The 72089-nt window shown below is 34.4% G+C and overlaps 5 protein-coding genes and 2 pseudogenes across 8 annotated transcripts; 5 read left to right on the top strand and 2 right to left on the bottom strand.

The window, feature by feature from the left end:
- Nucleotides 1-513: 513 nt before the first annotated feature.
- On the top strand, nt 514-4814 carry LOC116124930 (putative RNA-binding protein YlmH). The gene is made up of 11 exons (XM_031410685.1): nt 514-553; nt 647-834; nt 1024-1127; nt 1242-1373; nt 1927-2000; nt 2104-2209; nt 2641-2709; nt 3152-3216; nt 3306-3404; nt 4134-4233; nt 4307-4814. Exons 2-11 carry the CDS (start codon nt 678-680, stop codon nt 4367-4369), a joined length of 969 nt encoding a protein of 322 aa, XP_031266545.1. The 5' UTR covers nt 514-553; nt 647-677; the 3' UTR covers nt 4370-4814.
- Nucleotides 4815-18237: 13423 nt separating this feature from the next.
- LOC116124935 (dynamin-related protein 5A) lies at nt 18238-22914 on the top strand. 2 transcript variants are annotated; one of them, XM_031410692.1, is made up of 9 exons: nt 18238-18617; nt 19006-19197; nt 19298-19504; nt 19892-20320; nt 20557-20784; nt 20891-21086; nt 21397-22090; nt 22239-22342; nt 22680-22914. In XM_031410692.1, exons 1-9 carry the CDS (start codon nt 18279-18281, stop codon nt 22760-22762), a joined length of 2472 nt encoding a protein of 823 aa, XP_031266552.1. In that variant the 5' UTR covers nt 18238-18278; the 3' UTR covers nt 22763-22914. The 2 variants fall into 2 exon arrangements, with proteins under 2 accessions (XP_031266552.1, XP_031266551.1); XM_031410691.1 differs by lacking the exon at nt 22680-22914 and having other exon boundaries at nt 22239-22425.
- Nucleotides 22915-31251: 8337 nt separating this feature from the next.
- On the top strand, nt 31252-33189 carry LOC116124924 (VQ motif-containing protein 19-like). Of its 3 annotated transcripts, none has more exons than XR_004127272.1 (2): nt 31252-32271; nt 32915-33189. XR_004127272.1 is itself a non-coding variant. In XM_031410679.1 (1 exon), exon 1 carries the CDS (start codon nt 31427-31429, stop codon nt 32141-32143), a length of 717 nt encoding a protein of 238 aa, XP_031266539.1. In that variant the 5' UTR covers nt 31252-31426; the 3' UTR covers nt 32144-32305. The 3 variants fall into 3 exon arrangements, 1 of the variants encoding a protein (XP_031266539.1); XR_004127273.1 differs by lacking the exon at nt 32915-33189 and adding an exon at nt 32888-32906; XM_031410679.1 differs by lacking the exon at nt 32915-33189 and having other exon boundaries at nt 31252-32305.
- A 1390-nt stretch (nt 33190-34579) lies between these two features.
- LOC116124913 (probable bifunctional methylthioribulose-1-phosphate dehydratase/enolase-phosphatase E1) lies at nt 34580-41989 on the bottom strand. Its single transcript, XM_031410671.1, has 12 exons — nt 41715-41989; nt 40861-40997; nt 40063-40158; nt 39412-39531; nt 38912-39001; nt 38191-38373; nt 37854-38009; nt 36593-36742; nt 36413-36514; nt 35613-35722; nt 35401-35519; nt 34580-34887 (listed from the first exon to the last, which is right to left on the bottom strand). Exons 1-12 carry the CDS (start codon nt 41932-41934, stop codon nt 34796-34798), a joined length of 1575 nt encoding a protein of 524 aa, XP_031266531.1. The 5' UTR covers nt 41935-41989; the 3' UTR covers nt 34580-34795.
- Nucleotides 41990-43905: 1916 nt separating this feature from the next.
- On the top strand, nt 43906-45939 carry LOC116124977 (annotated as a pseudogene).
- A 1041-nt stretch (nt 45940-46980) lies between these two features.
- Nucleotides 46981-52203, bottom strand: LOC116124976 (annotated as a pseudogene).
- A 5389-nt stretch (nt 52204-57592) lies between these two features.
- On the top strand, nt 57593-60222 carry LOC116124975 (TMV resistance protein N-like). Its single transcript, XM_031410718.1, has 2 exons — nt 57593-58059; nt 59433-60222. The coding sequence occupies exons 1-2, from the start codon at nt 57593-57595 to the stop codon at nt 60220-60222; spliced, it is 1257 nt and encodes a 418-aa protein (XP_031266578.1).
- The last annotated feature ends 11867 nt before the right edge of the window (nt 60223-72089 follow it).

The following is a 72089-nucleotide window of genomic DNA, read 5'->3' as shown; positions in this document are numbered from 1 at the left end:
ATCAGGTTGTGTCATATACACATCCTCCTCAAGGTTTCCGTTCAGGAAAGCAGTTTTGACATCCATTTGCCAAATCTCATAGTCATGATATGCAGCAATTGCAAGCATAATCCGGATGGATTTAATCATGGCAACCGGCGAAAAGGTTTCTTCATAGTCAATGCCATGAATTTGTTTGAAACCTTTGGCAACCAGCCGTGCTTTATAAGTATGCACGTTGCCATCCATGTCAGTCTTCTTCTTGAAGACCCATTTACACCCTATNATAAAAAAAAAAAAAATCTGAATTTTGGAAATGCAAATACAAATTGAGCAAATAATTTTTAATAGAAGTGAGCAACTGAGCATATAATTATAATAATAAGAAATGAGAATATTGATTCACTTTAGTATAAAAAAAAAAAAAAAAAGAATCTGAAAACTGGGGGAAGTTCATGAATTTGTTCAGATTCTAGTTAAAAATTAGATTTCTGTTTAAAGAAAATCATTAAATTTGTTAGAAACTAAAAAATATCGAGGGTCGTTTACTCTTGAAAATTTTCAGAAATCTCAGGTAATATTATAAAACATTCTTAAATAAAATTCTTTAAAATTTATTGATTATCTTATAATCAGCCCGAGTTGTAAACGCAAAAATTTATCTAAGGCTTTGTCGTCTCCGGCGCCTGCAACTGGAAATGAGCGCAGTACGCACACTAGCCATGGCTGCCAACGGCTTCACTGCTAGAAGAGCATTTCAAGCTTTTTCTTTCTCTCATCCTCTTCACACCTTCTCTTTTCACCCAACTTCTACTTCTCTCACTTTCATCTCTTCACTCAAACAACACTCACCAGGTAAATTATACAGACCCAATTGGCTTAATTGCTGACATACGTCATCTATTGAGCTTTATGATTCAGCAAAGCGTTAAACTTAGTGAAGAAGGAAAAAAAAAAAAAAAAAAATTTGTATTTTTTTATTGTTCGTGTAGAAAAGAAAGAATTTTGATTTTATTTTGTTGAATTGCTATTCTCTTTGTTCAGGAATATGTCACCTTGCTCAAGCTATAAAGGGTGATGTGGATGATTTAGTTAAGGGTGTTGGAGATAAAAGTTCCATTGAGGAAGTGAAGTATATTCTTGAAATGGTAAGAAGGAAATTTTTAAGAACTTTGACTTCATTGAGCTGGAAATGATTAAGGCCTTTTTGTGAGTTAGTAAGAATTTGTTAGTGTGTGTGTGTGTTTTGTTGTTTGTTTTAGGCGAAACGGGCGTCCTTACGAAGAGGAGTTCTACACACGGATTTTGTTACCCCTCCAATATTGAAGGAATCAATGATAGTGTTGGAAAAATTAGCTGATGTTAAAGCAGTTGCTCAGGGAGGATACCCTCAGGTTCGATAAATTTTGGCTGTGAATAAGTCTTCAAATGAATTGAGTATTTGATTGTTTCAAATGAAAAAAGTGCATTTCATTTGAAATATTTATGAGAGTGTGAAATTATTGGAATTCAATTGTAAGATGGTTTAACAATTAAGGATCAAATGCACTTAAATTTTGGTTTCACATTTAGCATTCCCATGAACTTGAGGTTCACATGATTATTTCCTTATGTTAACCTATACCGGGGAGAATATTAGAAAGTGTGTTGAACTTTGAAGTGAAAGTATCTCATCTCAAGAGTGGGACGGCAAGGCATCACAGGGTAGGTTTCTGTAGAAAACTTTGGGGTGGTTTCACACTTCATTTTCTCAGTGAAACAAATATAACTGTGAACCATGTAATAATGCTGTCTATGGATGATTGCTGTTGTAGTTTGCACAACTTTCATTTGAATGTAATTGCATGTATTCTCTTTCGTAGTCAGATAAATGGTTTATCTGACATTAAGTAGTAGGCATAGAATTGTTTTCTGATTATATGTTAATATACCCTCCCAAATGTCTAGGCCGAGCGATGCCGGATTTCTGTTGGACATCCGGAAGCATTGACAAGTGATCCAGATGTAGTTGCAGCATTGAGGTAAGTTATTTTATTGCCTCGTTTTTCAAACTCTTCTAGCATTTAGGGCATCAGTAATATGAATATTCCATTCTATCGTCTTAAATTTTACTTCTTCATCCAGTATCACAGGAAATTTTGTATTTGAACCTTGTTCTCATGGTGACTTCCTTGGTGCTATTCTGGGCACCGGGATTGCTAGGGAAAAGCTTGGAGATATTATCTTAAAGGTATTATCTACATTTTGTTTCATGTCGCTCACATTAGGCTCTCTTTATTTGACACAGATTGGCTTATAGCGCTAGAAGGCTGTCTTAGTTCCTTCACACAAATCCTTAATTAACCTGGTTCAGATTACATGTTTAACTACCTAAACATCATTTGCACAGTAATGTAGTAGCTATCTGTTTTGAATGCTTGTTATGCAGTTATATACTTGAACATGTGTTTGACATGCTTCTATCATGTTCATCACTTTGAACTTGTCCAATTTATTGTGGACACCTTGCTGGAACCTTGTCAACACGTAATGGGAACTTTTAAATATAAATTTAAAAGATAATTTAATGTTGTGATTAATTATAGTCAACCCCAAAATGTGGGGTAGGGACTTGTTGGGTTGAGTTAATTAATATACTTTTTTATTCTGATTATTGTTCAGGGAGAAAAGGGGGCTCAAATCCTAGTTGTTCCAGAACTCGCTGACTATCTTATATCATCACTGGAGAAGGTGGGAATTACTTTTCATAAATTCTTTCTCTTAAATTACCTCAACCTTTCTTGGTAAACAAAAATTTAAAAATTCCCTTCTTTTCCACTTTTTGGAATTAACTGTAAGGAACATTACTACCACAACTACCCTAGTTTCTGCTTTGCCTCACCACATTAACCATATGTTGGTCATTTTTTATTTGGTTTCTTTGGTCTTACAAGTACATAAATATTTTTTTCACCTCTCAGTTATTTAGTGGCAAAGGGTTAAATGTACTGTGGGGTATGAAATAATGCAATACAGTCTGGCTTCAAAGAAGATATGACTTAGCATGTTGGCAATTTCCCAATGCAAAATAATTATGTTTATAGTACTTATATTGCTGCAGACCACAGTGCTTAAGTGCTTTCAGTGTTGCTGTGTTTCTTTGACCATCTCTAATGCATTTGTCCCCATACAGGTTGGTAACGTTTCAGTCTCTTGTACAAAGATACCATTGCTTGCTCTTGAATATGAACCACCAAGGTTGCAACCATTATTTTGGTAATTTTAATTTCCGTGATACTCTTCATTTGGTATTTTTCAATGACTGTGTGACACCTTCAAATTTACAGGACGAAGTCATTCAAAACCATAGAAGCATCACTGAGGGTTGATGCCCTAGCTAGTGCAGGTTTTAAGATATCACGGTCAAAACTAGTTAATTTGATCAGGTACAACCTACTTTGCTTATACAGAATCTATTCCTGATATTATGTTACTATATTCAATTTTTCATCTCTCTCTGTATGTTCTAATAATTTTCCTTGATATTGGTTTTACTGTTTAAAAAGACGGTTGCCAAGTTCATTGTACATACATCCATAAGCTTGACATTTAACTTTAGGATACTACTACTGTGTGCAGGCTACTCAATTTCAGTTTGGTCCTTCTACTCTGGCTTTTTGGGTTCATCTCTTCTAAAATGAATGATAATGAAAGAGTGTGCATTTTTTTTTTCAATTATTCAAAGCAAAACTTGATTTTTACTCCAGTATCTACAGAATGTGAGAATTAAAAATTAATAATAGTACTTTTGGTTGAAGTCTAAGAGATAGGGAGAGCTTAGGAAAGACATGCTAACTAATGTCTATCTGCATCTTTTACCATTCTTCACATTGAACATAAATTAATGGAGCTGAATTCTTTATTGCACCAGTCATCTCTTTTTGAATCAATACATCTTCGCTTTTGGCTAGATCTTTTCTGTTCATGTAGTTATTTATTCATTTTGTAATAAGTTGTTTTATACATGTCATCCGAGTTTATAGCAATTTGAGTGTAGGAATGCCAAAATGAATCAGTTCTTAATTTCACTGAACTTCATGAATCATGACCCTAAAGTTAAAATGTGAAACGGAAAACTTAACTGAGACATGGCTAAAATTCTCTGTCCTTGGCAGTAGCGGGGATGTGCGAGTCAATTGGACCACCGTTACAAAAAATGGTACTACTCTCAAGACTGGTGATGTTGTCTCAGTTAGTGGCAAAGGAAGACTGAAGGTGAGTTTACAACTTTGATGAAACACCATTCTGGGATCAAATTTCTATATAACTGTATTTTGCTGTTGTCCAGATAGGAGAAATAAACTCCACAAGGAAAGGAAAGTTTGCAGTTGAGCTCATACAGTATTTGTAGGAAGCCTCGGCGCATGTTGTTTCATGATCATCGAGCTGAACCAGTGGCTGTCATCTAGATTACATGTTTCTTCACTCAACATGTTAGAGCGTAATATAAACCAGTGTCGAGCCATTACTTGCCAACTTAGTTATTTTGGGTCAAGTGGTTATTTAACATTGTACAAGAGCATGATTTCTGAGCTTGATTACCCTAATCGTGCCCTATCGCTGTGTAACTTATCTTTTATCTCTTCTTTCTGACCCTTCAAAATCAAGTAATTATCCAACATAGATATGGGTTTTTCTTCTTTGAAGCAGAAACCAGAGGGGGTCTTATGGAAACTCAACCCAGCAGCTGCATAAAGGACTAATGGTAGGGAAGAAAATGGGAAAAACAAGCTGTACCCGGTAAAATGTTGTAATTATTTTATTTTTTTATATTAACAAATTTATCATTTAAACTATACTCTCATCTTTTATTTTATTTTTCGATCCCATTAATTTTGTTCACACAATATGTTAAACCTTCCATTTTGTTTTTGTTTGAACAAATGTACATGTTTTGAACATCAATTAAAGAAAATATTAATTTTTTTTTTTTCTCTTTTGGTGTTTGGATGTATGATGAAACTTTATTTTCTTTTTCATATAGAACTGTTAAAGTAAACAATTTCGTGGATTAGTTAATGCTAAGTGTGTATTAGATGCCTCAAATTATAGTTCAAGTTTATCTTCTTTTTTTCCCCAATTATTATTAAGAAAATAGAAGATTATTTAGGTCATATCCATATAAAAATTGAAGTCAACTTAATTATATTCATTTTGAGACCATCAATTCATTTAAAATTCTAGGGTACCAATTAAAGATCATTTGACATTTCAGAATAAAATTGTAATGCATAATTATTGTAGGCTAGAATTTTAATTTGTATCTGGGATATCCATTTCTGTACGAATTAAAGTTAAGGATGTGGAGTGCTACACAAAAGGATTAATATTAGGGGTGGAAAAAAATAACCAAAACCAAACCGAACCGGAAAATCGAACTGAAACCAAACCAAAAAACTGCTTATTCGTAAATGTATACATTATATCTATAAAAATAATTGGTAAATGTATTTATGTAACTTATTCTTATTTAATTATTTTTTCCCTATTTTCTAAACTAGGGAAGGATTAGGATGAATATTATATAATAGAATATGATTCTATCAAGTAAATATAAATAATAATACTAGCCTCACAAACATCTTTCACTAACTCATGTGGCAGCTCGCAATTAGCTTGGTCAAGTGGGACCTATTGTTGGACAGGCATGACTCATGCAAGTTGACTAATTGTGAACTGTCACGTTGTGTTTGTGAGAGAAAGTTAGTGAGAAGTGTTTGTCAGTGTAATATTACCCAAATATAAAAGATGAAAGAAACATAAATATGAATATACTTTTTAAATGTATATTTAATTTCCTCTAATATCCCTATTTTCTTGAAGTAATAAAATAACACACCAAAATCACTTGAAAAATAAAAAAATGGTTCCCAACCCACATAAGTAGGAGAGGCACACAATTATATATGAGATGGACATACAAAATTTGTATGAAACTTAAAAAGAGTTATGAAATTCACAAGATGTGCCTTTTCAATCCATAAGGGCATCTCTAACACAGCGCTATAAATAGCATGAAAAAGGCCTCTAACCTAGTGCCATTTTTTGCACCAATTTGGTGCTCCTCTACAGTGCCATGTCAAATTTGGTGTAATACTGTTCATGCACATCAATTTGGCGTGGCACTGTTCAAACAGTAAAAAAAATTTTTTTTTTTGTTATTTGTATTTAAGTTAATTTGATTATTATTTATAATAATAAATTCATAAAAAAAGCATTGATCAATGTATATTGGATAGCTCTTGTTCAGAGAGGTGATGATCATATTTTTTTCATTAATTTCCACTGAACTCTTTTATAATGCATGTTGATCTACAGAGATTATAGATGATCAACATGCGTAGAAAATCTTGCTTAATACTAAGAAATAAAAGACTTCAAAACCATGTATAATATTACATAAGGGAAGAGTTGTTAAATTTGACTTCATTCGGTATATCAAAGCCATGTATAATATTACAATTAGTTGATTAAAAAGCATTGATCAATATATATTTAGTATTTACGCGTATTTTAACTAATTTTTGAGATCTTGAAACTAGTGGCGGGATAAGAGTTTCAGTGACCACTCTTATTAGCAACCGAAAAGGAACTCGAACTCAGTATCTCTTGAGTAATACATCTACGAGACAATTCTTATATAAATAACCTAGAAGTCAATTAACATAAATTAACAAAATAACAAGCAATTTGCCTAGTGGTGAACCTGCTAATTTCCAACTTGTTTTTAAATTAATTATATTTAGGACAAATACGGAGGAGACCAAGACCAGTAGCACCCCATTTGCTTGAACACGAAGGAGAAGTCTCCTGTCACATGTGTAAAGGATCTTTTTTTCCGGCTCAAAATACGGGCTCGCATTTTCCCACATTGGATCCGGCCTGATGGGTTATGATTGGACATGCGTTCCAATCTCCATGGTTGATCCGAGGAATTCTATACTTGATAAACACATCACCATCACACAAATCCATAGAACATTGTTCGACTTTGAACTCCAACCTAGATTACGTGTGTTGACTCAATAATCACTCTTCGTCTCTGGTTTTTGAGTTACCAGATCATTTCCATGTGTAGGTAGCCATTTTTAAGTTTTGACATTTTCCTCTTTTTCTTCTGGAAATTAATTGCTTATTGCATGTTCATGCAATGCCTTCACCCCCCTAAAAATATGGAAAATTAAAGAAATATAACATGAAAAAGAATGTAACTTGGAGTTTTCTAATTAGATTTATAGTTTTAGTGTCAGTGTCAAATCCCAACGTTCAATCAAATAGAAATTGTTCGCTTTAACCTCATGCCCACGGGAATTTGTATATAGGCTTCATGGAAGTGTGAGTGTGACAAACCTAGGTATAATCTTTTTTCAAGCTTTGCATGAAAAACGTTTTTGTTGAATCCATCCTTTCATGCTTTCTTCTCCATTTCCACCACTCTTCATGCATGCATGATGGTCTTTCACTGTCGATGTAAGACTGGAGGGACTCGTCCCTCTCTTGCCTTATGTTGCTGAGGTAGCTCAAAGGCATTGAGAACTTCCTGTTCGCTTGAAAGTGTCTCAGGAATTTCGAGCTCATCTGATTCCACGAGCTGATCTATCCCGCTGGGAGCGACCTGAACCATCGCTTGGCATGTGAAGTTAGAGTTACTGCCAAGCAACAGCATTTTGCCAAGTTAGAAACTTGGTCAAATTCCATCAGGTCGTTAAATTCGTACAGGTGATCCTGCGGATCAGAATTCCCATCGAACGCCCGCATGTCGGGCATTCTGAATCTCGATGAGAGATGGGTGACTAGTACCGTATTTATATTTTCCTAATCATTTGTAAGTCAGTCCGCTGTTGCGACCTGACCCACAATACTAATACAAATCAGTGGACGTAGGACTTGCTACCTTAGCATCCGAACCACTTTAAAAAGCTCTCATTGCATTTACTCTACATTTCATCCATAATCACGTGTGTCTCTTGACCAATCAACGTTACGCACGTGTCGATTAGTTGGTGTCAAAAATCACACATCAACACATCCCTATCTGATAGCTAGCCATTTTTGACACCAATTGTCAAATCTCCGTCCATCTGATGGCAATCCCATTTTTATACTAATTGTCAAATTTGGGGTCCAACGTAGAAATTTCCGCTCTAAACTTAGACTTTCACAAATTTGCATTTGGGCTTCATCGCAAGTATCATTTACTCAAAATGCGTCTACTTAGTTATGAGGATCTAATGCTTATAAATTGAATCGCATGCCCATTTGCTAGCGGTGTGAGAAGATTCATAATTAACACACCAAATATATTGGACTTTACTATTAATCCAAGTGGAAATAATTGTCAGAGTTTAGTCTGGAAGGAAGGCAAAAGAGGCAGAAGACTGCAGAAGGATGCCAATAGAGGGAAGCTTGACAAAGTAGCAGAAACAATGCTGAAGAATGTCAAGAAAAGAGAGAATAAAAGACTGTAATTTTGTATATATTTCGTGTATTGTAATGAGTACATTAGCCAATTTATATAGTGGCTTTGAACACAATAAAGGCAATGAAATAATACAGTAAAGGAAATATAGTAAAGACTTAATTACAAAATATTACAGTTATCAGTCAAATAAATGCAAATCAATAATTGCTTGATTCCAACATGAGTATCTTTAGCATTCCATATTTCATCACTCCCCTTTAAGCTGGTGGTTTGTAAATGTTGAAAACCCCCAAGCTTGTGTAGTAAATAAGAATGATGACGACTGCATAAAGGTTTTGTGAAAATATCTATTGGTTGTTCCAAGCAGGGGCGGATCCATAAATTTTTATTAGGGTGGGCCAAATGAAAACTAATTGTACATAACATTCATATTCTGTTTTTCTAGTCAAAAGTGACAAAAAAAAAAAAAAAAATTATATTTACTATTGTCCTCGGTGGGGCTTCATATTGAGGAATCGTTGCATGACCATCCCTTTATCAACACTGTCAAATATATCTTTCTCAACATATAGAATTAGGCTATCATTCAAGAATTGATCTCCCATCCGATTGAGTAAATGAGTCTTCACAATTTTCATAGTAGAAAATGCCCTTTCTACACTTGCAGTTGCAATTGGTAAGGTTAAAGCCAATGTGAAGAGCAAATATACCAATGAGTAAATAAAATGCTTCTTCTTTTCAAACACTTTCTAAGCAAGAGTGGTAATGTCATTTAGTTCTGAAAAATCACTATCCGAGCACATATCATCAATGTAATTATCAAGTTGAAGTTCAAGTGCCATAAGATCAGTAGAAGAAAATTCCAGTGGATAAAATTGAGCAACACGAACTAATTTTCCCTTATCAAATGCATGAAAGCAATTACTTGGATTTAGGAAGGCCATGCAAATAAGTAATTCTGTATTACCTTCATTAAAACAACTGTTAAGCTCTGATAGTTGCAAATCTATTATGGCATAGAACAACTTGACATGATAATGAAATAAATTTGTCATCTCTTGAACATTACACCGTGATCTCCCTCGTGCAACAAATTTCTCTTCCATATTTGACACATTTATATTATGAGCAATGCAAAAATGAGAAACTTCATCAAGTAGATTATTCCATCCATTATTTCTTATCAACAATAATCTTCTTTTCGACAAGTGAACCAAAGACATAACATTTATAATATCTTGATCCTTCCTTTGTAATGCTTGTGAAAGTTCAAATGTGATTCCCAAAATGTTTTTCATCATGTGCAGGTTAAAATCAAAATCAAAAGAAGTCATATAATCCACCAAATCACTTGCTTCAACTCTATTATCAAAATTTTCAGTAAGATCCTCAAGCACTTCAATAACAGATGAAAACAAATTAATCAAGCTCAATAAAGTCCCATAATGTGAACCCCATCATGTTTCCTCTAGCCGCTTCAGACTAGTATCTTCATTAAGGCCTTTTCCTGTTGAAAGCTCATAACTTTCAATAGCTTTTTTCACCTTCAAAGCTTGTTTCTTATTAAGAAGATCCCGACGTCTAGGTGACCATCCAACAATATTTATCACACAAGAAACTTTCAAAAAAGTCTCTCAAAATTTGTATCCTTTTGCCACAGCTACAAGTGCTAATTGAAGTTGGTGAGCAAAACAATGAACATAAAAGGCATATTCATTATCTTTCAATATAAGTGTTTTTAACCCATTAAACTGACCTCGCATATTACCCACACCATCATAACCTTGTCCACGTAATCTTGATATGCTCAAATTGTATTTAGAGAACAATGTTTCGATTCCCATCTTTTGTGACAAAGCAGTCGTATCTGTGACATGCATAATGCTCAATAGACACTCAACAACACATCCTCTTTTATTTACATAACGTAAGATGATTGCCATCTGCTCTTTGTTGGATCCATCACAAGCTGCATCAACCAATATAGAAAAAAAAGCATCTCCAAGATTACTAATTAGTTTTTGATGGTTTCAACTGCAAATGCATTGATTATGTCTTTTTGGATACTAGAAGTAATTAATTTATCATGTCTTGGAGCATTCTCCAATGCTAATAATCTATATTCTTCATTTTGCTTAGCTGTATAGTGTAAAAGTTCAAGGAAGTTTCCCCGATTCATTGAATTACCAGACTCATCATGGCCACGAAAAGGCAATCCTTGCCGAAGAAGAAGCTGACTAGCAGAAACTGATCTTTTCAACTGAATACAATAATTTTCTCGCTGTAGGTCAAATTTCTTATTAATAATTGTACTCACATCCTGCTTTTGGTTCATCAAAGCTTGACAATTTTTCAAACCTTGATTATGATAGCTGTTGGGATCTCCAATATGATATTAAAAATTTTCAAGTCTCTTCCAATTGTGAAACCCATCAAGAACAAAAGAATCACCGCCACTTTGCTCACCTTCATCTGGTTTGAAAAGATAACAACATAAACTATATGCAGCATCATTCTCAACACTATATTCCAACCAGTAAGGATATTTGTCAAACCAAGAATGTTGGAAACTACGTTCATGATCACCAGATTTTGATTTGGGAAACTTATGGTTGCGAGGTTGACAAAGACCCTTTTGTAGATAACGCATTCTAACTTGGTCTCGATTATTAGGATGATAAAACACAATTCTTGGTCAAATCCAAGATCAAAAGGAAGATTTTCCAAGTCAACTTCAAAGCAATTTTTCTTTGAAGAAGGTTGGTTTTCATTATTACTGACACCAGAACAAAGTTGAGATATCTCAACAATTGACTTTATTTTAAAATATTTTTTCATATCTAAATACAAAGAAATAAAATTATATAAATACAAAGAAATAAATTAACTCACGAATTGAATTCTATAATAACTATGGAAATTCTAAATTTTCCAACTTAAAGTTTTTCAATCATCAACTTAAAGTCTTAAAGACTTAAACAATATATAAAAATAAAAGTCTCCTTGATTCTATCTATATTTCTATTTCTACTATCTACATATTATTTTTCTTCTAAACTTTGGGACCACAAAACAATCATTTACCTATCACAAAATATTGGAATCTAAAAACTTCCCCTTTTTTCCTAAAAGTTTTCTTTATAAAAAATTCAATGCACAATGCTATTATGCTAATACACACAAATAAAAGAAAAACATTATACACACACACACACAAAAAGTACTAACCAGAGAGAAAATAGCTGATAGAATTTTGTTGAAGTCTAAACTATGAAGAATTAGGGAGAGCAGCAGAGGAACTGTGGAAGACGTGAGGGACTACCAGACTGAGGGTTTCCAATTGCAGAGAAAGGTTTTACTTTTACAAGTTTTATTAAAAAATGGAAGGTGGGTGGTGGGCCAAGATTTTTTAGTGTTAAAATGGATGGTGGGCCAAGACTTTTTAGTACTAAAATTGGGAGTGGGGCACATTTTTTAATATTTAAAAATAAAAATTAAGGGTGGGCTAAAGTCAAACCAAATTAGAATAACATATTTAATTTTAAAAAAAAAATATTGAGTGGCCCACCTTTAACACACTATGGATACGCCCCTTGTTCTGAGGTTCGTATGTGCATGGTTTTGATAATCCCTTCCTAAATATTTTCCTTGACGAAATGACAGTCAATCTCTATATGCTCGGTTCTTTCATGGAAAATTGGATTTATTGGAAAACTGGATTTGCTGCGATATCATTGGCAGCTTTATTATCGCAGTATAAAGTGACTGGTGTCCTCTTTTTGCACTTCTAAATCTTTCAATAATCCAAGGGTCTAGACAATTTGACAAGTTGTTTTTGCCATGACTTTATATTCTGCTTCAGTTGAGGAAAGCAATATTGTTAACTGTCTTTTCATTTTCCATGATATGAGAGACCCTCCAAATTTGATGAAAAATCCTATAAGAGACTTTCTAGTCATAGGACATGTACTCCAATTTGAATCACAATATGTTGTAATGTCCAAATTCCCACCTCGTGACAAAAGGAGTCTTAGTCCAGGACATCCCTTTAAATACTTAAGCACTTTGACTGCTGCATCCATATGAGACTGTTTTGGCCCATGCATGAACTTACTCAATATGTGAACGACATAACTTATGTCGGGTCTTGTCATGGTGAGATAAATAAGTCTTCCCACGAGTCTCTGATAGTGAGATGGATCATTTAACAGAGGATCATTTTCTGAAGAGGCTATCTCATGATCATACTGTTGGGATGTGAGTTTGGTGTTCTGTTCCATAGGAAGGGTGTTGGGCTTGCATGCTGATAAACCAGAGTCAGAGAAAAGCTCCATAACATACTTTCTTTGACTCAAAGAAATACTTCCTGGGGATCGTGCAATCTCAATGCCCAAGAAGTATATTTGGCTCCCCCAGATCTTTTATATGAAAATGTCTATTGAGATGTTGTTTAAGGTTACGAATGTTATCATCATTGTTCTCAGTGATTAGGATATCATTGACATAAATAATAAGAGCAATGAAGGTGGTACCTTTGTGCCATGTGAAGAGAGAGTAGTCATGCTTGGACTGAGTGAAGCCAATGTTCATTAGAGCCTTTGTGAATTTTGCATTCCATTAGCGAGATACTTGTTTCAAACCATACAAGAACTTGCGTAGACGACCTACTAGATTCTCCCCCTATCTATGTAGTTCGGGAGCAAGATCCATGTAGATTTCTCAATGGAGATCCCCATGAAGGAAGACATTATAGACGTCCATCTAATGAAGAGTTCAGTCACGTATGGCAGCAATAGATAAGAAAGCCCAAACAGTAACATGTTTTGCAACGAGACGAGCTTTGTATCATTCTATTGAACCATCGACATGGTGCTTGATCTTGTAAACCCATTTACAGCCAATGGGCTTCTTGTGAGGAAGATTTGGAACAAGATCCCAGGTATGATTCTGAGAAAGAGCACTGAGTTCTCAGCCATGGCGTGGCACCAATGTGCATGGGGAACAACATCATAATAGCAGGAAGGCTCTTGCTGGATAGAAATCTAACTAATACAAATCCTGTGGGTAGGGGACAGTCTGTCATAAGTAACATAATTGGAAGTAGAGTAAGGTGTACCTGTGGTAGTTTGAATGGTAGGATAGACATAATCTTCTATCCAAATAGGTGGGCGGGTGGCCTTTGTGGACCTTCTCTGAGGGAGGACAAGGACTATAAGAGTATTATCCAAAGCTAAAGGTAGACTAGTGTGCTATTTTTCTGGAGAGGAATTAGGAGAAGTGGAAACTAGTTTTAAAGTGATCATGGAGGGTCCCATATCATGGATGGGATGCATGGTATAATGAGGTCTTGATAGACCATCTTCTGAAGGACCTTCCAAAAAAGGTGAAGATTGTGGAGATTTATCAAAAGTGGACTTGTTTAAAAATGGAAAAGAGTCTTTATGAAAAATCACATCTTTAGAAACCAAGAATTTTTCTGAGGTTAGATCATATGGTTGATAACCTTTCTGATGCATTGGGTAACCCATAAAAACACATTGAGTAGCCCGAGGAGAAAATTTATCATGCCCCCCAAAATTTGTAGAATAACATAAACACCCAAATACTCGAAGATGATCAACTGTATGCTGTTTACCAAAAAGAAGCTCATAGGGTGAACTTGGCATTCGATTGATCAGGTACGTGGTCGTGACCTCACATTAGCCCCAAAGAGCGATAGAGGTGTTGACTTGGTGCTTTAGGGCACTGGTGACCTCTAAGAGATGTCGATGTTTCTGTTCAACTATGCCATTCTGTTGAGGTCTATAGACACATGAGCTCTCATAGATAATACCAAGAGAAGAAAAAATGGTCAAACATTGAGTGTTAAAAAATTCCCTAGCATTATTAGTTTGAATTCGTTGAACTGAAAGATCAAATTGGGTTTTGACCATGGACAAAAAATGTCTGATGTAAGTGAGTGTCTGTGTTTAAGATTGCATGAGGTAGACGTAGGTTCCACGAGAGTAATCATCAACAATGGTTAGAAAAAATCTAGAGCCATCATGATTGGATGTGTGATATAGACCCCATGTGTCCATATGAACCAAGGAAAAAATGCGTGTGGTGGAAGGTGTGTGTTTGGGAAATGTTGTGCAGGATTGTTTTGCAATAGGACAAACAGGACAATTGGGTTGAGGAATAGATGCACTATGACTTAGACGTTGATGCAAAATAAAAGGATTTTTATTAATGTTTGTATTACAAATAGAACTTTTATTATCAGTAATACAAGACATGGAGTTTTTAGCATCAGAATCACCTATCCAATAATAAAAATTATGGTGTACTTTACTTAAGCCTATCAGATTCTCAGTCGAACGGTCCTAAAACTCACATTTGTTAGGAAAGAATTTTAAAACACAGACATTATCTTGACATAGTTTAGAAACAGATATGAGATTGAAACGGAAAGTGGGAACAAACAAGACATTCTGAAGAACTAAGTGTTTGTTAAGATGGACAGTCCCTAATTGAGTGGCTAGTGCATGTGTACTGTTAGGCATGTAGATTGAGGTGTAGGGTATATGGAATGTGTGGGAGAAGTGTTTGGGATTGCAAGCAATGTGGTCACTGGCCCTTGAATTAATTATCCAATATTTTCTTTAATAATATTGGAACAAAAGCATGTACCTGCATAAGATGTTGTATTGGCTTGTGGACTTTGGTTTAGCATCTATAGGATCTGGTGATACTGTTCTTGGCTAAACATAGGGGCAGTAGCACTATTTCTAGAAGTGACAAGGTGACTTACTTGATTGGTAGTGGCAGATCCAAACCATTGGTTTTGGGGGCGACCGTGTAATTTCCAACATGTGTCCCTTGTGTGGTTTCTCTGTTTACAATAATCACAGTAATGGTTTTGTTGGACTTGGATGGCCCATGAGATGAATTAAAATTGGTGGAATGAGCTAGGCCATTTTTCGAATTGGGCCAGCAACAAAACTTGAGCCCAAGTTATTATTTAGCCCATAAATCCAACTTGATTCTATGCCGTTGGATAAGGGGATTTGATTTGGGCCGTTCACTCCTCCATACAAAATAAAACTTTCTCCTTTAGGTTGCCTTAACCCCCATTTGCCATTGCCATTCTTTGTCTCTGTTGGTCCAATCTACGATGCTGTGGGGTGACTGCGAAAGCAGTAGCCTCAACACTTGATTGAGAGTCAAACGAAGCCGATCTCTAGATTTTGTCTTACACTGCCAAAAGGTAGGTGCGCCGGAGAGATGGCTTCGGTGATGTAGCCAACATCTATGCCTCAAAAGCTAAAAAACTATCATTCAAACCAATCAAAAAGTGAATTAACCTGTTTTGATCCTTAACATGCTTGATCTGTTGAAGAATCGTGGAGAGCCTTTTAAACAGTTCTTCAACAGCATCAAGTTCATTCCAAATCGCCAAAAGGTGATTGAAATAAGTAGTGATTGGCAGGTTGTGTTTCTTGATCTCAAGAAGGTTTTTACGCAAAGTAAGATCTTTATGAGATCTAATTGGCCATACATCTCTCAGATGTTTGCCCACATCTCTTGGGCATTTTTCAGTTTGAGGCAAGTCAGTAGCAATCTCTTAGCTTAAGGAGTTGCTGATCCAGGCATGAACAAGGGTATTGCACCGAGTCCAGTGTTGGGAAATGTGTGGTTTAATGGGTTGAGGAAGGGTTCCATCGATGAACCCTTCCTTATTTTTGGTTACTAGAGCTCGCCAGAAGTCCTTGGCCTAGGTGGTGTAATTTTGAGATCCGGCGAGGGGTTGTTTCATGAGCACAAGCTCAGATCCATCGGAAACTGAAGAAAAAAAGGCATCCCTGGTTCCGCTCGACCGATGGTGGCTGAAAGAATCTGGAAAACCGAGTAGGCATTTTGACCTGTCGAGTTAGGGTTTTGACCTATAAACCTGAATGGAAATGGGCCGGTTTGGAAGTTGGATCCAAGTTGGTAGTTAGGGTCTGTTTGATGGTTGGACTAGTTTGGGTGTTTGGGTATGTTGGATGAGTTGGGTTAGTTTGGTTGTGTGGGTTTGTGTTTAGTGACTCATTTGTGGCCGTGGACTCTAAGTCCAGCTCTATGGGTGTTTTGGTTGGGTCCATTTAGTGATGTTTGAGAAAGATAATCTAATCCTACTGCCTTGTTTTGCAGGTTCAGAAAAACAATGGCTTAGAGAGGATTTTGGCGGAAGCAAAGAATTGCTCTAATATCTTGTTAGAGTTTAGGCTGGAAGGAAGGCAAAAGAGGTAGAAGACTTTCGAAGGATGCCAATAGAGGGAAGCTTGACAAAGTAGTAGAAACAATTCTGAAGGATGTCAAGAAAAGAGAGAATAGAAGACTGTAATTTTGTATATATTTCATCTATTGTAATGAGTACATTAGCCGATTTATATAGTAGCTTTGAATAGAATAAAGGCAATGAAATAATACAGTAAAGGAAATATAATAAAGACTTAATTACAAAATATTACATTAATCAATCAAATAAATGCAAATCAATAATTACTTGATTCTAGAATGAGTATCTTCAGCATTCATATTTCATCAATAATCAATAAAATTTTAAACTACAACAATAAAGTATTTGGTGAACGGCTCTTAAAATTGATTATAAAATAATCAAATTTATAAAAGGATTTCAAAGGCTACTTAGGGTAGCTTTTCAAAATCAGATTATTTTCAAAGTTGATATTGTGTGTTCAAATGACATGTATACCTTTGTATTATGGTTTTATTTACAAAGAAGTTTAAAAATAATAATTTATTAGATATATAATTTAAGTGTTTTTAATAAAATAAATAAAATTGAACTGACAGGCGACAGAAACAGTGAAGTGATGGTGGCAGCAATAGTAGATGTTGATGACAGATTTTGACTCGGTGTTTGGCCACAAAAGGAGGCTGAATGTTTCATCGCCTTTTGCGGCAAAATGACACATTGAAATATGGTGATTTCACTAGATTCCAACGAATTGGCTCTTGCCATTCTTGAAAGGACCTGTTGTGATGTTAATGCTCCATTGTTGACCTAGTTAAGCGGCGATTGACCACCATCGGCCAGATCTAATTTTTTATTTTTTAAAATTAATTAATTAGTAATTTATTTAAGATAAATTTTGGTTACATTTTTAAATATTTATTTTATACCTAACAAAATATAAATTTAGAATTATAAAAATATTTTAAGAAATAAAATGTCTATTTTGATCATTATACATACACCAATAATTTCAAAATCTAATTTACCAATCACATAATCATAAAATTTGAAAATCACAACAATTATAAAAGTAGTGTTTACCAAACGCAATTCAAATTATTTTTAAAACTGATTATTTTCAAGTTGGGGAAAAATTGATTAAATTTAAAGCTATAGCAATTGCAAATTAGCCCTAATAATAAAAATTGGCTCACAACCCAATCTTACAAACTTTCTCTCATAACTCTGATGTGTTAGCTTGCAATTAGACAGACGGAATCGATTACGAACTGTTACTTCGAGATTGTAAGAGAAAGTTTATAAGATTAGATTATAACTTGAAAGTAGAGTTTTGCCCTTAGCCCTAATGCAATGTGCTTCAATCTTGTCTCATGAGTCATGACAACACATAAAATTGGGCTTAACTAGAATCCACGAAGAAAAGGATTCAGCCCTCATAAAGGCCCAACAGTGAGCCCAGCCCATCATAGCCCAACAAGAACTCCCCTTCCCAACGGCTTCATCAGTAATTACTCAAAATTTCAAATTCAAAAAACGCCCCGCTCCGCTCTCACCGTTGCCTGTGTCTCAGCCAGTAAACTTTTTTTCTCTTCAATGGCGACTCCAAATCCTTATCTCAACACGCCAACAAAAACCCCATCAGAAAAATCCTCTTCAAAGCATCAACATAACTCTTCGGAGTCGGCTTCCGCTCGCTCCTCTCGATTCGAGGCCTACAACCGCCTGCAGGCCGCGGCGGTAGCTTTCGGAGAGAAGCTTCCGATCCCGGAAATCGTTGCCTTGGGAGGTCAGTCTGATGGAAAGAGTTCTCTCCTTGAAGCCCTCCTTGGATTCCGGTTCAATGTGCGTGAAGTCGAGATGGGTACTCGACGACCTCTTATTTTACAAATGGTTCACGACCCGACTGCTGTCGACCCACGTTGCCGGTTCCAGGTCAGCTCGTTAGATTTCCAAAGCTTAGTTCTATTTTTTCTGCGTTCGGGTTGTTCGTTATCATGTTGTATGTGGTGATGATTAAATTGTTAATTCTAGGGTTTGTGCTGTTTAGATATGAAATAAACTTGAACTACCTAGTGCTTTTTCAGGAAGTGCTTTTTTCTCAAGCACTCTTGAGAGTTGAAAATATAGTTTAGGCTTTTGTTATGGTGGTAACTTTTAGAAATTTGAGTTTTTTTCTTGATGAGATTGTTAATTCAATATGCACAGAGCTCCAGCTGGTATTTTTCCTTTATGCATTACATGTGGATTGTTTCCTTTCCCATTCATGCTGTTTTAGTGCTTCTATTAGTGTGCGATACTGAAAATTTAGAATTAAAAACAGGAAGAAGATTCTGAAGAATATGGAAGTCCAGTTGTTTTGGCATCTGCAATTGCGGATATTATAAAATCAAGAACTGAGGCACTTTTGAAAAAGACTAAAACTTCAGTTTCTTCCAAGCCAATTGTAATGAGAGCTGAATATGCGCATTGTCCTAATATCACAATAATTGATACTCCAGGCTTTGTTCTCAAGGTATGTTGAAGACAGTAGCAGAAGAATTTCAAATTTTCAAATACATTAGTTATGTTTGCAAATGGAATATCTCATTTATGGTCTGAAAAAATTTTGGCAGGCAAAGAAGGGAGAGCCGGAGAACACGCCTGATGAAATTCTTTCAATGGTAAAGTCACTTGCTAGTCCTCCCCATCGGATTCTCTTGTTTCTTCAGCAGAGTAGTGTGGAATGGTGTTCATCATTGTGGTTGGATGCCGTTCGTGAAATTGATCCAACCTTCAGAAGGACAGTAATTGTTGTCTCCAAGTTTGATAATCGGCTCAAGGTACAAATTGACAATTTTTTTTTTCTACTTAATCTTGGAATATAATTCTGAGCTTAAAGAAATGAAAGTAGTTGAAATCAATGAGTGAGAGTGGTGCATATTCTCCAATTGAAATTTCAATTTACAGAATCACCATCTTTTTATAGTGATAGTTGTAATTATGTTGACAAAAATCTGGGAAAATCTGTAGTCCATAAAAATGACTGAAAAATTTGTTTATTGCTCATACTCATTGGTCTATAATGAAGTTAATTGTTCAAGTGAAAAGGTGGGTTTATTGGTTGATGAAATTATTAAAGAAACCTTGTTCATATGGCCTGACATATTGTAACAGATAGACTTGAAACTATATGCATAATAATTGTGTTCTTTGTTAAACCAATGCAGGAGTTTGGTGATAGGTGGGAAGTAGATCGGTATTTGAGTGCTAGTGGATACCTTGGGGAGAATACTCGCCCATTTTTTGTGGCCTTGCCAAAGGACCGGAGCACTATTTCAAATGATGAATTTCGCAGGCAAATTTCTCAGGTGGATTCAGACGTTCAGCGTCATCTACGTGAAGGAATTAAGGGAGGATATGACGAAGAGAAGTTCAAGTCCAATATCGGTTTTGGATGTCTGAGGGACTTTTTGGAGTCCGAGCTTCAGAAGAGATACAAAGAAGCTGCTCCAGCAACTCTGGCTTTGCTTGAGCAACGCTGCACTGAAGTTACCACTGAGCTGGCCAGAATGGACTCTAAAATACAGGCTACTTCGGACGTTGCTCATCTCCGTAGATATGCCATGTTGCATGCAGCTTCGATCAGCAATCACGTGGTGGGTGATCATTCTAGTAAGATTTTACTCAACTGCATATAGCCAGTGGTTTCACGTGAGTCATAGTTACCCATGAATGTACTTTATTGATCTGTTTACTCACGCTTTACCCTAAATTTGCTATCTGTCCAATCATTTTCACTTTCAGATGTCATAGTTACACAGCGATAAGTAGTTCTTAGAGATTGAAGTTGCAATGAAATTTTTTTTTCAACATTCTCTTGTCTTCATATTAGGGAACTTTAATTGATGGAGCAGCAGATCCTGCACCAGAGCAGTGGGGGGAAACTACGGCAGAGGAACAGTCAGAGAGTGGTATTGGAAGTTGGCCTGGTGTTATTGTGGATGTAAAACCTCCTAATGCCACTCTTCGGCTCTATGGAGGAGCTGCTTTTGAAAGGGTGATTCATGAATTTCGTTGTGCTGCATATTCCATTGAGTGCCCCCCAGTATCAAGGGAGAAGGTATATATATATACATGTAAAGAACCTATGTAGCCCACAAATTGTAGTTAGAGCATGTGGTTTCGAAAGTAATGAATTAGTGAAATTTTTACTTTTCCTGAATCAGGTGGCAAATATATTACTTGCCCATGCTGGCCGCGGTGGGAGTAGAGGAATAACAGAGGCTGCTGCAGAGATTGCACGTGCGGCTGCACGGTCATGGTTTTCTCCTCTTCTTGACACTGCTTGTGATCGGCTTGCCTTTGTCCTAGGAAACCTCTTTGATCTTGCCCTTGAGAGAAATCGCAGCCAAGATTCTGAATGTGAGAAGCCTTTAAGTCTCTTATGTTTCCATTATATTATTAGTGGATGTAGTTCAATATTCCTCACCTCTTCATTTTCAAATTTGGAGGTTGGTTTCTTTTCAATATTATTTATGGTCTGGTATTAAATTTATAATCATCATTCATCCATCCAGGACGGGTGAGTGGAATAGAAACGGTAAGTGTTCCTCTAAGATATGTGATCAACTTTGCGATTCATGCAGTTTCTGCCCCTTTTGTGTTCTTCCTCTTTGTTAGTTTTGAATGTCACTAATAGAAATTGATATGGGGTTGTCTTTTGATTGTGCAGATGGAAGAAAATCTGGAAACATGGATGGATATGTTAGTTTTCATGCAGCTTTGAGACATGCTTACAGTCGGTTTGTGAAGGACCTAGCCAAGCAGTGCAAGAAACTAGTTCGACATCACCTGGATTCAGTCACCAGTCCATATTCTCTGGTTTGTTACGAGAATGAATGTCAAGGAGGCTTTGGCAGTGGCATTTCTAACTATAAATTCAATCAAGCTTCAGCTGGTTCATTTTGTTTTGAATTATCTGATGGTGGGGCCGCATCCCGTGATGAAACAATGAGAGATCAGGAGAACATAGCTCCACAGAAGAACACACAGCAAACAACTCCAGGAAAAGGTGAAGACGGCAGAGAAGCTCTACGAGAATGCCAAATGACTGTGCCTGAGACCCCATCTCCTGACCAGCCATGTGATTTAGTCTATGCAGCCAAGAAGGAGCCTGGGAACTTCATAGAAGTTGGACCTCGAAAACGAATTTCAAGGATTACAGGCAATAGAAATGGTGAACATTTAAGAGTTCAAAATGGTGGTGGTCTTCTATTTGGAAATGGTGACAGAGACAGTGGTTCAAGGTCAAACTCAGCTTTCTCAGAAATCTGTTTATCAGCTGCACAACATTTTGCTCGGATACGCGAAGTTCTTGTCGAGCGAAGTGTTACATCAACTTTAAACTCTGGATTTTTAACCCCTTGGTAAGCTTCTTTATGCTATCTTGCAACATATCATTTTGGGCTCAACATTTCTGTATTTCATACACATCAGACACTCTTTAGTACAATTGGTTATAACATTCCATATTTATCTAACGGATTGGATTTCTGAATTTTTCTGTGGGTGTAGCCGAGACCGGCTTGTGGTGGCAATTGGATTGGATTTGTTTGCTGTGAATGATGAAAAATTTATGGACATGTTTGTTGCACCTGGTGCCATGGAAGTGTTAGAAAATGAGAGAAAGTCTCTGGAAAAACGTCAGAAAATTCTCCAATCTTGCTTAAATGAGTTCAAGAATGTTGCTCGGTCACTTTGATGATGGCAACTCACAGCTCCAGTTTACTTCCTGTTGATACCAAGGTTTCACATCTAGTGAATATGCAAATTTCTGTTTTCCATTTTTTTATAAACTCAAGTTACTGTATCACACTATTGTGACCTGTCAATTTGATCTCAATCTTTCAGGGTTTTTCATTCGTAAATATTGTGAATTCATTTGAAAGTCATAACAATTATATATATTACAAAGTTAATTCATAGAGAAATTTTATATATCAANAGTGTTAGAAAATGAGAGAGAGTCTCTGGAAAAACGTCAGAAAATTCTCCAATCTTGCTTAAACGAGTTCAAGAATGTTGCTCGGTCACTTTGATGATGGCAACTCGCAACTCCAGTTCCCTGTTGATACCAAGGTTTCACATCTAGTGAATATGCAAAGTTCTGTTTTCCATTTTTTTATAAACTCAAGTTACTGTATTACACTATTGTGACCTGTCAATTTGATCTCAATCTTTCAAGGTTTTTCATTCGTGAATATTGTGAATTCATTTGAAAGTCATAACAATTATATATATTACAAAGTTAATTCATAGAGAAATTATATATATATATTGGAGGAAACTTAATATAAATTTCAGCTTTATGAATAAAATCACACAATATCACTTCCAAAAAATTGAAAAATATAGTGATTTGGCTATTACTATAAAAGTGGGAGGAATTTGAATTGATTTGATTTTTGAAATTGAATTTATAAAAATAATTTTAATTGTGGAATAAAGCGGCGGTTTCTTAAACTGTACATAAAAAGATGTAGCTAGGTTAGGACTGCGGTGAAATAATAAGGGTGTGTTTGGCGGACCCTATAAAGTGCTTTTTTGGTATGTACAGTTTTTTTATGTTGGTAGGGTATAATCATATTGTAACTTTCAGCTTAGATAATAGCAGTAGTAAGGGTGATATCCCTGTTTGTTTGTTTGTTAGATGAGGGCTAAACAAGGATGGTTACGGTGACAATCAATCTTTGAAGGTAAATAAGGGTGGTCAGTTTGTACGTATTTCAATCAATCTTTCAGGGTCTTGAAACTGTTTATTAGATAAGAGTTCCATTGACCACACCTATTAGTGTTTGGGGACTCGAACAATCTTTTGGGATTCAATTTTTGGGATTCAAATATATTGACATAGTTTACTCTAACAATCCAGTTAAATCTATGTAGGTTTTGGAGAGTTAACCTACTAAACCTACCAATAATCCTCCCAAACTCACCAATAATCCTCCCAAACTCCAATAAAAAACAGTTGAAACTGAACAAATAATGTTGAAGGCATTGAAAGGGAGTGGTTTGGGGAAAATAATAGAAAGGGTGTGGAATTTGGTTAATGATGGAACTTTTGACTTGAAACAAAAGATGATAGATAGTGTCAGAAACTATTCATGAACCTTAGAACATGCCTATTATGTGGTCCCTCTACCTACCTCCCCATGTCTCTTCTTTAATTTAATTAATTGTTTACTTACAGCATTTTCATAAGGATTTTTATATGATCCAATTCCAAACCCTATATTATAAAGAGTTTATCATAAAAATAATAGTTCAATAGACTTTTATTTTTTAAATGTAAATTAAAAAATGGGTTTGAAAAAATTATAAGTTTATATGCATTTTATTAATTATTAATTATTCCTATTAAGTTTATTTCTTGAAAAAACATATTCTCCCTCCTAAAATTTAAAAAGTCTACTAGATTTAAATAAAAATTTTGTTCTTTATATTTAAAAATCAACGAAGATGCTCTTTATTTATATGAAAGATATTTTTTTAAAATAAAGAGCATCATTGGAGATACTCTTACTTAATCACTTGCATTAATAATAATCAAAACACTAGTCATACCCTTGTATTTATTAAGATTGAAATTGAGTTGGGATAAACAAAGTGTTTGGTTTGATTTAAAAGTTGAGTTGATTGCAATCTTCCATCCACCACCAACATTGGAACAAATCCCATTATTATCATTTTCATTCCATGATTTAAGGCGACAACTTTTTTTGCTTCAACTTCATCCCTTTTTATTTTTTTTTTTATTTTTTTTAATATCATTAGGGGTATTCAAACTACTTTGCGCGTATCTCAACTAATCTCTCGAGACTTTAAAACTATTGTTTGGATAAAAGTTCCAGTAGTCACCCCTATTAGTGCTTAGGGACCTGAACTCAAGAGCTCATGAAATTTTATTTTGTTTTTTAACCATCAGGTTAACCAGTGGTGGTCACCACCCTTTACTATTGTTTCCTTTTTCACATTTCAATTTCAACAATTACAACATTTCATCTCTTAAGTAGACATGCTAATATCATCAGGTTTATTTCACATATCTTTATCAAATCCTTTACTTAAAGTGTATTTGTATTTTTTAAGACCTTTAAAAAACCCTCATTAATCAGGTTTTTTATATTTATATCAAAGTAAACGATCTCAACGTATGCATACGTAAAAAATGGTTTTTGAGTCAATAAAACATATAAACATGATTGAATAAGATTCTATTTAGGTGGAATCATGAAGTTAATTCACATTAAAAATATGTAAAAATATATAAATTTTTTAAATATTTGTTATAGATCGAGGATGATGACATTATCATCAGATCCCATGGCAGAATAAAGGAAAGAGGAAAATCCCCAAAAACATCATTTACAAGGAGGTAAAAAGAATAGTATAAAACAAATCCATAGAACAAAGCAATCTGTTTTACATTTTTCATAATTAATCGCATCCCTTTTCTTTTCTTTTTTTTCTCTCTTAAGTCAACTACATACAATTGATGAACAACTTTATGAGGATGATAATGATGATTATTATTATTATTTAGGTAATCACGGTATTCGGGTCAGCTTGCGTGCGATAAATTAATCTTTATGATCCATTAAACATCATACAAGCTTAAAAGACTATGTAAATCATAATGTTATTATAATAGATGATCTCAAAGTTTAAACCTAGAAACTTAAAGAAGGAAAAAAAACTTCTTTGACCGCCAATCTAACCCCAAGGGAATTAATTTATGATGATTATTGAGAGCAACCCAATACACAAAATAGTAGTTGGCCCATTCAACTTTGACTTCTAAGTTATAATCAATAAGTTGTGGACAAACTTTCTTTTCAATGTCTCTCTCAATTTTTTCTTATTTTTTCAACTTAAAGACAAATTTCTTAGCTCTTGTAATCAAAAAGGAAAGAAAATAAAGGTCTTTCTCCTTCATTTTTCAATCAAAATTTTTAATGTCCAACCATATCCCTCTACCTAGCAATAAACTTTCTTTCTACTATGTTCTCTTCTAATTTAAATCAACTCTTCAAGGGCAAACTTTCTAACCATCAACATCATAATTTAAAAACCATCACTGGATGGTCCAAGTGGTTAACTAAAACTCTTAGGTGTATTATTCAAGAGGTACTGAGTTTAATTCACTTCAATTGTTAATATGGGTGACCACTAAAACTCTTACCCGGTTAATAATTACAAGGTTTTGGAACATTAGTTGAGATGTGTACAACTTTGGTCATCATAAAAAAAAAAAAAAATCATAATTTAAAATTTTAATATATGAGTATCTAATCAAATGTTAGAAATTCTAGGTGGAAGAACATCTCTCTTTATGCCAATTTTCCTAACCCACCCTTAAAAAACAATAAAAATGGGATTATTCACTTTAAGGCAAATCTATACATCTACTTTGAACTAAACTTTTATAGCTTTCTTTTAAATATTTTATACTAAATTTCCATACTTTCTACAAATCTTTTGAAAATTATATACATCCTTTATCTCATTTTCTTCTACCTTTTTTTTTTCCCCAAACTTTTATCACGAGTAATCAAGAAAGGTCATTTGAACTTATTGTTTTATGGTAAAAGATCAATTATTTTTGAAGCCATAAATATTAAAGTCTTTTGTTGCATAATAATGATACCCTCTTGGCCAACACCTTATTTATGGAAACTAAAAGTTAGAGGAATTTGAATTGATTCAAGTTTTGAAATTGAATTTATTTGGTTGTGGAATAATTTGAATTTTCACATACCCCTATAAGTCTTATCGGTGACCGATACTCTTTAATCTTAAGATTTTTCTTTTATAATGGTTTTTTTTTTTTTTAACAAATATTAATGATTTTGTTTTTTCAAGAAATATCTTAAAAATGACATTATCTTTTGTCAATCTTTTAATCACCCAAAATCTCAATTAAATCACACAATATCACTTCCAAAGAATTGAAAAATATAGTGATTTTTGGGTATTTTTTGTGATAATTTCCCAAACTATATAAGTCAGAGGAATTTGAAATTTGGAATCAGAATTTATTTGAGAAAAAAATTAATTAATTTTAGTTGTGGAACAAAGCGGCCGGTTTGTTAGATGAAAGATGTAAACAACTATACAAGAGTTAGCTAGGTAAAGCTAGCCGGGTTAGAGCTGCCGTGCCTGTGACGGTGAAATAATAAGGCTTTGTTTGGCGGACCCTACAAAGTCAGAAAAACATTTGATTAATGCCACCTAATAGTTCCAATTTTTTAAACCCATTTAGTCAAGCCGGCCATTTCAACTTCAATTAATTACTATAATAATTAATTATAATTAGTGTTATTAAAGTAAGTGATTAATAGGTGTGTTGAAATTTCATGGAACTTTGTTTCAACTTTAAGGAACACTTTAACAATTGCATGTTACAACTTTTAATTTCTAATTATTCATAATTATTAACATTTTAATAATATTTATATGGGTATTGTCTTAAGAAAAGGAAGGTTTGGTGAAATTTATCAAGTAAGTTGCACTTTATATAACATAAATATTTCAAATACTAGGAATAATTTAAATTTGAGAGATTTTAGTAAGTACTTATTAAATGCCAATTTTCTATTTTTATTATTTTTTTTAAAACATAAATGTTGCAATTAATATGCTTAATTATAGAATTGTACAATATGAATTAATATGGTGTGATACACTTGATTTTTTATTGTCGTAAACTATAATATTTATTGTCGTAAATAGTCTTAAAATTTGAACCAAAAAACTCAAAGAAGAGTGCAAACCTCTTTGACTGTCAAACCAGTCTCTTGGGGTTTACACTTGAGTTTTAGTAATGCCATTGTTATTGTTCTTATTAATTATAAAAGAAAAAGAGTTTGAATGTGAAAGTGATAGGTCAATTAATAAAAACAAAATTGAACTGGATGATTTACGATAATTGCAAGGTGAAGTTTCAAATTAATTAGATATTTTGTAAAAATATCTCATCCCAAATTCATTTGACTTTAAATTTTAAACTAGACAAATTACAGATGTCAAATGAATTGAAATATAATGTATTATAACAGTAAATATGAAAATAAAAACAAAATATTATTGAGAGGATGAGAAGAAGACAAGTAAAATTGGCCACAGTTGGCTGTGTACCTAACAAAAGTGCATTCATGAACATTTGAATTGAAATATAATCGTCGGACCAACAATAAAAAATATTACATTTTTTATTTATTTAATGACTATTTTGACTTTTATCCCGAGAATAGCCAACAATATTTTCCATTGAGTGAATAATTGATATGGATCCCAAAAACAACAGGGCTTTTGAATAAGCATGAGTAATCAAATGAAATAAAGCGGCTCGATAAGACCCCATACCTAAAGCTAACATCATATAATAACCCAATTGAAACATTGTAGAATAAGCTAAACTTCTTTTAATATCTTTTTGAGCAAGAGCTAAAGTAGCTCCCAATAATAATGTTATTATACCTATCAAAGATATTAGATTCATTATGTACAGTACGACTATGAAAAGCGGAAGAAGACGAGCTACAAGAAAAATTATGGCCGCTACCATAGTTGCAGCATGGATAAGAGCCGAAATAAGAGTAGGACCTTCCATGGCATCAGGTAACCATACATGAAGGGAAAATTGTGCGAACTTAGCAACCGCATTTGCAAATAATAGAAAGACACACAAAGTAACAAATAAAAGGTTAACCTTATTATTAGAAATCAAGTTATTAAATATTTCAAACAAATCCTGAAATTCGAAATTATCTGTTATCCAATAAAGACCTAAGATTCCTAATAATAAACCAAAATCTCCTACAGAATTAATTACAAACGCTTTTTGACAAGCACTGGCCACAATAGGTTAGGTGGACCAAAACCCTATTAATAGATAGGAACACATTCCCACCAATTTCCAAAAAATATAAGTTTGGGTCAGTTTATGCGTACTTCATCTAATCATTTAGGACTCTAAAACTACCAATTAGGTAAAAGCTCCCCTGGTTACCCCCATTAGCACCTGAGGAGGGATTCAGACTCATGACCTTTTGAGTAATACATCTAAAGTCCTTATCGAACTTTTCGACCACCTAGAGGAAGTTATAAACTTTGGGTTGTGGTTTAATGAAATGTTTTTACCATTAAGCATAATTAATATTTTAGGGCATGTTTGACTTATTACTTTTACCCATATTCCCAATCCTATTCTCCAAATAATGTTTGGCACATTATTCCAGAAATATTACCCTATTTTTTTAATTACTTTTAGACCCCATAAGGTTATTAATTTCATTAAATGCCCCTTGAAAAAAAAGGTTTAAAAATTAGCAAAAACACCACCGCGACCCATACTTGCCAGATTCCGGCAACCACCGTCGGTGGTAGCCGGAATCTGTACAACGGCCTACCTGCCGACCATAAATGGCCGAAAGTTCACCGATATGACCTTTTTCGGCCAGATCCACCACGAATCTGGTCGGAAAATGCCAGATCTGGCCGTAACGACGGCCAAAGAAATGGTCGTTGTTGACGGTCAACGACGATCAAATCTTAGCCATCGTTGACCGAAAACGACGGCCATATCTTTGGCCGTCGTTTTGGCCTTTTTCGACCGTCGCGGCCACGACAGGCCATGGATCTGACCTTTTTCGGCCAGATCTATGGTGGATCTGGCCGGAAAAGGCCATAACGACGCGTTACGACACAGATCCGACTGGTCTGTGTCGTAACGTGATTTTTCGGCCAGATTCCGACGATGATGGCCGGAATCTGGTATTGCAGGTGATGGGGGTGTTTTTATCATTTTATACATTAGGGTGTTTAATTAAATTAGCAAACCTAGGGGCTTTTTCATAAATTTTTAAATTTTACCTCCTAATACTCCCTTATCCAACTACCCAATATTATTTTTAAAATCCTACTCAAAAAAATAAACTAAACGCACCCTTAATTACTTATGCTTTATGATGGTTGAAACAGTCTACACAACAATGATTTTTGTCTAGAAAGAATGTGATCCTTTTACCAGCAAAAAATTGTGCTTTCTGATGGAGACTTGGTCCCCCCTCTTTCTTTTTTCTATATTTTTCTTATCTTTTTAAATATAAATAAGAATTCGATTCGATTTATTTATTTTTTTCAAAACAATTAACAATTTATTCATGTTAATGGGAAAAAACATTTTAAAAACTAGATTCAACAATAAAGTTTAGAATCCGATCATAACTTTTGTTGGTTCCATTAACAATAATTTAGACACAGAATTTATTCACATTGGAATGGTTGACATAAAAAAATATATATTTTGGGGGTAATGCATATATAATAAAGTTTATCATATGTTTAGAATATTATATCACACTCAAGTGACACCAGCTACAAATAAATGATGTAATAATCTAAGCATCTTCTTCGAAGAATTTCTATTTACAAATATTATTTCAATTTTTCATAATTAATTCTTATAATTAAGTTTGGTTAAAGTCTTTGAAACATGGAATATTATATCACAATCAATTAGTACAATGCAAAATGATGTCACCAGCATCTCAAGTATTAATTAGTGACTATTAGGAGATATCATTATATCTAATTTAGAGACACTTGTCCCATCCTAATTTTTTTTTAATAACCAGAATATTTGGGTCAGTTTGTACGCGTCTTAACTAATCCCTGTAGCTTATTAAATACCTTATAAACTCAGTATTCTAAGATAAGTCACATATGTGATAGATAATCCCAAGATTCGAACCCAAAAAATCTAATATTTTAAGATAAATCATATATGTGGTAGGTGATCCCAAGATTCAACCCTAAAAAATCAATAAAAGGAATAAATCTTCTTAACTGCTAGACGAATCCTTAGAGTTTATTCTAAAACTCTTTTCCCATATAGTCTTATCTTTTACTTCAAGATTAATAAATGAAATTAGATAAAGATACTTGTAAGATTATTAAAAATCTTACCAAAAAAAAAATTTGTTTAAAAGATTCACAACAAAACATTGGTAACTATTTTTGTTTTGTTTTAGAATTACATAAAAATGATTGGAAGGTGGAGTATGAGATGCTTGAAATTGGTGAAATTGTTCCCATCATAATCAGCAATCCCATCACACAACTGTCTCTTCAATCTTCAAAATCAGCAGGGCTCTCAAGTCCATGCCATATATCTAATCTCTTAAATCTTATTCAATATTCAATTCCAAAGACTTGACAATGGTGGCACAAGCACATATGCTAATGCCAATCCCTAAAACAAATCAAATTCCATTTTCAACCAATACCCTCTCTCCTTTTTCATCATCCCTCCCTCCATTTTCTCATTTACCAATCAAACCCCACATGAAAAAAGAGAGAGAAAGTAGAGGCAGAGAAAAAGAGTCAAATACAAAAAGGAAAAGAAAAATGTTTTGTTGCACAAGAAAACAAAACGAAAACATAAGCTAATAAGTAAGCAAAGGCAAAGGCAAAGGCAAAGGCATACCCTCTCTCTCATCAAACCAAGCCTTGTTTTTCACTCTTCTATCTCTTCTTCTTCTTTCTTCCTTTCTCCAACCAAACCAAACCAAACTAGACTAACTCTTGAAAAAGAGACTTTCTTTCTTTCTTTCTTTCTGTATATTTTTTTTTGTCTTTGTTTGGTGGAGGTGGTGGTGGTGGAGGTGGTGTTGTTGTTGTTGAAGAAGAAGCCATCAAAAATGGAAACCACAACAAGAATATTACAAGAAAGCAAGAACCCATCTCCCTTAAACTCACCAAAGAGTGTTGGAAGCAACAACATCAGCTGTAGCAACAGCAATGGGGTCCAAATTCACACCCCACCACTCACACCAATTCCCATCTCCAGATCTACAGAAACTAACCCTTACCCAACAACCTTTGTTCAAGCAGACACAACCAACTTCAAACAAGTAGTTCAAATGCTAACTGGTTCTTCTGAAACCGCCAAGCAAGCTTCATCGAAACCGGCTGTGCCAACAGATCCATCTTCATCATCAAACAAGTCGTCTTTTGTCATACCGCCCATGAAGACCACCACGCCGAAGAAACAAAATTTTAAGCTTTATGAAAGGAGAGCTAACAACTTCAAGAACAGTCTTATGATCAACACTTTAATACCAAGTTTTGCAAATAATTCTGGGTTTTCTCCTAGGAATAAGCCTGAAATCTTGTCTCCAAGTTTGCTTGACTTTCCTAAACTTGCACTTAGTAGTCCTGTTACACCACTAAATGAAGACCCTTTCAACAAGTCTTCTCCTTCTTTAGGAACGTCATCATCAGAGGAAGAGAAAGCCATAGCTGAGAAGGGATTTTATTTGCATCCATCACCAATATCAACTCCTAGAGATCATGAGCCACAGCTTTTGTCACTTTTCCCTGTAACTTCACCTAGAGTTTCAGGCTCATCTGCCTGAAAAAAAAAAATTTATGTAATTTGAGAATGGTTGTAAGAGGAAGTTTGATGGGTCCTGGATGATTTTGAGGGACGAAAAGTAGAGGATCTTGTTTCAATTGTACAATTTGATCTCTTTTTCATAATATGGTAAAGCTTCTTATTTAATTTCTTTGTTTTTTTTCTGTTTTTCTTTTTTAATTTTTGATTTTCCTCTGACATATAAAACTCTAAATATGAAGTGAATTTTCTTAACCTTCTCTCCAAGTGTTTGCATGATCAACAGCAAGCAGGCCATGTATCTTTTGTTCTATATATTTATTTTTACAATGGCAGTAAGTCATTTAGTGATTTGCCTAATCATACACTTGTTGAAGTCTGTGTTTGTCTTTATGTTGTATGGATTAATTTGCAAGAATTTCAAAACAAATGAAGAACCAACCTTTCTCTTTTTCTCTCTATCACACTCACACCCAGCACTGCAACTCTCAGAATTTGTGTTTGCATTTGAATTTTGTAAAACAGTAAAAACAAAATACAACAAGATAACATTTGAGTTTGTGCTATGTGTATGTATGGCTTGTTAATCCAAATGAAAAGGGAAAATTAGTTAAAAATTGACTGGTTCATTCATTTGAATGGATGTCATTGATTCACATAAATGCATTTGGATGGTGCATTAAATTGAAATGAGCAGTCAAATCTATTGTGGTACAAATTCCAAGTCTTTTTGTTTAATGACACTACTGGGTTGTGGTCTTTGAAGCTAAATCAAGTCAATTTCCCACCTCAGGGGGAGTTAATAGTTTGCCAGAGAAGCATTTTCATTTTTCAATCTGAAAATGACCCATATTGCAGACCAGAACTCAACAAGAGACAGCAAATGTAGGCTCATCTAATTCTGTTGACTCAGCCACAACAATTTGGTGATTACTTAAACTCATGGCCTTGAAAATTTTACAAGGTAGGCAAAAGGAAGCATCAGGCCAGCCATTTGAAGCACTTTTCTTGACTTCTTGTTCAATATTCAGTACAGTTATCAGATTTTTTTGGTATTGAATGCTTGCATTTGTAAAGTTGGTTGGAACAATGAAGATGAATAATTAATTTGAAAGAAAAGTCAAGTCATTGTCTTAATGTTAAATACATTTCTTGTTTTTGCTAAGCAATTTCTTAAGAACTTTTTGATTTATATATTTTTTCTGCCCCTTTTTTTGACTTGAAAGAGATGAGTTCATACTGAATGTAAAACACAAGAAAGGTTAAGACACATGAAAGAGGAAGTGGGGGACTAAGTTATGATGATGATTGAAAAAGAAAGTATAATTTTTTTCAAGTAAAGCAACGAAAATGTGAAGACTTTTTCTTTCCCATTTGGAGTTTTACTTTGTCAGTATAAGTATCTGAGAGCTGGACCCAAAGAGTTATGGCAATGGACAAAAAAACTGCCAATTTTCATCCCTTTTTATCCCTCTTTGGATGCCCTTAGCTATTACCCATTTTGTCACTTCCCTCACTATGGTAGTTTCTATTTTTAGAATCTTGTAGATTCTCTATATATTTTCCCCCTTAAAATCTGAACCCAAATTTCATCTGATTATTTTGGGGAAATCAAAGTTTTCCAGAATATTATCAAATATAAAGTCAAAATCTCTATAAAAACTTGATCAAGTCTTGGTCTTTATGCACTATTCTAAGAATGAAAATTGTATATTGAAATATCTTTTGACAGTTGAATAGTCTCAATGAAATTATAAAAGTGACGTTCAATGTGGAGAAAACGTGAGATGAATTTTACTCTTTTAATTCAAGTATTCAACTGTGACAACTATAATGGAATCAATTGACCTTGGAAGTTGGAACTTCTCTTGCATTTTTGTTTCATTTTTTTTTTTATAGAAGATTCAAATTTACTAGTTCTACCTCACATGTCAAATCACCATTTACTTAGTCATTGCCCATATATAAGTCTATATAAGTCTAAGGATGTTGTTGGTAACCGGAGTGTCTGGATCAGATTACACGTATCTCAACCAATTTTTAGTGTCCATTAAACACCCTATAAACATAAAAGAGTAGATAAACCACAATATTGTTACGATAATTGACTCCAAAGTTTTAACTCAAAAACTCAAAAAATTATAGTAGATGACCCCAAGAACTTAAAAAAAGGGAATAAACCTCTTTGATCACATACCAATCCCTAGGGGTTTACATTTAAATTATTGAGATTATGGTTTTTCATCTCCTGTTATACTATGATGTCTCATATTATCCATAATATCACTAAAGGTTTTGTTGGTTCAAATTTGAGTATCAAATCAGGTTAAGAATTTTAAACATATATTTGATATTTGAATTCTAAGATCTTTACGATTTCTTATTTAATAGTAAATATTATACATCATAAATTCTGTTATTTATCCCTGTATTGAGAAAATATAACTGAACAGGTGAATGAAAGAAATGCAGCAAAAATCATGCATACTTTGGAAACAAGCTATCATTTATCTTCAAAGCCAAGAACATACTTAAGTGTTAAAAGCAATGCAGATTACTAGACAATGCTCATAACATTTTACAGTGACAGACATCTTGTTTCTAAACCCCTGACTTGTTTATTCTTGGTGTTCATATATCAACAGTAATTATCATATTTGAAGCAGGTGTGCTTTTATATTTCTGCGAATGAAGTGATTGTCTTGAACCCGTGATTCTCTGGAAGAGGACCATTTCCCGGCCGGACAGAGATTACCACGTCCAAACCTAAACCATGGACCAGAATTTAGAGAAACATCAAATATTCGGAGTGAAAATCTGAACACTAAACCATCTTTCTCCCTACACAGTAATGATAAATATTCATAAAGACTGTTCCGAATGCAAAAACTAATACAATTCATGTAACAAATTTCTGAAAAGAGTAATGCTACAGTTACCGACGGGTGTGCACCGAATTTGTGCACCGAATGACGTAGCAAAATCCGGACCGTTGATTTATTATCAATTAATATTAATCAACGGTTAGGATTTTGTCACGTCATTCGGTGTAAACTTTTCGGTAACTCTATCATTTTCCTTCTGAAAAAACTATATTATATGGCAATGAAGATGCAGTATAAAGATGAAATGATGTAATTCCTTATTAAAAAAGGGTGAGTTTGGACATCCTAATTTATTTATCTAGTTTAGCCACATTTGCATTGCAGATGAACCTGATGAAAATGCATGTGTTAACAAGAAATTGTTAAAAATATATGATTATAAACAACTGGTTACCCGCAGCTTTTGCAGCCGTAGCTTCTTGATAGACATCTGTAACAAACAAAATTTCAGATGGTTTATCAACTCCCACTGAATCTGTGATTTCAATGTAACTTTGTGTCTCTCTTTTGTTCCTGCAAGCAAGGGGAAGGCATATTTCCGTTTGGTCAAAACATAATAAGGCAGAAGAAAATTAAGTAAAACAACACCAAAGTTACAGAACATACCCGACTGCAGTGTCAAAAAATCCAGATAAATATTTTCTTAAATCCCCATGGTTTGAATTTCCAAATATAAGCCTCTGGGCCAATCTGCTACCACTAGAATATATGTATACCTGTCATATTGCAAAGAAATAGTTAGTACTATTGCAAGTGAATTTTCAATGCATCCTCAGAAATTGAATGATAGCCTGCAAGGAGAATAAAATTGGTTACTTCAGTAATGAAGAGGATTAACTCAACTTTTATCAGAGACAACTCTAATGGAAAAAGGTCTTGTGCAGGTTTGAACCTTCTAGACACTTTTATTTTAAGAAAAATGCACACTTCTGTAGATGAGAAAAAGAAATATGCACAGTAAGATGAACCCGTCACCCACCATCAATTTACCCCCCCCCCCAAAAAAAAAAAAAAAAGAGAGAGAGAGATAGTAAAAACAAAAAGAACCTCTGCAGTTTTATCGAATGCACAAGTCATCACCCAACATTAATACAAAACAGCCTTCCAGATTCTCCAACATGAAAAGAAGATAAGAATTCTGGACATCCGTAGTAATAGACACCTATGAGGACGATAGCAGAGATATTCTCTCCTAAATCATCTTCAAAACTTTTCATTAAAATTACCCAAAAAACAGGTAGAATATTAAGATAGCTATGTTAGTACAAAAACTATCACCAAACTTCTGGTAAACATATTCTATATACAACATTCTAGAGTAAGAGCATGAAAAGCACTCAATAATAGAGGTGGACAAATGGAAAAGATAAGAATCATCTCAGTAAGAATTTTTAAAAGAATAAGACCTTTATTCCCAAAGCATTCCACTTTTCAAGGGCTTCAGGCACATCATCAAAAACTACTCCTTCCAATTCATTATTTTCAAACCCAGTTCGCCAAATATGACCCTGCACATATAAGTATTAGCTACATACAAAGCCAATCTCATAGCAAATATATATTTTTCGAAATCAAATATTGCATACTTGCAGTTGTTTTAAAGCGGTGATCTTCCGATCAGCCTTTATCATTGCTTCCACATTAGCAACCAAAGCTGCTATCACCTCCTCTTTCCCAGCATCATCTGGAGGTACAGGTACAGCACCAGCAACTCCTTGTTGCAGGTCATCTTGAATCTGCAACAGGAATTTGGAAAAAAAAAACTAATGATTTTTATGACAAAAATTTTGTGGACCCTACCTGAATTATAATCATAACATAAGGGTGACAATCTTGAGAATCAAGAAAAGTAGAACATGCACCATCACTACTACTCTGAGTTGTATGATCCTGGACCATATGGATTTTTACTCCAACTAGCAAAAGGAATATAGAACCAACTAAAAAAGCAGCATGGGGTTCTAGAACTAATTACTTCTAACATCTTGAAGCATCAAATAGCCATGCCTATACCCATGTCAAGCAACACAAGCACATAAAGAATAAAGCCAAGGATTTAGATAATATACTTGAATGGGGCAGAAAAAAGAGAATGTGATAATTTATGCATAATCTCATACAAACTAGGAAATGCTTGGCTCGTGCTCTTTCCAAGTTTCTTTTCTCATGCCTGACTGGAATTTTGCAAACATATTATTCTCCATCAACCTAGGAAGGGCCCAGGGAAATCAGATTTCAGCTTCATCATTTGTATCTAGTTCTCATCCAATCCAACAACAATCAAATCAATTTGAAAATGGCAGAAATGATCAATTCCCTTTTCAGATATTATTTCTTTCTGTTTCAATAAAAAAATACTTCAAAATGCTCACGAGCATCAATAAATATAATGAGGATTCAAGTTACTGTTATAATGTGAAATGTATGAGTTGGACATCGCCCCTCCGGTCTTCAGCCGAATGAATTCTTGAGTGTCTGTCAAGATTTTACTGCTATCCAGGCCGTACTATTTAACATTTAGGATTTCTTTCTTTGTTGGTTAATTCTTGCAGTAAAACTTATCCAGTAAAACGTAACATGTTAACAGGCAAGATAATACTAACATCAATACTTATTGAACTTAAATTGCAAGGAAAATAGAATACGTTTGTAGTTTTCATGTAGTAGTACAACAGATATTAATTCCTACAAGAGTGCAATCCTATGTCACAGTGTTCTGAGAATCACATATATATATCATGATGTAACCTGTAGTTCATGACAGAAGGCCTAGCTTAATGAGGTAAGACAGTTTTGCATTTTCCACAAGTACCATCATCCATTGAAATCATATAAACAAAAGCTTACTTGAGAGCGCAACAACTTTATATCTTCTTTAGTTTCTGCTGTGTCGTATGTCGCAGACAAATGCCTTCCAACACTGACACGAGCATATGGAAAGAGAATCTCAGTAACAAATGATATGGGAGTAGTAGTCCCTTCAATGTCAAGCACAATGCAACTCTGCAACCATACAATTGAACAATGAAAATGGAATTTTGACAATACAAAGAATCTAAGGACTAGAATTTCCCAACTCCAGAAGCAGAAATAGTTTACAGAACTTCATCTTGCTTATATTACCAAAATGGAAGGTAAGCATCTAAAGATATCTCTTGAAAGGGAGAAAAGGTAAAATTCTTACTGGCAATGGATCTGAACCAGAATTTGAGTCTCTAGTCATTGCTTTTGGGGTAATATTTATGTACTCGTTACTGCCTGAAATTCCTTTGGCATTCTGAATTGGACCATGGTTTGGAGTAGACCAGTCCAGACCCAGTTGATTAAGTTTGATAGCAGCATCAAAGAGATAGTGATAACATTCAGCCTGAAAGATAAGCAACCAAGAAGAAAAGAATACACATGTTATATTCTTATAACTATACGGACATGGGAGATCAACCAAAAGTTTTCTATTTCCACTTGAAGAAATAAATTAATATATGTGCTTGAGCATGAAACAAGGATGGACTACTGGTGAAGTGGTGAAGATACCTATCTTTGGATATTAAGAAGGCATGAACTTTTCGTACACCATATTCTTAAGAAGGCATGAACTTTTCTTTGGGTGAGGGAAGAATCCAAGCATAGAGTTGAAAAAGAGTAACCATTGAGTTATATAGTGGCAAGGAGTGTGTTATAGTAATCCTACCTAGAGATAATTGCAGCTCCTAGAAGCACTGAAGGAGAACTTTAAAGTGATTATCAATTGGAGGTAAAAAATTTATGACATAAAATACAGAAGCTTTATTTATAACATTCACTAAAGGGGAAAAAAAAAAAAAAAAAAAAAGAATAAAAAAGGTGTAAAAGAACATCTTGTACATATATCAAATTAGTCCAAATTTATTCATAGATATCCAAACCTGAGTTTTAGCACTGATCCACGAGTCCCCCCAAATGTATACGCCATGATTACGAACAAGCACAGCTGTTGCTTTGGGATAGGCTTCTATCTGAAAAACAAAAAGGAGATCCCACCAGTAAAAGTCCATATTTTACGTGGAACTGAAAAAAGAAATTCCTGGGGAAAAACATAGAAATAAAATCAACTCATCAAGGATGCACTCTTATTGTCCTCCAGAACTATTCCGACTATCCTAACAGATAAGTGTTGGACATGCCGAATATCAATTTGATAAATGTCCTTTCATATTATGAGAGACTAATAAGTAAGGTTACTTAGATAATAATGTTTTTGAAACACTAATCACATAACAAGCCATCGTAGGCTTACAACTATTGGGGTCTAGTCCATAGGAAAACCTAAGATATTTCTGTTCGCAGCATCATTTCCATTCAATTATCAACATAATAAGTTGACATTTAATTCACTATGCAGGACCAAACATAAAACCAATCATACCGCTTTAGCAAGAGAATCAGTGAGCTCATTTTCATAGGCAGTGTTCTCTATGATTGGGACCACAAGTTCATCATAATAACCATGCCCTTGGATTCCTTTTATCATCTCCATATGAGTTATCTGTAAGTTTGCAAAAAGCACAAGCAAATCAAATGTTAAAAGAGGCAACAACTAGGAGTTGAAGAAAGCAAATCTATATGTATGCTGAAAAGTTTAATCGCTTATGAACAGCTTGTTATATAAACTAAAGCCATCATCACCTTTTAAATAATTTAATAGAGAAATTAGCTGATCTTTTACTAGTTGGAAATAGACTGATACAATTAACCTATTTGATGTCACCAACTTCAATTTTGCAACATGACAGTGGATATGGCATAATGGGATTAATAGTATCGAATCCAACAATGTCCTCACAGATGTAGATAACTCATGCTTAACAACATATTCCATATGACAACACAAGATTTTTCATGAGATGGTTTACATCAATAAAACCTCAGCCAACCACTTTGGCGAAAAGGGGAGGGGGGAGGGAGAACAAGGGTAAAATGATGCTACTGTAAAAGGAACATGAAAAAATAAAATGGAGATAAGAACAAATTAGAATATTTTGCAGATAGCTGGAAGTGAAAAAAATAAAAAACTTACACGAAATTCTTTTGAATTCGGATTGATCATAGTAACTAGGCAAGAATCTATCCCATGACTGTGGATAACAGCTCCAGCATTACGCATCTCATATGACTGGGTCACAAGCGAAATTAGTATTAACGTGACTTTATGAAAGTAAATCAAATACCCAAACACAAAAATAAAAAATAAATGGTCATCCTAAAAAAAACCAATAAAGATTAACACAATGAAAAGTAATAATCATAATAAGTTAGTTGTATACACAGGATGAGAAATCATGCAAGTAGAAGGAACACTAAATAATTTTTTAATTAAGCCAGGAGGGAGGTCTAGTCTTAAGAGATAATACGGGCAGGAACTAAGTCAATGAAAAGTATTCTAAATGCCTTAAACAAGACAAAATGTTCACACATTATAGAATTGCTAATGACTCATGTAAAAATCAACTAATAGAAACACAAATAAACCACAAATTACAGGATTATCTAAGACTGGTTAACTGCAAACCATTTTACATATGTTTACCCATACATGAAATAACATCAAAAGAGTTGCCAAACTATGATGCCCATTTGAAGAATCAATTAGACATTAGTTCAATCCTCAGAAAATCATATATTTTCATACAATTACATAAGTTCCATTTTTATCATAATGAACAAACAGTACTAAAAGAGATAAATGTCAATGCAATAAATTACATCAACATGGAACCTAATTAAAATTCAAGTTGCTTTTGGAGCAACTCAATCTTCTGACTGATTCATTAATATCAAATTGAGTTATACTTTTCAAGGTACAGATAGCTGATACCTTCATGAAAAGAGGAGCACAATCAGAACATTTGGGAAACTTATGTGGGTACGGCTTCGGAGATGGCGAATACAAGATAGATCCATTTCCAGACATCACATACATGTCCTCTGGCTCCATTCTCTCCTTCTGAACGCCTTTTTAAACATCAAGATCAACACACAATGAGCTAGAATTTCATATACACCCAAAATAAAACAAGGAAATACATTAACCAAAACCAAACATAAACAACAAATACCCAGTAACTAAACAATACAGAAAAAATAAAAAATAAAATCTCACGACTGGTCTATATAATGCATAAACAAATATCAAACAGCACAAAACACACAAAAAATTAAGCTTAAAAAGAAATTAAAACTTGGAAGTGGAACAACAGAGAAATAAACACTAACTCATATTTGATACCAAATACACAGCCAAGAATCAGAAAGGGAAACATACACTGTCTAGATTGACTAAGAGCAATAATCAATAAATCAAACAAACAGAGAATAGACAAACAACGTATTTGTACTTGAATAAAAAAAAAAAAAAAAATCATAAATCAAGCAACGTAAACATTCTGAATTAAGCTTAATTTCACATATTCCAAAAATCAAATAACACATATAATCAAGCAAAATAGCTTTAAAAAGTTACTCTAACATTAATCAAACAACTCAAAAGAATGAGGAAATACAAACTTAAGAGCTTTAACCAGACACTTGAGCAATTGGAACTCGATAAACACAAAACAAAAAACTCAAAACAGAAGCAAACACAAAGAACAAAACTTTAAGCTAAAGATAACCAAATAAGCATGAAAGAACAAATACCCAGAAGCCAAAAGAGGGAGATGAGAGACATACCAGAAGGTGACATGAGGATGAGCTGTTGAGGTTTAGGGATGGAGTCATCATGGACCTTGATTGTGATGCTGCCACCTGTCCCAGATACCCAACCAAGGGTGTAGAACTGACGGCAAAGCTCTGACATCAACACTCTGGTCTCCTTCACAGCTTTGCTCTCCAAATACGCCTGAGTATGCGCTATTCCGGGCCCAGCTCCGTTCACGGCAACAGTGGCCATAGCTCTGAGAAAAAGATGCTATCTTTAAAAGAGAGAGAGAGAGAGAGAGTTGGTTTTGAGCTTATAAATAAAATAAAAGAATATAGTGTAAAGCAACGAATCTATGCCATCTGTTTTGTCTTTGCTGAAGGAGAAAAAGACATAGACATGGTGAAGTTGTTTGTTTGATGGTGTTGTTAAGGTTAAAACTTGAATGGAAAGAAGTGATTTTTGACCACGTGGGCGTCTGTGTGTGGGTTGGATTCTGTGGAGAGAAGTAATTAAATTGATTTGGTTTTGGGAATTAGAGAAGTAATTAAATTGATGTTTAATGGATGATTAATGGGTAATTAGTTGTGTTTTGACATTACTGCCTTAAAGAGTTATTGCAGTCAAAGTGCTAGGTTAAATTAAATAAATAAATGATATATTTTTCTAATAAATAAAAGAGGTAGATTGTTAGGGTCCGTGTGGTACACAACTTTTTAATATTTTATGCCCTATTCTATCTAAAATACACATTTATTCTCTTATTCTCAAAATATTATTTTATATTATTCAATCTTTTTTAAACCCCTTAAATTTATTAATTTAACTAAACACACCCAATTTTTTATTTTAGAAATTGACAAAAACACCACAACAACCCACATTTGCCAGATTCCAGTCACCATCGCCAGAATCTAGTATAATGAGCACTACCAACTGAATCTGGCAGGTACTACACCAGAAAATGTTGGATCTACAGCTAGATCTTTGGCCGTAGCCAGTTGTCAATGACGACCATATCTTTAGCCGTCATTGACAACCAAATGTAGCCAGATCTAGCCGTAGATCTGGCACCAAAAAAGGTCATATCGATGCACGACCGGTCAGATCTAGCCGGTCGTACACCGAAACGGCGACTCCACCACCTTTTGGCGGTAGTGGCTGACTGTTCGTATTTAATGGGTGGGTTGGGGGTGTTTTTGTTAATTTTTAATATTTTATTATAGGGGTATTTGTAAATAAACAAACATATGGGGTATTTTTGTTAATTTCTAAATCCTACATCGTAATACTCATCCAATTTTACTTTTTTCAAAATATTATTCTAACAATTATCAGAATAATGAACCAAATACACCCTAATATATTTAGAATTTTGCACTTTTTAATATTTAAGATACAGGGTATTCCTATATGGGAAATAAATAGAACTCAAATGGTGTCATTCCAAATCCAATGGTTCTTAATTGTGAACAAACAAAGTTATTTATCATTATTTATTCATAATTAAAGAAGAGATATCCCTTTCAAGTTTCCAAGATTAAAAGGGTGTATGAAGAACAAATGGAATAATTTAATGAAATGGCATGGGAAATGCCGGGATCAAATACCCATCAAACATAATAAAATGGGTATGGATTGAGATCCCATACCATTCATGCCATGCTCTTGATTTCAATTAACATGTCAACATAAATACCTCTAAAAACTTGCAGACCAAATGTGAGTGTTTAAGCATTTACTTTTAATTGTAGGATTTGTGAAGTGAGTACTTAAACGCTCAACTTTGATTAACACATTAAAAATTTTAAGACGTCTACATTAGAGAATGACTATTTATATATGTTATATTTATTTAGATCATATATATATAACAATTAGACATATTTGACACGTGACATGGTATAATATTAAATAATTAAATTGTATAACACTAAATAACACAATTCAATGTTTAGTAACAGAACTACATTGTATTAAATGATATCAAATTTAATTAAACATAATATATAACTTATTTTTAAGTCTTATTATAATTTTGATCAACCTAATGCTGAAGTTCAATCTTCCTTAGAAGAATCTACCGTCAAACAACAAAACCTTGGTTGAATGTTAGGCCAAGTGAAAACTTGTTTGATTATAGTTGTATAAGCATTGAATACAAATCATCAAATTGAGTGTCTCTCCCTAATTTATCTCATTTTATTTTTGATACAAAACTTAATGGCGTAATTGGATACAATCTTTACAAAGAGAATGGAATCATCCAACTTTCCAGAGAATCAATTGAGCTTGCCATCTCCAATTGTAGACATCTCTTTCATATATTAATGGGCATATATCTCCTTTCAACGTCTGTTTTGATCTTCTTTTGTCTCTATATATTCTTGTTTTATTATTACAGAATGCACTAAAGCCTACGTAAGGCAACCAACCTCCTTTTGAAACTGCAGGAATTGATTCATTTCTGTAATGGAGAAGAAAGCATGAGAAGTAGAAGTAGTTGGTGGAAGAAAGTTTGTGACATGGTAGAGGCCAAGGTTATGGTGTAGTAGAAGACATTGGTCAGAATTAACTCTTATTTCCGTTACCATTCTTTTCTACTACCCATAACCTCGGTTTCTGTCACGTTTGCTGGCCACCTTCAGCTTGCGGGAGCCACACATGCCAACTCTTGGGCCTTCGTTACTGGATTTTCTCTCATGGTAAACACTCTTATCTCTTCACCGGACTCAGATAATCTTTTGTTTTTTTTCCTTTCACTTCCAGTTTACAGAACCCTAAAACTTATCTAGTTATTTTTTATTGTATTTTGTATGCATATATTGACTGGTATTTTGCTTGTTATTTCAGACAGGATTAAGAGGAGCACTTGAAACACTTTGTGGCCAAGCATTTTCTGCCAAACAATATAGATTGAGATCCTTGGGGATATATCTACAAGCATCTACAAGCATCTACCATAATATCATTATTCTTATCAGTTATTATATCAATTATTTGGTTATATACCGAATCCATTCTTGTTTTGCTTCACCAACATCCTGATGTTTCAAAACAGTCAGCTCTGTACCTTAGATATCTTATTCCTGGACTATATGCCTATGGGTTTCTACAAAATATATTAAGATTTCTCCAAACACAGTCAGTTGTCTGGCCACTGGTATTCTTCTCAGCTCTGCCTGCGGGAATTCATTTTGGTGTTAGTTATGCTTTAGTTCATTGTACATCATTGGGTTACAAGGGAGCGGCACTGGCTGCTTCAGTTTCGTTTTGGATATCATTCCTTTTTTTGGCGATTTATGTCCTTGTTGCAAAGAAATTTCAGCATACATGGGAAGGATTTTCTATTGAATCATTCAGTTTTATCTGGACGACCTTAAAACTAGCCCTGCCCTCTGCAGCAATGGTCTGGTAAGTGACCAATTTTTCTTTATTTATTTTACTTCTTCTCTCTTCTAGATTTTAAATGCTAATAGCTGTCATACCTCAAGAAAAATAATTTAGAATCCTTAATGCTCTGGCATGATTCTGACATCACAATCTGATCAATTGGAAGAAGTAGAGTGTGAATATATAGAACCATTATCTTATTGGTCTGATTCTCTGTACTTTTCCAGCTTAGAGACTAGGGCTTTTCAGATTCTTGTATTCTTGGCTGGATTGATGCCAAACCCGGAACTAACTACTCCGGTTGCATTGTGGTAAGTTTCAATCTTGCATTACGTTTCTTTAATACACATTATATATGATAAAACGATCTTGTAAACTTGTATTTGATTATTTTTTCCTTTCTGTTTTTGTTATCTTCAGTTTGAATACAGAAGATATAGCCTACATGATTATCTATGGTCTTGGTGCTGCAGCAAGGTCAGCTTAGTTCAGAAAAATTACTTCTACATTACAATCTCGATCTCTGGTTCATTTGTTTCTGAAATTAAAAGCAAATTGTTTTGTGGCAGCACAAGGGTGTCAAATGCGTTGGGAGCTGCAAATGTCAGTCGAGCGAAAAATGCCATGGTTTTGACTCTCAAGCTCTCTGTCGTCCTTTCGATTACTGTAGTTCTTACTCTAGCCTTTGGTCATAACATTTGGGCTAGATTCCTCAGTAACAGCTCAGAAATAACAAAAGAGTTTGCCTCTTTGACTCCTTTTGTTGCTACCTCAATGGCAGTTGATCCAATGCAAGGTGTCTTATTAGGTTTGTACATGATCCAACATTTCTGGATTCATGCTCTGCAATGTGATATTGCGTGATGCAAATAAGGTTATGGTTCAGGAGTGACAAGAGGATGTAGTTGGCAAAAGTTCATTGTGTGGCTTAACCTGAGCTAGTTAAATACCGAGGGAAACCCCCCAATAGTCAAGACGCGTTTTGGGATTGAGCAAGGGTTCTTGAGCCTGAAAACAAAACCGTGAGAGGTGGGCTTCGGAGTGAGACCATCTAAACTGTCAAAGTGGATAATATCTTGACCGTGTTAGGCCGACAGTGGACCGAGGTATTACAATTAATATCAGAGCCAATCCCAACCAAAAGTGTGTCGATAGTTAAGAGATCTCACCTGGCCCCATCAAGATCGCAACGAGGACGCTAGATCTTGAGGGGGGGAGATTGAGACATCCCACATCGCTTGGGTAAGCGGGCTTGAGCTAGTTAAATATCGGGAGAAACCCCCCGATAATCTAGACGCGTTTTGGGCTTGAGCAAGGGTTCTTGGACCAGAAAACAAAACCGTGAGGGATTGGGCTTCGGAGTCAGACCACCTAGGCTACCAAAGCGGACAATATCTTAACTGTGTTAAGTCGGCAATGGGCCGGGGTGTTACACCATTTATCCAAATTGAATTCAATATCAATAATGTTACCTTTTGATGCAACCCCAGATTATAGAAATAAGCTTCAAAAATAAGAAATTATATAGGTAGTCAAAAAATAATCGTATGAGACAACTTCATTAATTAAAGAATGAGTAAACGACTTTTTCCCACCCAAGGTTCGCCTTAATGACATTTTTCCACTCAAAAAGTTTCAAAATACCACTTTCCCACCTAAAGCTAATATTCTATTACAACATCAAACCGATTCTGGCAGATTCTGATGGCAAAAATTCTCTCCGTCGCCACCATTTAAACCTCTGGTCTCCTCTCTACAACACTCCGACATCTTATTTCTCGTCGATTTCCAATCACCGCAAAGCTAGGGTTTCCTGTTCTTAATTGATTTTCAGCTGATTTCGATGGCGAATATTCAATCGATCACCACTATTCGATCCATCAGCCACTAGTATATATTATTTAATTAAGGAAAAAGGTCACAAAGGTAGAACCAAAAAACCTTCTGATTCTTATTCTGTTGTTTCATTAGAATAGGCTGAGAAAGAACAGTGTTGTCAATGTTCTGAATGTATGGCCGCACCTTCTCCTCCAACATCTCATTCAACTGATCAACAAAACAGATAAAAAGCTCATTGGACACAAAATTATGATTGTTGGCAATTGTAGCCCTATTTCAGAGACAAAGATTTCTGAAAATCAGTGTACAAGAAACTGCAAGAAAGTATTCGGGAAATAGTGGTCATTTACAAGAGAAATGTGCTCATGAGCTTTTCTCCCTGATTTATTAGAGGTTTAAATATTAAATTCCAAGATATATGGAGTTTCTACTTCAGCCTATACTTTTATAAGCAAGTTTTGAAAACTATGACACAGAATATACACATTGTTATACTGTGCTGACAGAAAAACTGATAAGTCGAATATATTTCACTAGGGCCAATAAACATTAACTGGTACTAACCTTATCTTGTCGCCATTTAGTTTCCCACTGAGTATCCAAAATTTTATCAGCCATTTCTCTTTGGGCATTTAGAAGAATAGTCTTCTCATACAATTTTTTCGGGTCTTTGAGATCATCCTCGCTCCAAGAAGAGGCATTGAGTGGGAGGTCGAGTTCCTGTCAATGCTCAGCAGTTAGTTCAATGTACATTCCCTAACATTATTAACACAGTAAAAAAACACATGAATAATGGAAAACAAGAAATATTGTATCAAGAGTACGAGAGGACACGCACACACCAATTTTGAGGCCATGGCGGAGGATCAAGCTTCATGACTTCTGCTTCTAGCGCCTTCTTGGCCTTGTAGTACGGGATATTTTTCACTATAACAGGGTCTTCCCTGGCACGGACAGGATCTATGGAGATTAAAGCCTGAAAATGATAAATGATTTCAAATCAAGAACTTTCAGCAAATTATAAAATACAATATTTACAACTTTGCATGGAATCCCAAGTATCACTCAATACAATGCCTTATGGTGTCCATCCAAAAAAAATCAACTAGACCAAAGCCATGTCATCACAATTTTAATGCATTAAGCTCATAAAGCATATTCTCCACATAGACAGATCTTTAACTCCCATAAAGACTAGTACTTCTCATATAGGAAAATCATATTATTGAACCCAAAGTGTAAATGAGATTCATAAGAGGAAAGATTACTGTTCGGAGATTATCTTACTTCCTGCAAGTGTTCCCAGCCAGGATTTCGCTTTGCCACCACCTCCCGAAGTTGATCATACCGCATAGATTCCTACACCACAACTATTGAATATCAAATTTCACAACTTACATCCAAATTTCTACCTGCAGTTGCGGTCTGGGGAATTAACTATGGGGCAATCAAATCAGTAACGCCTCAAAGTCTAGGGGACTCATGTCCATGGTTGTTTATACGAAAAACAAAACTGCCAATAATGACAATCTTAATAGGTTTTAAATAAAGCAGCCGAAAAGCCATATCAATTCTGCTATTCTGCAAAGTTTAATCTTGAAGACCACAGAAAATGTTAGAAGATCAACTGGGAATGACTTTATCCAATTAATGCCTGGAGTAAAAGTCTTAAAATTGAAGTCAATTGATTCACTTCCCCTTCTCTATGGCTAAGGCTTAGCATGCATATTTCCAAACAACTAACACTGGCAGGTAGCATGAAAGTGAGTGGAATTAGAATGTCACTCTCTAACTTCCTGAAGAATACAAGATACAGGTTCCCAATGCTGACTGTCGGGCGAAAACGTCTGCTGTAAACAACACCTTAAAAGAAAATGCATAATTTAACAAAACTTTTACATGCATCTAGCTACTTCTTCATCTCTTATGATTGAGAGACAGAGAATTTTAACTTAAACACAGGAGAAAAATAAATAAATAACTCGCAAGCAATAGTATGCCAGCAAAAATAAACAAGAAAACTCGATCACAACAAAATAAATAATATCAATGCTAGGGTGAGGAAACAAAATGAATCTGGAACCTTGTATTGCCACCAAATTTCTGCTTGACATCATCATCATAGTCAAATCCACCCACAACCTGAGGCAAGGTCATAAGCCAAAATGCCGCAATACTGGGGTCCTTCATGCTGTGAACAATATACTGCAACAGTAAATTTTATGAAGTCATTATCACACAGTAGGCTTTAACAGTCCAACAGCTATAGAAAACTTGAAAATATACTCACTACTAAAATTAAAAGTAAAGAACTATAGAATAAGACATGATACTAACCTCATATGGATAATCCATCTTTCTCAAGATGTTGTAGGCTTTCCATGGAGGCTCCATGATCTGCAGAAAGGAGACAGCAGTATAATCCATAAGGATAAAAAATTGCATGAGTTAAAAAATAGCCAAGCAGAACCCATTTAGCAATGTAAGATAGAATCTTTTATTTGTAAGAAACTTCTCCCACAGAAAATTTGGTGTCAGACAACGGAGGTTACAAAAATCATTTCTACACTCTCCAGCACCATTGTGCATGGTTATAGGAGAAGCACCTTCTAAGCTGAAATTATGGATAATGTTTTTGAGGTCACCATATAAACATTTTTATGAAACACTGCATGCTTGATAATGGTGTTACTCTATATGATTCTTATAGAAAATGAATCATGAATTTTACAAAATGCAGCCACACAGAAGTGAAGCCTTTGTCTTTTCTAGATATTCAAGTGTTGCCATGTTTGAAACTCCATCTCAGTTTACAAACACAACAGTTGTGTCTGTATTTACATATCCTAGCATAATATCAAAGTATTAGCAAGTTCACAAAACAACTCACATCATCTGCAGAGATAGTGACTTGTAATTTGTGTTTGCATTCAGGACAGCCCATGACAACCTGCAATATATATATATATATATATATATATATATTAAAATAAATAAATAAATAATCATTCAACGATCAAAATCCATATAAATACAGATTACATGTATGCCCAGCTCCTGGGTTACCACAAATTATTGTCACAGATAAGGTCATAACAAGGTTGAGATATCTCTCCCTAAACTGAATAAAAAGGGTGGAAATGACTAGATGGGGTTATAAAGCAATAAATTATCTGGGATACTAGAACTTTCAGACTATGAGACAGCACCAAATTACATTCACATGAAGCCCAAGAAAACACAGTGTGAGGGTGAGCAACCCCATGGATTGAATTGAGTGGGTAAGGCATTTGGTTTCAACCAAAAGATCAGGCGTTGAATTCGTCTTGGACCCACCAACTTAGGATATCATATACCATAGGTGTCTGGGATTTGCAGATATGCTCATTGTCACCTACTATAGAACTCAATGAATCCATAGAAATGTTGGGGGATTATTGAGTATCAAGAATATACAGTCACATAAGCTATAAAATGATGCTCTCACCGGTTCCATCACAAGTCGGGCAGTCTTTCGATGGCAATGGTGAGTTAAGATCAATTGTTGATGGAAGGTGCACCAACTCAGCCCGATTATCAACAATGGCATCCGCAACACGTTCAGCAGTTGCCTTCTCTCCACTACATGAAAATCCAAAACATAATAATAACTAATAATAAAAAGTAATATAAGCATCAAATTACTTTGGTTGGATTTATGCTTCTATACATAAACTGAATGATGATAATAATTTATAGTATTCATATTCAATCCTTCTCCTGTCAAATCTAAATTTAAAACTAGCGAAAGGAAAATATGCATCCCCCTAACAAGCCAAAGAAAAGCTTGTAATTTATTATAAGAAAACTTCAGAACTCAAAACTGACTGGAAATCAATATACCTTCTCAAGGTGTAATCTTTTACTTGGTACTGCAGTTGCCCTGATCCTCGGCACATAGTACACCGCAATGCCTGCCATCCATTGCATGTACGACAATGCCTGCATTTCATAAACCAATCTCACATAAGACAGCATGTTAAAGCCCAAAATGAGGACTTGCGTTCTTCTTCAATTGAAACCAAGCTGATATGAACAATTAAACATATAAGTTGGTATCACTTCCAATTCATCAGCACAAAAAGACCTGGTAAAATATGATCATTCAACTCAGTTTAATAGATGAAATTCCAGTACATGGTTTTTAAAAACTATAACATGCTATGTTCTAATATCAATGATTACACAACTAAAGCAGAAAACGATAAAATGACAGGCAGAATATCACAATATCAAGAATTCCATTACAACCAGAATAAAACAAATAACAACGAAAAGCAAGGACCAAATTAAAAATTCCAAAGATATCGAAAAGCGCCTCTGGCATACCACCTTCTTGCCCAGCTCTAGTGCAAGATCATAAGTCCCAAGTGTAGCAATTGCCTGCACTTAATCCATGGGATCAACTAAACGAAGAAATTTAAGGCATTTGAACTAGGGTTACATATATATATATATATATATAACAACTTATAAATTAAGAAATTAGAACTTGCAACACAAAAAGGTATATATGCTAAATCGCAAACACAAATCAAACGGTCAACAAATTAAGCAATACCAATTAAAAAATGACCATAATCCTTCCAAAAACCATAAAACACCAGGTGACCAAACACAAGAAGCATAAACTACGCAAAATTGCAAAACACAACATAAGCCTATCCATCTATTCTTCAACCAATAACATCATTTTCCAAAGAAAAAAACAAGAACCAGCCAAAAGCACATTAATTCACTGAGAAATGACAAGTACCACTAAAAAAAACCTACTAAAATCATAGCAAAATTATTTTAAACACATACCAATTCAACCCACAACCGTTTTGAATTTTAAAATATTTTGACAATCGAACATACACTGAATTTTCAATTTTAACTTATAATTGCCCAAACATTACATATTTTAGCACCACAATTTACAATCCCATCTAAGCCAATAACAAATACCACCCAAAACAACAATAAAAGCAAGTCGAATTACGGATAAAACTTGTAAAATACACGCACTTACAAAAACAGAAGCGTAAGAAAGCTTGGTAATGAACTCGGGAATGCCGAACCCACGAGGTGCGGAGCCAGCAATGTCAAAAGCAAGAGTGAAGGGAGACAAGACCAGCTTAATCGGGAACTCCAAAATGTCACTGAGTTGCTGTCCATAACGAGCATTGAAGAACTTGTATTGGTTACCTGCGAACTGTTTGAAGTTCCTTATCATACGGTCCGGGCCTCTCGACATTGTGGAGACTGGAGAGTAAAAGCTAAGTGAAAGAGAGAAGAATGGATAGAGTTTTGTTCCTGAGTCAAGCGGGTTTCGTTGGCGTTTTTGCAGGATGGGTTTATCCTGGGTTTTGGATTTAACTGAAGTTCAGTTTAGCCGAGTTCGTGTGACCAAACACACACGCTTTAAGCCTATAAACTATTAAACTTGGGTTGAAAAGATTTTGTGTCATGACCTAATTTTATTACAATATAATTATGATTTTTTTATTTTTTTTATAATAATTAATTAAATCTATGTAATTATATTTGTTATTTTGTTGTAATATGCTTATAAATTCAATTAAAATAAGGATGTTATTTGTTTTTATAAAATTGTTGTTACGCAAAAACCAATGATCATAGACCCAATCAACCATGGTAGGATTGGATAAGATGTGTACGTGATTTAAAATAACCAACTACAAACAAATTAGAAAACGATAATGGAATGACAAAAAACGGTTTTAAAATTGTTCGACAAGTTAGAATCAAGTCTAAGTCCACTAATATATTATTGCTTTGTATTTTTTTTTACACTTAGACAGATTACGAAGGAGAATATGATTAACAAAGATGAACTCTCTTCTCTCAATGAGATATGTGTAGGAAAGAAAAAAAAGGTCTCTCTACTCGGGCAACTTACATGGATGAGAAAAAGAAAGAGATGTACTCTTGTTTAGGTAAAATATCAATTTATATAAGTTGTCACAATAGCACACTTGTAAGTGAAGTCTTAACTTGTTGGTTTTTCAGTTGTCGACAATGTCTAACTTGAAAATAGTATTTAACTTGTAAACAGGATTAGCTTAAGGCAGGCTGACACATGAGATAAATCTAACCATGGAATAATAATAGATCCTTGGGACACGTGGTGGGAATTCATGCTTATTGGATTTATCACACAACATAAATAATATTCATAATTTTAAAGATATGTTTGTTTTTTTTTATCTTAAGTCTAAATGTAACTAATTTTAATAGATTAAATTTTCTTAGGTTTTTTTTTTTTTTTTGAAGCTTATGTTTGTTTATCAGATTTCAGTAAAAACTTAAAATATTTTGCTTTTATTTTAATACAAAACCATCTAACCAATAAAAATATTTATTTTGTTAACAATACCCCTATTAATTTTATATAATTCAAATTTTGACAAAAACCCTTATGCATTATGTATTTTTTGTATTATTTTAACTTTTTAATAATAAATTTTTAAATATTACATCAAAAAATATATTGTAAATCTTTAGTTTATATACATTTTTTTTTTTAATTTTCATAAATTTGATCAATTAAAATTTTGTTTAAAAGATGGAAAATAGTATATAACTAAATTATACTTAATAAAAATATATACGTCGAAACACTAGTTTTACGATGTTTACACCGTATAGAAACAAACAATTTAATACTTATAATCAAACATTGAAATATAAAAAATAAATATCTCGATCAGACTTATATATTCATACATATTTAGTTAATAGATGCATTCAACTTTTAGACAACAAAACAAATACCACGTAAGTCTACTAATGAGGTTATTATTAATATAATAGTATTGTATGTAACTAAAATTTGTCAATTGAAATAAATATTATGCACTCCCTACTTAAACATGGAAGCTTCAAAGGGTAGTTGCAATATGAAAATGAGGTAAATTAATGGGGGACATTCCATTTGATGATTTGAATTTCTATATCATAGTATATATCTTTTTTTTTTTTTTAATGACCGGGTATTTTTAGACCAACTTGTGCACACCTTGACTAGGCCTCAAGACTCAAATCCAATGTTGCAAAGTAAGCCACAAATGTAATAAGTGGCCCCAAGGCTCGAACCCAAGAAGTCAATGAAAGAAGCAAACTTTCTTCATTGTCAAACCAATCCTTTAGGGTTTATCATAGTATATATCGTTCATCCAAAAAGTTTCATAGTTTGACAATTGATTCTTCTGAAGAATTATTAAAACGAATCATTAATTTGATCAAATCAATATTCTCAAGTTTCATATGATTATTATTATTCCTTAATTTTAACATCCTAAAACAAATACATAAACTTCATTTAATTATTGCATCCTTTTTCTAGCGTAAATAAAACTGATACCAAATCCACTAAACTTTTCTTTCAATATTTTTCCCAACCTTTCCGGCATTTCAGGAGTTGAATAATTTTCATGTTCTCAATAGAATCCAATTTCTTTATCCTTTCTTTGGAAATGCAGAGATCCACAAAGCTCTCTAAATTGAATTAGCATAAATATCTTTAAAGCTTGGAACCAAACAATAAAACAAGTCATTGATTCCTTTTGGATCGGACCGTGGGTCAACCCATACGCAGGTAAATAATATAGGGTGTGTTTGTTTTATTATTTTGGGTAGTTTTTTTTAAATATTATTGGTAGGTAGAATTTGGTGATTATTATGAGGTAGAATTTAAAAATTAACAAAAAAACCTCTAATGTTTGCTAATTTAACTAAACACTTCAATATATAAAATTTTTGTAAAATGACAAAAACACCCCCATTACACACAGTTGTCAGATTCCAACCACCACCGCTGGAATCTGGCGTTGCGGTGTACGACCGGCTGGATCTGACAAGTCGTGTGGTGAGATGACTTTTTCTAGCCAGATCTACCATGGATCTAGTCGAAAAAGGCCAGATCTATGGCCCGATCTGGTCGTGTTTGGTTGTCAACGATGGCCAAAGATATGGCTAATTGGCTATCATTAATGGTCAACGACGGCCATGTCTTGGCTGTTGTTGAAGACCAGCTATGGTCGTCAACGACCAGACCTTTGGCTGTAGATTTAGTTTTTCTAACAAGATCCACGGTGAATCTGGCCGATAAATGATACATCTACCAGCCAAATCCAGTTGATAATATACCATTATACCAGATTCTGGTAATCTTCCGACAGTAGTTGCTGAAATCTGGTAAATATTGATGGATAGGGTGTTTTTATCAATTTCTAAACTTTTTTGGGATGTTTAGTTAAATTAATAAATTTAGAGCGTTTAAAATAGTTGAATAAAATATAATAGTATCTTCAAAATAAGAAAATAAATGTATATTTTAAAAATAATATTAATAGAATAGGAAAAAATAATTAAACAAACAGACTCATAAGGTATAAGTCAAGCCTTATGGATCTGTGGAAATTGAACCCGCACCTAACCCAGACTGTTTTGTCATTGGGTGGAACGGGTGTACCCATATTTAAAAAAAAAATAATAATAATAAAACAAAATCCCTAGAACGATACAAGCAAAACGCACCAAAAGAAAAGTCAGTCTTGCTCACTTCACACACAGTACCATTACATAAAGCTCAATCAAACATTTTTTTTCTTTTGAGAGCTCACCCAATCAATTCCCTGTGAAACCGAAAGAAAAGTCAGTGTTTTTAGTGGAAAAAGAAAGAAACGGACAAGAAGACAATAAAGAGTAGGCGTGGAAGAAAATGAGGGGATGATGGAAGGTGGTAGTGTGTCCCCTTCGCGTACTTTAGCACCAACTCCTGCTTCCAAAGCCTTTGTTTTGTCTTCCGCTTTCACTTTCTTTATGGGTCATGGAAGATTAAGAATAGAGATTCAACCAATGCGTAGATAGTAGATACCAAATGTAAATACATTTCTATTTTAATATTCATACAAAAGTTTATAATACAATCAATTATAAACATCTAAATACTCACGGAATATATATATGCGGAAGTAATTTACAAACCTTCAGCCATAGCAATTATTGTTTAGTCTTCTTGCTTCTTCAGAATACAGAGTCTTCCACTGACTGTAATTTTAGAGCGATGATTTTTGGAATCAAAAATGAAAATTACATCAAATGGGGACCTATAAGGTTTCTTTTATAAATGCAGTTATCTTTTCATCAAAGACAACTGCCCAAGAGAAACAACCGTATGTATTTCTTTTATTATAATCCACATCAGCATAAAAATGTAGGACCATAATGTAATTATATTAAAAGTGTAGGACCATAAATAATTATATAATTAAAAGTCTAATATTTTTTCTTTAAGTAGATTTAATGAGAAGTTAATTCAGATTCAACAATGGATTGACATTTTATATTTGTAAACAACATACCAACTTTGAAGTATTCAACAGCTAGCTGACTCCAATTCCAGTCGTACAACGCCTTAAATAAAAATGTAGGACCATAATGTAATTATAAAATTAAAAGTCTAACATTATAAAAATGTAGGACCATAATGTAATTATAAAATTGAAAGCCTAACATTCTTTCTTTTAAGTAGATTTAAAGAGAAGTTAATTCAGATTCAACAATGGATTGGCATTTTATATTTGTAAACAACATACCAACTTTGAAGTATTTAACATCGGTAGATTAGTGGAATCTTTACCAGGTGTTCACAGCTAGCTGACTCCAATTCCAGTCGTACAACGCCTTAAATAAAAGAAGTAATAAAAACTTCACATCGTTGAAACTTAGCAAAGATACAAATATAAAGGGCAAATTAGTAAGGAGTGATATAGACATATTCTTGTTGGATGATGGTAACCATATTGGTTCTTATATAGATAGATTGTAGATGTAGAAATTTCGAGGAAAATAGACTTCTAAGTAATGAGATTGAGTGAAACGGAGCCTTTGTCTTTTTCTTATTACTTAATATTTGCAAAAAATTCTTTTTAAGATAAGATAACTATAATAAATAAAAAAGAAAAAGATAACGATAAAAACTGAAAAAAGTTAAAAACTAAACAGTCAAAACTAAAAATATTGAAAAATAATGAATTATGAAAATTAAAATAATAAGTGTAATAAATAGAATTTTTAATAAATATAGTTTTAAAACCAAATTATTTCTTAATCATAAATAATTTAAAATTATTATAAACTAGCCAAGGCCTACCAGCAGTCATTGGAACGGCACACGGGTATTGGATTTGGCCAATCGTGAGTTGATAAAGCTGTTTTTGGCCAGTCGTGCGTCGATAAGGCTATTTCCAGCCATTGATTTGTGATTCATGGTCGGATGTGAGATAGTCACAAATCTGGTTGTGAAAAAACCAGATCTGACAACCGTGAAATGATCGACATTTCACGGGCACATCTTTCGTCATGGAAAGGCCAAATCTATTACCATTTCACGGCCATATCTTTAGTTGTGAAATAGTCAAATCTGGCTATTTTCAACCGAAAACGGTCTTAATGACACACGACCGGTTAGATCTTTAATCTATTTTGAAAGTGATATTTTCATCCCTATATTTAATAGCCCATTAGTTACTAGTATCATCATCTTCTATGAAAAGCCTGCAATATACTTGTTTTGTCTTATCATCCCAAGTGTCATATCTTCTTCTGGTGTGAAAAAAGTGAATTGTTGATGGCTTCTTCCTCCTCTTCTGGGTTTGCCTATGATGTTTTTCTTAGTTATAGGGGTGAAGACACTCGCAAAACTTTTACAAGTCATCTCTATGCAGCTTTACAAAGGAAAAATATTACAACTTTTATGGCTGACGACACAATTACCAGAGGAACTGAGATTTCATCAAATCTATTGAAAGCTATTGAGCAATCAGCGATATCGGTTATTGTTTTCTCCGAAAATTATGCCTCTTCCAGATGGTGCCTTCAAGAACTTGAAGTGATAATTATAAACAAGAAAAAGCGTGGACAGATTGTAATACCGGTTTTCTATGGTGTAGAACCGAGCGAAGTGAGGTGGCAAGCTGGTTGTGTTGGGAAAGCATTTGCAGAGCTTGAAAATCATTTCAAGGAGAAGTTAGAGAGATGGAAGACAGCTTTGTCAGAAATAGCAAACATATCTGGCTGGAATTCATGTGTCGTTCGGTAACTCTTTTTAACTCCATATAGTACACTCTATTAGTTTATAATACAGTTTTTAGCAAAGCAACAATAGTAAATTTTTTTTTTTTTAATCTGGACAAACATCGGTCGTCAAAGACCGGCATATTAAAGTTAAGTGCGGTGACAAAAGATACGACCATCGCATGTGATGTTAATACGTCGGTCTTTGACAGCCAAAGTCCATCTAGATTGTCAGATTGGTGGTCAAAGACTCTTTACTCGCCCACAGTGACGCCGAAAAAGTGAAAGAACTTTTCTGTCCGACGACTTTGATCAGCATTGATAGTTTTGAAGTTTATAATTTTTTAAAAAACTTTTTAATGAAATAATGTACTAAATTTAGTTACGTATAAAATATGCTATTTCAATCTAAATGTTTTATGAAATATTTTAAATTATTTGGTTATTTTGCCTAATATATTTTCAAGAATTTTTTTTGTCTATATATATAATTTTATTCCATTCCAACACTTTCTTTTTTCAGTTTTTTAATTTTCATAATCTTTAATTTATGAATTTATTTTTCTTCTTTTTTACATTTTTTTCATTTGTTTTTTCGAAATTTTATTTTTATATAATTTCTAAAAATATATACAATTTTGAAGAAATATTGTTTTGAAGTTTTACAAATATTTAATTGATAGATATTATTATAATTTAAAAAAAATATATATATACAGTTTTAAATTTTTTTAGAAACACATACTTTAAAAGTGAAACTTCCATTGTAATTTTAGAAATTTAAGATAGGGGTTTAAATGGCTAATTTTCAAGTTGGTGAAGGTAATTGTCATCTATTTGTATTTTAGGGAGTTAAGTGATATTGACCCTATAATAACATATGTGTGGACTAACGAGAATGCCCTTTTACCATTAAAACTGTCAATAATAATAATACTGGAGGTACAAATAAATCTTATAAAAATTTATATATAAACTGATATGACACAAAATTAATGAAAAAGTGAATACAAAAAGTCAAACTTATCATATTCACTCTTCTATTCATTTTATGTCATATCAGTTTGTATACAAATCTTTGTAAGATTTGTTTATACATATAGTATTACTCTAAAACTATTGTAAGAATTTTAACGATGAGTAGGAAAATGTTTTTTTATTCAAAGTTTATGGGTGGGAAAATGTTATTCATTCTTTGATGAATGATAACACCTACTCCTGAAAAATGTTGCACACTTTTGTATTTTAGATCAAGTAAGCGACATATATGTTCTATGTGAACTCAAAGAACTATCAAAAATGAAATATCTCCGTCAACATTAGTTATTAGCTAGAATCAAAATTATGTTCTCTTTCCTCACTTAGGTATCTTATTTATACTTGGTATTTGACAGGCATGAAGCAGTACTTGTACAACAGATTGTCAATGACATTTATGAAAAACTCAATTATCTATCTCTTGTTAAAGAAAAGGAACTGGTTGGTGCGACAAAACATATAGAAAAAATTGAATCTCTCTTATCCATTGGATCGAAAGACGTTTTCACGCTGGGAATTTGGGGCATCATTGGTGTAGGGAAGTCGACCATTGCTAGTTTCATTTACCACAGAATCTATGAGGGGTTTGAGAGGTATTGCTTCATTGATAATGTTGGGGAACGAGCAGAGAGTAGTGATGGACTAATTTCACTGCGCGAAGAAATTCTGTCAACAATAACACTTGTAGACAGAAACTCTCCGACTAATGAACTCTTCTCCACGAAGGAAAACAAGAAGGTTCTCATGGTTTTTGATAATGTGACACAAGGTGGACAGGTAGAATTTTTAATCGGAGCTCTTGGTTGTTTTGGTCCAGGAAGTCGAATCGTTATAATAACCAGATATGAACAAGTGCTGAACGAATGTAGTGTGGAAAAAGCATATAAGGTTGAGGGTTTATTGCATGCTGAAGCTCTTGTGCTTTTTAATTCGTATGCCTTTGGAGATCATAATCCCGGGGAACGTTATTTGGAGTTGTCAAAAAATATAATGGTATATGCTAAGGGTGCTCCCTTTTTTCTTAAAATTTTGGGTTCCTTTCTATCTGGAAAGAGGCCACAAGATTGGGAAAGTACATTGAATATACTAGGGAGAACTCCTAATACAGATTTTAAGGAAGTATTAAAAATCTGTTACAATGATTAGGAGATGAAGCGAAAAAGATATTTTTAGATATTTCATCCTTACTGAATGGAGTGGACATTGATCTCGAAAAAGATCTCTGAAGGCCAGTAATAATTTCTCACCAGAAATGGGAATCAATGCCCTCGTGAATAAACATTTTATAAATATTAAAAAAAATAAGGTAGTAATGCATGATTTGTTGCAAGAGATGGGTCGAGAAATTATATGGCAGAAATCCTCTGACAAGCGACGCAGATTGTGAGTATATTTTCTTGACTCTTTTTTATTTATTGTCTCTTTTAAGGATGCTTACTTGGAATGCAAGGCTTCCATTGGAGACCTTTGCTTTCTCTATTTGGAAGTTTTATATCGGCTGTCTTTTACACATGAGAGGTTGTATTTTGTTTTAGTAGATTTGTTTAATGATCATACTGGACCGTTTATTATTTTGCAAGCATAGTGATCTATTTATGTTCTTAATCAATAAGTAAAACATTGCAAATAAATGTGGAATGTAGTATAATTAACGTGAGGACAGTGGTAACTCAATTGTATTAGTTTGTCCTTTTCCCTGAACCATGCCTGATTGTCTTGATTACTAACGTCAGTAGCTTTTCTTTCCCTTGGTTTCTGCTACATGGATTAACCTTTTCTACAATAGAGACAGGGTCTCAATTCATCACCGTATTGACAAGATTAAAACAAACTGTTATGTGGACATATTTGGCACTAATTGTTGACTTATTTATCAGAAAGAAGGTTCTCATTGCAGCAAGAATTGCTATATTATTTATTATTTTCTACTCCGATGAAGATATATCCATTAATTGTTGACCAAAAATACAGTAAAACAACGGCCTTAACTCTCATTTTTTATAAATATGAGATCGTATTAAACCTAACATTATCGGTTTAATTACTGATATAGAGAATCTTGAATTCACAAAGAGGAGTTCATGAAAGAAAATATAGAATGGGATTTCATAAAGCAAAGAGAATTCTGCATTCAGAAAAAGAGAATTTTGACTACTTACTGTTTATAGATTATAAATTAGAGTAAACGACTGTTTCCCACCCAAGGTTTGCCTTAATGGCACTTTCTCACCCAAAAAGTTTTAAAATACCATTTTCCCGCCCAAAGTTTATACTTTGTTAATACCCAAAATACACTTCACTTTCTCAATTGGTGTTCAACGGGTTACTACGAGTCAAGGTAAGAGAAGTTTTATAGAGTGGAGGCCGGTGGATCGAATGATGATGACTTGTTGAAAATTCACCATTGGAATTAGCCGAAAATCTGCTAAGAACAGGAAACTCTAACTTTGCGGTGGCCAACAGTCGGCGAGAAATCAGGTGTCAAAGTGTGAAGTGTTTTGTAGAGAGGAGACCGGAGATTTAAATAATGGTGACGGAGATAATTTTCGCCATCGGAATCGGTTCGAATCGGCCTTGGGTGGTAATGGAATATTAATTTTGGGTGAAAAAATGGTATTTTGAAACTTTTTGAGTGGACAATGTCAGTAAGGCAAACCTTGGGTGGGAAAAAGTTGCTTACTCTGTAAATTAAGGATAAAACACAAATAAGAATGGAGCTGAACGTTGTTCTATATTGTTATGCCTCAAAAGTCACGCCTATGTCAGCACAATTAATGTCTCTTTGTACCAGCTGCCAAGCCCATATCTCCAAAGATATTCTCACCAACTTTATCTCATTTCAAAGAGATGAATGGACGAGAGCCTTCCATGTGTCAAGGCAACTTGCAAAACACTCATTATATTGAGTGTTTAGGTGTATAAATGGGCACTCCTCTTCCTGAAGAAGGGGGCTGGGCTGAGATTTAGCTTCAATTCTTTCTCTCTGTAAAAAACACTGTATTTTTTCATCTTTGTATGTCTTACGGGCAAATTCATAGAAATAGTGAGTGATCAATAAAATAACAGTGGATGTAGGAGTCGCTTGTTGCATCCGAACCACTATAAAAACACCTCTTGTCAATCTTTTATTTACGTTTTCTACAACATATATAATCTCAGCTCCATATTCAAATCTCATGGATCCATTCACGTGTGTCTCCTGAGTCAGCTCAGCGTTTCCCACGTGCGAGTCGTTGACGTCCAAAATCAAGCGTCAACAGTTTGGTGGCCCATGCAGGTCCGATTCTCAAACTTGCGTCCAAGTTCCCTGATGGCGTGCTCAGATCTCAAACCTGCGCTAGAATTCTCCAACCGCGTGGCCAGATCGCACGCATCAGAGTTCTCCACCGTTGGCTAGATCGCATGAGTCAGAGTTCTCCGATTGTGTGGCCAGATCGCAGATCGCACGTGTTAGAATTCTCCGATCGCGCATCAGAATTCTCCAATCGCGTGGCTAGATCGCAGATCGCACGCATCAAAGTTCTCCGATCGCGTGGCCAGATCGCAGATCGTACACCCATGCCGTCCTGATCCTCGGCTTCAGATCGCTGATCTTTAGCTTCAAATCACATGTTCAGATCGTTGATCACGCACTGAGATCGTTGATCTCTTGTGCTCTTAGGTAAAGCTCGTTATGATCTCTCAGGTCGAGCTCGTTATGACCTTTTCAGGTCGAGATCGTTATGACCTTTTCAGGTCGAGGTCGTTTAGACCTCTCAGATGGAGGTCATTTTGTTCCTTGAGCTCGTTTTGACCTCTCAGGTCGTGCTCGTTATGTGCTCAGGTCGAGCCCAGGTCATGCTCATTCAGGTTGTGTGCTCAGGTCAAGCCTAGGTCATGCTCGTTCAAGTCGAGCCCAGGTCGTGCTTGTTATGTGCTCAAGTTGAACCCAGGTCGTGCTCGTTATGTGCTCAAGTCGAGCCCAGGTCGTGCTCGTTATGCGTTCAGGTCGAGCCTATGTTGTGCTAATTCAAGTCAAGCACAGGTCGTGCTCATTATGTGCTTAGGTCGAGCCCAGGTTGTGCTCGTTCAGGTCGTGCATAAGTCGTGCTCATTATGTGCTTAAGTCGAGCCCAAGTCGTGCTCGTTCAGGTCGAGCTCCTAACAGATTTCAAGTCGTTTTCCTAACAGATCGCGACCAGCTCCTAACTCTCAGCACTCAATCGTGCCAAGAGTAGTTCGAGCTCTTCAGTTCGAGACTGTAGCCATTCAGATCAAAGACTTTAGTTTCTGAAGTGCGATTACGCACTTCAAAAACTAGAGGGCTTCGTTATGCCTCAAAAGTCACGCCTATGTCAGCACAATTAATGTCTCTTTGTACCAGCTGCCAAGCCCATATCTCCAAAGATATTCTCACCAACTTTATCTCATTTCAAAGAGATGAATAGACGAGAGCCTTCCATGTGTCAAGGCAACTTGCAAAACACTCATTACATTGAGTGTTTAGGTGTATAAATGGGCACTCCTCTTCCCGAAGAAGGGGGCTGGGCTGAGATTTAGCTTCAATTCTTTCTCTCTGTAAAAACACTGTTTTTCTTCATTTTTGTATGCCTTACGGGCAAATTCATAGAAATAGTGAGAGATCAATAAAATAACAGTAGATGTAGGAGTTGCTTGTTGCATCCGAACCACTATAAAAACCCCTCTTGCCAATCTTTTATTTATGTTTTCTGTAACATATATAATCTCAGCTCTATATTCAAATCTCATGGATCCATCACGTGTGTCTCCTGAGTCAGCTAAGCGTTTCCCACGTGCGAGTCGTTGACGTCCAAAATCAAGCGTCAACATATATTATTAGCTTACAGTGGAGGTGAGCCATCATATATAATCCTTTAAACTTGAATCTTAAATAATATTGAAGAGTAAAGACTGAAGTCCTCGGCCTCTCTTAATCGAAACTTTTGTATTTGATTGATTGATTAGTAAAAAAAAAAAGAATATAATAAAAACTATATCGTCTTCTGTTTCTCCAGTGTCTTATGTAGACAAATGCCTCCTAACATTGTAACAAATGATATGGGAGTAGTAGTCCATTTGATTTTGATGTCAAGCAGAATCCAACTCTGCAACCATACAATTGAAGAATGAAAATATAATTTTGACAATATAAACCATATAAATTCCTAGAATTTCCCAACTCCAAAGACATATATTTTAAGAAAACCATAACTAGTTCATATTACCAAAACTGAGCTATCCCCGAAAAACGTGACACATTTATATTGTAGATCAACAAAGTCACATAGATATAACCAACCCTTGCGTGGTCAGAAGGTTAATTGGGACTCTTAGGTGTTACTCGAAAGGTCTTGACTCGATTCCCCTCAATTGCTAATAGGGGCGGTCACTGAAGGATTACTTGACTGTTAACTTCAAGATCTCGGGGGATTAGTTGAAGTATACACAAACAGGGGCGTAGCCATGAACTCATTCTAGGAGGATCAAGATGTTAATTAAACTCAACAATTCAATTGTAAATAAACTTATAATAAATAATATATTGGGTATAAGTTATACATAAATATGAGTATTTATTTATAATACTCTTTATAATTAATATATGTATGATTGTGTTTGACGATATGAAATAAATTTATAATACTTTAATGAGTGTAAAACAAAACCAAGAAATTTTACTAATGAACAAGTTATTAAGCCAACACAAATAACAACTCCAAATTAAACTACAATAAAATTTCTATTAATAAAATATTCAAAGACTTATCTAGCTTTTATAGTAAAATATTATAACTTTTGTTGTAATTTAACTTTTATGTTTCAAATCCTTAAAATAAAGCATCAAAATACAGATTTTGATATATATCTTTTTTTTTTTTTTTTTTTTCTAACTTCAATATTTTGATATGACCTATCTGTGGGTAGTCTAGATGATTAGAATGAATTGAGGATAGTGTGGATATGCGCACGGTCTTAGATTTGATTCTTTATTTGAGCATCCGCAATTTAAGTGAGGGTCCGTGGTGGTGGGTTGTAAACTATATATATTTTGGTATGATTTTTTTTTTAAATAAGAAGTGTTGATTTTTTATACCCATGTACAGTCAATAAGTTTCTGATGATTGGGTCGAGCAACCAGATCCTAAGTGTGATTTGTAGCAAGAGCATTTAGTTTAGCCTCCATAGCAAGACGCCATTGTGGATGGTGGATGGCATCAGAATAAGAGGAAGGTTCTATGTCTGTAGAAATGTTGCTCATACATGCCTTGTGCTTAGAAGACAAGCGGTCAAAATTGACATATGCAGATGTGGGATAGGCGATACTTGTGGTGTTGGAACAAATGTAATCAGCAGTCTAGATAGGTGGTTTGGAAATTTTGGAGGATTGTTCGACAGATATTGGCTCAGTGTTGGGTGGGATAGGGCAATCCTTGAGGCAGTCATTGGAGGAATCATTGACTGTGGTGGTGGGTGCTAGTAGTGTAGCACTTTGTGGCATCTTCAATTGGTTCCTATGATATGGGGGTAAAGGTTTTAATGTAAGAGGAGTCCTTGTGGATGGTTCAGGATCAACTGGAGTGCAGGCTGGAGTGAGTAATCTTGAAGTAGATTCTTTGCTAAGATCAATGAATGGAAAAATCTCTTTGTGGAATACCACATCCCGACTAATCAGAAATTTCTGGTGCTCTGGATTGTAGAGGCGATACCCTTTTATAAGCATTGGATACCCCATGAAAATACATCTTGTGGCACGTGGACCAACTGTTGTGGAGTAACAAAGACATCCAAAAACCCGCAAGTGACTATTGTCTGGCTTCTTTCCAAAAAGTAACTTATATGGAGTTTTTCCCCCAAGCACCCATGCGGGCATAAGATTGACTAAATAGGTAGCAGTGATCACACGTTCTCTCCAAAAGTGTATGGGTATATGGGCTTACTATTTGGGGGCTCGGGCTACTTCTAGGAGATGACGGTGTTTTCTCCACCACCCCACTTTGTTGGGGAGTGTTAGTGCAAGAACTCTCACGTAGAATTCCATGGGTAAGAAAAAGGGTGGAACATTGAGTATTGAAAAAGTTGAGGGCATTATCAGTACGTACTCTTTTAACCTTTTGTTGAAATTGTGTTTGGACGATGGACATGAATTTTCAGTGCATAAGGAATACCTATATGTCCCTAGAATAGTCATCAACTATAGTGAGAAAATACCTGGAGCCAACATGATTAGGAACATGATAGAGTTCCCAAATATCTATGTGGATCAAGGTAAATGGAGTGTTTGTAGAGAAGGTGCTTATATAAAAGCGAACTCTTAATTGTTTTGCAATAGGGAAAGTTGGACACATAGATTGAGGAATGAGTTGTAGAACTATTTGAGTGGGCTATGGGCCTGTTAGAGTGGGTTGACTGAGATGTGAGTTTGGTTGAGAGGGCTGTATGTTTGATTAGTTGATTGTTGTGTTTGATTAATTGGGATTTATTTTGGCTGATTGTTGTGGAATTGCACTAATCTAAGTGCCTTTTTTTATAGGTCAAGCAGCTTAGAGGCTTGAGAGGATGTAGGCAAGAAAAGAAAAACAAAAGCTTGATTATGCAGAGAAGATGTGGGCAAGAAGAATAGAGGTAGAAGCCTGATTAAGCAACCTGCTCTGATACAATGTCAGAAGAAGGCAAGAGAGGCAACTAAGCTGTCGAAGTATCCCAAAAGAGAGAAAGAGAAAGAAAGCTTTTAGCTATGAATTATGTATTTCACTTGTATATTTCTTTGTACAGAAGTTGTCTATTTATACAAGAATTATGTAGTATGCAAGGAAAGAACTAATTACACAATTATAGGATTAATTGTAGGATCCCATCAATCAAGGAAAAGATTGTGATGTTTGTCTTTTGTAACTGATCATGTAATTGAGCTAAACCATTATTCACATATCAACAAAAATCATATGGCATAAAAATAAAAAAATAAAAATTGAAAGAAAAAAGTCAATTTGTTATGCATGCGTGACTCGGTAAACGCTACTCTTTTAAAATGTTAAAATGAATGATTCAACGTACAAAAGACATCTTATTTTTATATTTAATAAATTAAAGTTAATAAAATAGAAAATTTTGAACTTGATATAGTGATGATCAATAATATTAGAATTTTTAAACTACAATAAACATTAGGAGTGATAATGTAATTTAATCTCAGGTTCCTTTGTAATTACATTTCTATTACAATATTCATATAAAAGTTCATAATACAATCAATTATAAACATCTAAATACTCATGGAATATATATATGCGGAAGTAATTTACAAACCTCTAGCCATAGCAATTATTGTTTAGTCTTCTTGCTTCTTTAGAATATAGAGTCTTCCACTGACTGCAATTTTAGAGCGATGGTTTTGGAAATCAAAAATGAAAATTACATCAAATGGGGACTTGTAAAGTCTCCTTTATAAATGCAACTGTCTTTCCAGCCCAAGAGACACAACCATATGTATTTCTTTTATTATAATCCACATCAGCATAAAAGTGTAGGACCATAATGTAATTATATTAAAATTGTAGGACCATAAATAATTATATAATTAAAAGTCTAACATTCTTTTTTTAAGTTGATTTAAAGAGAAGTTAATTCAGATTCAACAATGGATTGACATTTTATATTTGTAAACAACATACCAACTTTGAAGTATTCAACAGCTAGCTGACTCCAATTCTAGTCATACAATGCCTTAAATAAAAATGTAGGACCATAGTGTAATTATAAAATTAAAAGTCTAACATTTTTTCTTTAAGTAGATTTAAAGAGAAGTTAATTCAGATTCAACAATGGATTGGCATTTTATATTTGTAAACAACATACCAACTTTGAAGTATTTAACATCGGTAGATCAGTGGAATCTTTACCAGGTGTTCACAGCTAGCTGACTCCAATTCCAGTCGTACAACGCCTTAAATAAAAAAAGTAATAAAAACTTCACATCGTTGAAACTTAACAAAGATACAAATATAAAGGACAAATTAGTAAGGAGTGATATAGACATATTCTTGTTGGATGAAGGCCAAGTGATGGTAACCATTAGACCTGGCAAAACGGGTCCAGTCCCATGGGTCGGCCCGTACCTGGGTAAAAAATATAGGGTACGGGTCTAATAAATTGAACCCGTTTTTTATGGATCCATACCCGACCCGACATGTATACCTGACGGGTTACTGGGGTGAACCTGCGAGCACCCACGGGTACTCGTTTTTGCAAATGGTAAAAACCAAAAAGTGACCCATTGACTTGCCCTAACTCATCTCGCTCGCGCTTGGCCGCCTCTGCTCTGCCTCTCATCTCTCTCGCGCTCGCCTCTCAATCTTTCAACGAATCAACATAACATTCTCTCTCGCCTCTCAATCTCTGATCAGTCTTCGATTAATCGTCACTCGTCAGTCATCACTCATTAGTACGGCAGTCAGCTGATTCGTTCATCCAGTCCGCCATTCCCATTCCCAGAAAGAAATTGTTGGGTGTATGGGTCAGTTGGCAGGTGTTGCTTTGGGGATTTGTGTGCTGGCCTTTTGTTTCTTTGTGAAGTTTCCCTTTTATCTTCTTTCCCGGGGAGTGCTGTTGAAGAGTAGAGATGATGTCTACTTGGTTTTAGGGAGGGCCTCTCTAGAGGATCTCTTTGGCTTTGATTTCCTCTCAGTTGGTTTTTGGTTGGTTGGGAACGCTGTTATGTTGTGTGTGTTCTTTGGGTGTGCCTTTATCGTGTGTGCCTTGGGAGTTGGGATGTTGTGGGTTCCTTTCTTGGTAGTAGAAGGAAGTTTTTGGAGTGCTATGGTCATTTTGAATTTGGCTTTTTTTTGCTGCTGTCCTTGCCCTATGTTATTTAATGGTATAATGGGTTTTTTTGGGTAATCTTGCCTATTATAGGTTCTTCTTTTGGGCTGTTGGGTTTTTGCCAGGTTTTTTCCTAGCTGTTTGTTCTTTTTTTGCTAGCGTAAGGCCTTGGTGAGTAGTTTCTTTGCTAGCTATTCTGGTGTCTTGTTTGCTGCCGTCTGTGAGCTGGTTTATGGTTGTGTGAAGGCTATTTCTGACCTCCTCGTGGTGTTTTTGAGCTGCTGTGTCTGGGTTTTTTTAGCTGCTGCTCTTGCGTTGTGTTTCTGGTTTTGTTTGGCTTATCCAAAGGCTATTGTTAATACTTTTATTTTTATTGTATTTTAGCTATGTGGAGAGATTGAGAATAATGAAATTTTGATAAGCTATCGAGCAATGTACATAGATTTTAGGCTTCTTTAATTTGCATTCTTTTAGCTGTAGGAAGACTGAATTTACTTAGTAAGCGTTTATCATGAATGGAATGTCTCCAGAAATAGTTTGTATGTACAATGAATCCCAGTTGAGGTATCATGGTGTGATTGGTTGCAATAGTTGGTTAATTTGGAATTTATGGATGTTATAAACCAAAGAGTTCTACAAATTTTATAACTGGATGAGATTTACATGAAATTAACGATCTCAAATGAATTAGCAATGTTATAGTTACCAAAAAAATGTATACTGAATTAAAATTGCAGGAATTTTGGGGGTGTAACTGTCGTAATTAAAAACTATTAGGGGTAAAACTGTAAAAACTAAAACCTAGAGAGACACAACCATATGTATTTCTTTTATTATAATCCACATCAGCATAAAAGTGTAGGACCATAATGTAATTATATTAAAAGTGTAGGACCATAAATAATTATATAATTAAAAGTCTAACATTCTTTCTTTAAGTAGATTTAAAGAAAAGTTAATTCAGATTCAACAATGGATTGACATTTTATATTTGTAAACAACATACCAACTTTGAAGTATTCAATAGCTAGCTAACTCCAATTCCAGTCGTACAACGCCTTAAATAAAAATATAGGACCATATTGTAATTATAAAATTAAAAGTCTAACATTCTTTCTTTAAGTAGATTTAAAGAGAAGTTAATTCAGATTCAACAATGGATTGACATTTTATATTTGTAAACAACATACAAACTTTGAAGTATTTAACATCGGTAAATCAGTGGAATCTTTACCAGGTGTTCACAGCTAGCTGACTCCAATTCCAGTCGTACAACGCCTTAAATAAAAGAAGTAATAAAAACTTCACATCGTTGAAACTTAGCAAAGATACAAATATAAAGGGCAAATTAGTAAGGAGTGATATAGACATATTCTTGTTGGATGATGGTAACCATATTGGTTCTTATATAGATAGATTGTAGATGTAGAAATTTCGAGGAAAATAGACTTCTAAGTAATGAGATTGAGGAAACGGAGCCTTTGTTTTCTTATTACTTAATATTTGCAAAAATTCTTTTTAAGATAAAGTAACTATAATAAATAAAAAAGAAAAAGATTACGATAAAAACTGAAAAAAGTTAAAAACTAAACAGTCAAAACTAAAATATATTGAAAAATAATGAATTATTAAATTAAAATAATAAGTAATGTAATAAATAGAATTTTTAAAAATTGTTTTTAAACCCAATATTTTTAATCATAAATAATTTAAATTATTATATAAACTTGTCAAATGCCAATTTTACCCTTCCCAATCCCAAATGTTATATGACAGTGCTATGAGTATTTTCATGTTAAATCTAACCTCTTAATAGTTTTTGAAAGTGATATTGTCATCCCTATATTTAATCCTTTATTAATAAAATTTTCTGACAAAATGCACTTGTTATCTAAATAATTTGCAATAAAATTTATGGACAATTTTAACCTCATACTAGGATTTTTAAGATAAAATTACCCTTTAACTTCTAAAATTACCCAAATACCGTAGCCACCCCCAGCCACCACCCCAACCAGCCAAGGCCTACCAGCAGTCATTGGAACGGCGCAGGGTATTGGATTTGCCAGTCGTGAGTTGATAAAGCTGTTTTTGGCCAGTCGTGCGCGATAAGGCTATTTCCAGCCATGATTTGTGATTCATGGTCGGACGTGAAACAGTCACAAATCTGGCCGTGAAAAAACCAGATTTGACAGCCGTGAAACGGCCGACATTTCAGGGCACATCTTTCATCATGGAAAGACCAAATCTATGACCATTTCACGACCATATCTTTAGTTGGGAAACAGTCAAATCTGACATTTCCAACAGAAATGGCTTAATGGCTCACAACCGACTACATCTTTAATCTTTTTTGAAAGTGATATTTTCATCCCTATATTTAATAGCCCATTAGTTACTATATCATCAACTTCATGAAAAGCCTGCAATATACTTGTTTTGTCTATCATCCCAAATGTCATATCTTCTTCTGGTGTGAAAAAAGTGAATTGTTGATGGCTTCTTCCTCTCTTCTGGGTTTGCCTATGATGTTTTTCTTAGTTATAGGGGTGAAGACACTCGCAAAACTTTTACAAGTCATCTCTATGCAGCTTACAAAGGAAAATATTACAACTTTTATGGCGACGACACAATTACCAGAGGAACTGAGATTTCATCTAATCTATTGAATGCTATTGAGCAATCAGCGATTTCAGTTATTGTTTTCTCCAAAAATTTTGCCTCTTCCAGATGGTGCCTTCAAGAACTTGAAGCGATATTATAAACAAGAAAAAGCGTGGACAGATTGTAATACCAGTTCTATGGCGTAGAGCCGAGCGAAGTGAGGTTGGTATCTGGGCGAGTTGGGAAGCATTCCGAAGGTTTGAACTTATGAAAGGAGAAGTTAGACAGCTGGAAGACAGCTTTGTCAGAAGTAGCAACATATCTGGCTGGGATTCATCTGTCGTAAGGTAACTCTTATTATTTATAATAGAGTTTTAGCAAAGTACAATAGTAATTTTGTTTTTAATTGAAAAATAAGTTCTTCTAGCATATGTAACTAAATAATATCCTGAATGGACAAAATTCCATTCGATCGATCTAAATTTCACCTGTGAAGAGATAAATTGAAAAACTAAAAAATTTATTTTATTTAAAAAATTAAAAAAGATTCATAAACTTCAAAACCGGTCGCCACAATCAAGGCAATTGAA

Source organism: Pistacia vera, unplaced genomic scaffold (assembly GCF_008641045.1).
Source record: "Pistacia vera cultivar Batoury unplaced genomic scaffold, PisVer_v2 Contig158, whole genome shotgun sequence".
Taxonomy (NCBI): domain Eukaryota; kingdom Viridiplantae; phylum Streptophyta; class Magnoliopsida; order Sapindales; family Anacardiaceae; genus Pistacia; species Pistacia vera.
The sequence above is the reverse complement of the archived record's forward strand: the minus strand, read 5'-3'. Positions and strand labels throughout refer to the sequence as shown.

Coding starts and splice junctions, on each gene's coding strand:
- LOC116124930 (XM_031410685.1), top strand. CDS start 678: ATGAGCGCAGTACGCACACTAGCCATGGCTGCCAACGGCTTCACTGCT. Junction 2,001..2,103: donor GATGTAGTTGCAGCATTGAG/GTAAGTTATTTT, acceptor TTCTTCATCCAG/TATCACAGGAAATTTTGTAT. Junction 4,234..4,306: donor GTGGCAAAGGAAGACTGAAG/GTGAGTTTACAA, acceptor GCTGTTGTCCAG/ATAGGAGAAATAAACTCCAC.
- LOC116124935 (XM_031410692.1), top strand. CDS start 18,279: ATGGCGACTCCAAATCCTTATCTCAACACGCCAACAAAAACCCCATCA. Junction 20,785..20,890: donor CCCCAGTATCAAGGGAGAAG/GTATATATATAT, acceptor TTCCTGAATCAG/GTGGCAAATATATTACTTGC. Junction 22,091..22,238: donor TCTGGATTTTTAACCCCTTG/GTAAGCTTCTTT, acceptor CTGTGGGTGTAG/CCGAGACCGGCTTGTGGTGG.
- LOC116124924 (XM_031410679.1), top strand. CDS start 31,427: ATGGAAACCACAACAAGAATATTACAAGAAAGCAAGAACCCATCTCCC.
- LOC116124913 (XM_031410671.1), bottom strand. CDS start 41,934: ATGGCCACTGTTGCCGTGAACGGAGCTGGGCCCGGAATAGCGCATACT. Junction 36,515..36,592: donor CCGCTTTAAAACAACTGCAA/GTATGCAATATT, acceptor TTATATGTGCAG/GGTCATATTTGGCGAACTGG. Junction 34,888..35,400: donor TACGGCTGCAAAAGCTGCGG/GTAACCAGTTGT, acceptor TCCATGGTTTAG/GTTTGGACGTGGTAATCTCT.
- LOC116124975 (XM_031410718.1), top strand. CDS start 57,593: ATGGCTTCTTCCTCCTCTTCTGGGTTTGCCTATGATGTTTTTCTTAGT. Junction 58,060..59,432: donor TGGAATTCATGTGTCGTTCG/GTAACTCTTTTT, acceptor GGTATTTGACAG/GCATGAAGCAGTACTTGTAC.